Here is a 70,872-nt window from a genome sequence, read left to right as displayed (position 1 = left end):
ACTTACTGGACACTTTCTGCGAGCTGAAACTGGGTAAAGCCTCAGCCGACGCGACTGAAGGCATGCTGACAGCTGAAATCGACAACATCACCTCGAGTATCAAGAACGACTCTCTTCCAGACATCAAGACTCTGTTCAAGAAGCAGCTGAAGTTAAATTTCACCGACAGTGACGTCGAAGCTCGTGTCATTACCTTTTCAACAACTTTGGAAAGATCATGCGTGAGAACGGGTTAGCGGAGTGCATCGACGGTGTAAATGGGGAGAAGGAGAAGTGCAAGCGATTGATAGCGAGCCTCCACCCTGAAGCCTTGAAGAACGAAGTGAAGCCGTGCACTCGCTTCACCCACAAGCCTGCCGCCACCAATTCCAGATTGTTGTACAACTTGATTCTGAAGAAGGCCAAAGAGCACAACCACCAGTTCCTAAGACTCAAGCAGGGCAAGGACAAGAAGCGTGATAATCCTGGACGCACCAGGAATCCTCAGAACAAAAAAGCTGTGGCCAACAACCAAGTAGCGACCGGTGACAAGCGAAATTGCGATGGTAAAGCTCCATCCACCAGCGCGATGCCGGAGAAGCATGAGAGCAAGACCCCATTGCCGCCGTCTGGTGCTGCTAGTGGGTCACCTAGCCCTTACCCGAAGTGTAATGAGATGCACTGGCTCCGCGACTGCACGAAGGCGACTGAAGCTGAGAAGGAGGAATTGAAGAAGCAGATGCGCGCCGCCAAGAAGTCCAAGCGTTCGCGACTGAAGCGTCTCAGTGAATGCCTCCCCAAGTCTGACCGTCACGTGACGATCAATGAAGTACTCGGCCTGCCGTGCTGTCCTGATAGTGGATCCGATTTTACGATTATGGGACCTACTCATTGGGAACAGTTACGCGCCTTAGACCCCAGTGTCGAAGCCAAGACTTTGGAGATCCCCATTCGAAACCAAACGTTTGGTTCTCGATGGGTGACTGCCGACAAGAAGGCATGCCTTCGTGTGATGATCCATAATCGGGACCGGTTGAACCGATGAGCGCAGTGGATGTGTCGATCGTTGATACGTATGATGATGAGTTTATTATTGGTAACGACCTACTCACGCTACTTGGAATTGACGTTCACCGCCAACTAGAGCAACTTGCTCGGCGTGAGGATGGAGAAACCAGCGGTGACCCTATAGTACTAGAAGCCGATGAAACGCCTGCAACGGAAAGCACTACAGGCTCAAGTGAGAGTGACAACATTTTCGCTCCGGTGGAGAGATTTATTGAGCGAGCAGTGGACAAGGGATTCCCTGTTGACAAAGTGGAACAACTACGCACTGTCGCTCACACTAACGATGTGTGGGGTCTCGAGCTCCGAGGTGATCCACCAGCGAGAGTGCTGCCACTCGAAGTGCAACTACGAGACGGGGCTCTACCAGCAAAATGTAAGTCTCGGAAATACCCACCGCATATTCGACAATTCCATCACAACTTTAACGCTCGCCGTGTGGAATTAGGACTAGTTTACGAGAATCCTAACAGTCGTTGGTCGGGCCCCGTGCTCTCAGTCAAGAAATCCAACGATCTCATGGGCTTGCGCCAGACCACAGACTACCGAGCACTGAACGAGAAGACTGAAGCCATGGCTGCAGTGATGCCGATCTTATCACTAGTTATGGAACATGAACATGGAATGAAACATTTTGGACTCCTTGATTTCCTAAAGAGATTTTGGCAATTGCCACTTGCTGAAATTTGTCAGGAATTCCTATCGTACATGACGGACGAAAAGATTTTCACTCCACGTCGCGTGCCCCAAGGTTGCTGTGATGCACCTATATTTTTCCAGAAGACGATGGAGGACTGTTTCGCTACTTTACTGTACGAACATCTTCTAATCTGAATTGATGACCTTCTCCTGTATGCAAAAGACATTGACACCTATCTCGTCAAGCTTGAAGAGCTATTTTCTACTATCAATCACTTTGGATTGAAGTTGAGCGCCAAGAAATCAAGCCTTTACGAGACTCAGGTAAAGTGGTGTCGACGACTGATTGACGGCGACGGTGTACGTCATGACCCGACTCGCATTGATTCTCTCAGGGCCATGCCATATCCGACCACAGCTAGTGAACTCCAGCAATTTCTTTGCGCCATTAACTGGACGCGTGAAAGTCTCGTGGACTATGCTCGACATGTGGCTCAACTGCAGAAGAAGCTCGATGTTGCTTTGACCAGTACCAAGCACACCCGACGAGCAGCTGCAGGAATCGAAATCTCCCACAACGATGAGGAGCGCGCAGCGTTTGACCAAGTCAAGGAGATGACCGCCTCAACGGCAACGCTGGATTTCCTCGATGACAACGCGACCACGTGTTTATTAACCGATGCTTCGGACGTGGGCTGGGCAGTGATCGTAACGCAAGTGGACAACTTCGACCCAAAGCTGCCCTCCACGCAACAGCAACACAAACTACTACCGTGCATGAGTGGTACGTTTACGGGAAGCCAATTAAACCGGACGGTGATCGAAATAGAGGCTTTTCCAATCGTGATGGCATGTGATAAGCTGGATTACCTACTCTTCATGCCTCAACCATTTCGGATGTACCGGGCCCATCGAAATTTGATTCATGTATTTGCTCCGGATGACAGCGTGAAGAAACACGTACGCGGCAAACTACTCCGCTGGGATATTAAGCTCACGAATTTCCGCTACGTCGTTCAGCACGTGCCTGGATCTGAGAATTTGTGGGCTGATATGATTTCTCGTTGGGCTAGGAACCACGTTTCGACCGCTAATCCCGTCGCCCTTAAAGCATTTCGCAGCCGACAGACCACTTCTGACCATCCACCAGTTTCTGCCCTCCGACCCCTCGATGACGATAACTTCATCTGGCCTACGCTCACAGAGCTGATGGATGTTCAATCACAGTTTTCGCCTCCAGTTGGTGCTATTCGCAACGGAAACGACCTGGTTGTTGTAGATGACCGGATTTGGATCCCACCGGAGGCTGATGATCTCATTCTGCGTCTTTGGATCGTAGCTCACTATCGTCCCCAAGGTCACCGTGGCTACCATGCGATGGTGAACCACCGTCTCCGACTTTTCTCTATCGACCACCACTCGAAGATTATGGATTATGGCTACCTTTCTCCGTGGGGGGGGGGGGGGAATTATACCTCGACCGTGGCGTGAGACGATCAATTGCGCTACGAGAAATGGTGTGCTGCATTTTGACTTCCTACACATGGGTGAGAGTTATGAAGACAGCAAATATTTACTCGTTCTCAAGGATCCCGCAACACATTTCTGTGAGTTGGTTGTTGCAGACATCCGATAGCCGCGTACTTGTGGATGCGCTACTAGATTGGTATTCTCGTTTTTGACGACCTTCACTCTGGGTCTCCGACAATGGAACCCACTTCAAGTTATATCTGAGATGTGCCGCCGACTACGTACTCAGCAAACTTTCACACCGGCCTACAGCCCTCGGGTGAATGGTTCGATTGAACGGGTAAACCGTGACATCTTACAAGTGGTGCGTGCGATGATCCTGTCCTACAAGATCAGCCACAAGGACTAGGTTTACTTGGTGCCCATGATCATGGCCAACCTCAACCACACCGCAGTTCCTTCGCTAAGCAACCGCGCACCCATAGAACTGTTCACCGGTGTGCACTGTCCCTCACCGCTGATGGAATTCTATTTGCCCGAGAAACAGAGCTTGCAGCAAGTTCCACGCAGCGAGGAAATCGACAGCTACCTGGACAATTTGAGGACGAGTCTACAGCAGATGCACCAATACGTAGAAGACCGTGGGTTGAAACAGAGACTGCATAACAAGAAACGCCAGCGTGGTGAAAGCCTCGTCAACTTTGCTGTTGGTGACTACGTGCTCCGTTCCCGAGTGGATGAGAAGCGCGGCAACAAGCTCCAGGTTACATGGGTCGGACCGTATCGTGTTGTCCAATCATGTAACGGGGTTACACACACAAGTGACAACGGTCACAAGTGATTGTGCATGACATTTGTCACTTATGGTTTAACAGATAAATATCCGTTAAAGGTTTTAGATACTTCCTCACCTTGGTGTAAGTCACACCAATGGATACATTGAAGTGGGCCACCACAATGAGTGGTCCACACCTACCCAAAGATCCTATTGGTAGAAAGCAGCATCTTTCTACCAATTAGATACGTGCATATTGGCGGGGCTCTGACGGCCAGCCGCTGTCAACCCCTTTCATAGATGATAAACAGTTTTCGCAGATTTAGAAGGAAGATCAATTTACAAACAATACAGTTCTCATTTTACCTAATCGAAGTCACTTGGAGTCTTATCTGATTTAAAGTATATTTGTGTATTCAAGTATAATTAACTCAAGTAATTACTAAGTACTTACGCCTCCTCATACACACAGCGCGACGTGTAAGCTAACGTAGTGAGCCAAAGTAGGCCGACTACAGAGCAGATACACATTCCTTCCGGGTACAGCATCTAATCACTGGTCAAGAATTCGATGTACATGCCTCACGACTCAAACTATACGCCGATGACAGCCCGGAAGGTACAGACGAGCTCCTAGAACACATTGTGTCACATGGAATCGTGCTTGCTGTCAATGAGCTCAAGGACCATCGATGGAATGAATCCATCAGTGACTTTGAAATAGTAGTGGGATGGAAAGGCCTACAGCCCATCGAGGACTCGTACGAATCAATGCAAGGTTTGGCTACCGATATTCCAGTGCTGATTGGGAACGACGTCGCAGCCGTCGATGACCCTCAGCTTCATGAATATTGGCAGAGGATATCTGGAGCATTAGCCACTGGACCGCAGCCGCCTGTACCACCTACAACAACAATTTCTAGCGGATCCGATGATACCGCTATCGTGGACCGTCGCCATCGTTCCAGAAGGAAATGACGCCGTCAAACTGTGCGAGATCCTGTTCGCAGTGTCCCTCAGTGCGACCCCGATGACGCTGAAGCAATCGAGGCCCTACCTCAGAGAGCAAAGCGGAAGGTGCAACGCACTGCAGACGAAGAGAGTCAAGAACAAATAAGTGTTGGGAACCAAGATTCCCAACCTCTTCTAGGTCGCAGCACCAGATCGATGACTGTGGTAGCCGAGGCGGATAAGGAATCCACAAGCCCTCGACTCGCCCTGCGATCTTGTCGTTCCAGGAAGCCTCAGACTCACCCCACCTAGGTAATCGAGCTTACTGCGAACCCCGTCAGCATCCATGCAAGAATCTCCTCCAGTGCGAATACCAGAGACTGGGTTGGGTCGACCGACTGGAACCGGATGAGGAAGCAAGGCGGTGAACCCAAGCTTCGGAGGCTGTGTAGTGGATGCCGGGTAATTTCGCCTTGGTACCACCGCAACGTCCAAGGTTCCCCTTCGGCAGTTTCAAGATCACATGTGCCCCAATATGCCCGACGGCCGCCAGAAGTGTCTCTACAGGATCGGATGGCTAGCAAGGCAGGACAAGTGGGTACATGATCTGGATGTTGAAGTCGGTGCATGTTTACATGTTACCGGTCTGGCAGTCAGTGCCCGACTCGGTTGCACATTGGGAAATTTGTATGCCAAACTGCATGTTGCCTTTAGGACCATGTCCACTAGATCTCCGGCTCTTCGTCTATTCCAAGGGACGCCTTTGGGTTGACGAAGACACCTTGAGTTCGAGCTGGTCAGCATCAGCCTCGGACCTCACTCTTCAATTAGCCAAGTTCCAGAATACATTCGGCTACAAGTTCCCATGGGGTAGCTCCCACACCGACTGTGTTCGCGTTTTTGGTACTTCTACCCGGGATACACTACAGGTACTGAATAGTGCCGAGGACTATGCTGGTAATAGTCGGAGCACTTTTTGCCGCGTCAAGGGCGACACGTTCCGGTTGGAGATTGCTGTTACGATTCAGGTGCTGCGTAAATCTCGCGTGATGATATACGCATTCGTCCTGGATCCGATATCGGTAGAACGCATCGACGTTCTGGAAGCCAAAATGCGGACATGCAAAAGTAATATGGATAAGCTTCGCCTGGAGGGTACAACGAAGTCTGTTACGTATCCGTCAGAGATTGGAAATGTCAAAGAGGAAGTGAAAAAAAAAACACGCAGTTAGTTGGATGCGCGTGCTGTCGTGCTAACGGATATGTTGGGCAGTTGGCGCGCACTACATTAACGGCACGAATGACGGCGAGCAGCTGAGGGTCATCTCGGCCCAGAACCACACCGACTTCAACGCAACCACCCTTGGATACGATTTCGCTATTCTGACACTGGAGAAGCCCAGCAAGTTCGCCCCCATTAAGTTACCGAAGGCCGACGACTCGGACATCAAGCCGGGTATGTGGTCCAAGGCCATAGGCTGGGGGTTGACCAGCTTCCCCAACGGCAGCGCCTCTAACGAGATGAAGGTGTCAATTTCCAGGTCTGGAGCAACGAAGACTGCGCGCCTTTGTACCTTATCACCCCCACGAGTGTGTGCGCTGGTGGTGTCGCTGGCAAGGACACCTGCGTGGCCGACTCGGGTGGCCCGCTCATCAAGGAGAACGGCAAGGGAGACAAGGATGACGTGCTGATCGGCTTGGTGAGCTGGGGCTCCGGCTGCGGTGACGAGGGAGTTCCTACCGTCTACTCGCGTGTGTCCTCTGCGCTGAAGTGGATTAACCCCATTATCTCGGCTAATCAGGTCGCCAAATCGAGCAACCCGACCAAGCAGGGTGTGCCAGCTAAACAGAGACTTCCGGGCAAGCAGGGCGTGCCCTACAAGCCGGACATGCCGGGAACGTCGCGTATCTAAGTCTAGCACGAGTACCGTGTTGATTGACTTAACAATCGGTCCTGCACGTCACTAACCCATAGCCTAAAAAATCCTTTCGCCATACATACCTTACAGATTTCACCGATTACAAGTATTTCACAAAAGGGAAACCCGGTCACGTTTTAAAATTTGGATCAGAAAATAAAATCCCTGCCCAAAATGTAAATCCGGTGGAACAGTTGGCGCCGCCCTTCGAACGAATGGCAGAGGTGGGTAGTTTACGAGGAGCAGAAGGCGAGGCGTAAGGTGATTTTTCCGGAAGTGGGAAGGTCATCATATCAAGTGTACGAGCTATAGCACCAGGACAACCAAAACCGTCCTGTATTCGCTGTGCTGCTATTCCAAGCACAGACCCGTCCCTGCAAAGATGCATGTCGTATATTTAGATGTCTTGGTTGCCTCACGCCTAGAACAAACCAAACCACGTGGTTTGGTTCGGTAAACACACCAAACCAAAATTACCAATGAACCAGATTCGATACAGTATCGTGGTTTAGTTCGAAGTGGTTCGAACCGAGTGAGACACAGCAAACCAAATCGAACGGTGAGACTGTAATTGGCTAAAAACCTCGCTTTGAAACTCAAAATCAGTCCGAAATCAGCGGCTTCGAGACTTGTGAAACCGCATCGGGCACCCAAAATTAGCGAGGGAGAAACTCTTACCTGCAAGAACGCATACACCGTCTTCCAAATAGGCGGACACAAGAAGTCGGCCATAGATCCTTCAGCATCCTGAAGAAACTGGTTTTCATACTTCCGCCCATATACCACTCCGACTCAAAAATGCTGTCATAGGGCAAGGTTTCTTGTGCGCATTCTGTCAAATTTAGCTAAGGTTGTATTCTAATTGTGTCACCTAACGCGATAGAGTCTAGCGGTTCGAACTGTGTGCCCGGTTCAGGCACACGGTTCGATTTGGACCCACCATGAACAAGTGAGTGGCTCTGGGCATCTATCGTGAGGTGTGTACGAGAGATGTAGCGTGTGGTGTCGCCCCTCCTCTCTCAAATACGCTCCCTGCTGTCGGCTCATTCTCGGTTTTGCCATGGATTCGACGAGCCCACAAAGAAGAGAGCTGAGCGACAGCGAGCGGGACTGTGTTGTCGTCAGTACCTAAGTGCTCGGTAGAGAGGTGCCGCGCCGAGGTGCCATCAACGAAGTTGCGGCGGAGTTTCGAGTTCACCAGAGGACCATCTCAAGGGTCTGGAAGCGCGCGAAGGAGGAGGAAGCAAGGACCGGTTGCCTGCGCGCAGAGTCTCGCCGATACGAACGTGGGCGGGGTGCGCTGGTCCTGTCGGCCCAGCTTGAGAAGTTGCGCATCACCCCGTACGCCCAGCGAAGCACGCTGCGATCAGCGTCAGCCGCGTGTGGAGTAGCCAGAGCCACGCTCCAGTGGCGCGTGAAAGGAAGAGAACTTATCGCCCATGTCAGCAACGTGAAGCCTTTGCTCACCGAGGCGAACAAGACCGCCAGGTTGGCGTGGTGTATTTCCCACGTGCAACCAATGTCAATGGTTTTTCTGTGATATGTTTGATTCCATTCATGTTGATGACACGATATTCTATCTGGGAGAAGTAAGGCGTCACTATGACTTACTTCCTGGTAAAGAAGCTCCTCATCGTCAAGTGCGCTCGAAGCGCTACATTACCGAGGTGACGATGCTGGCTGCGGTTGGACGGCCAAGGTGGGACGAGGCGACGGCTTCCTTCTTCGACGGCAAGCTTGGGATCTGGCCCTTTGTTGCCCGCGAACCCGCAGTCCGAAGCAGTGCACGGCGCCCAGCAGGAACGACCGAAACGAAGGAAGGCCGCGTGAATCAAGGTACGAACCGCTCCAAGCTTATTGAGCGACTGCTTCCAGCGATCCGTGATCACTGGCCTTCCGCTAGCACTGCCATGCGAGTTCGAGTGCAACAGAACAACGCCCCAGCACACGTCAACCCCGAAGACCCAGAGTTTACTGCATGTAACGGGGTTACACACACAAGTGACAACGGTCACAAGTGATTGTGCATGACATTTGTCACTTATGGTTTAACAGATAAATATCCGTTAAAGGTTTTAGATACTTCCTCACCTTGGTGTAAGTCACACCAATGGATACATTGAAGTGGGCCACCACAATGAGTGGTCCACACCTACCCAAAGATCCTATTGGTAGAAAGCAGCATCTTTCTACCAATTAGATACGTGCATATTGGCGGGGCTCTGACGGCCAGCCGCTGTCAACCCCTTTCATAGATGATAAACAGTTTTCGCAGATTTAGAAGGAAGATCAATTTACAAACAATACAGTTCTCATTTTACCTAATCGAAGTCACTTGGAGTCTTATCTGATTTAAAGTATATTTGTGTATTCAAGTATAATTAACTCAAGTAATTACTAAGTACTTACGCCTCCTCATACACACAGCGCGACGTGTAAGCTAAAGTAGTGAGTCAAGTTAGACCCACTACACGAACAACTTTGTTCGACTACGGATCTTGCCGAGACTTGACTTCGAGGAGGTAAATATACCTCGAAGTCTTCTTGAGGTACGACTGGCAATAGGTGCCATCGTGAAGACCGAGAAGCGCGTCGTGAACGTGCGCTTCTCGTACAAACAACGAGTGTCTGTCGAACACTTTATCGTCCTGGACCTGGACGATAAGTTGGACGTGGTAATGGGCATGCCGTGGCTTGCACGGCATGATCTGGTAATAGACTGGAAGAAGCGCACGCTCGTGCACTTCGGCCGCGACAGCGGAACAGAGAGCGATGGCCCTGTTACCGCAGCGCACGCAGTAGCAGGTGCGCGCGGCACACCAGTCGAGACAGCGCTTAATGCTGCTGTCCCGGAGTGCCCAAGAAGTGCGCTAGGGCCCGCACAAGTGAAACCAACGTCGGCGATGCTGCCGACGTCGAAAGAAAAAGATGTGCTGCTTCCGGGAACCAACACCCACGTTCAAGCGTGTAAGGGACAGTCCCTGACCCGAAGAGGTCAGGTCGACAACGACGCGTCGGCTCCGGGAGCCGACGCACCCTCGGTCATGAGGGGCTCCGCCAATGAATGGCGTCGAGGTGACGAAGGCGTATCAATTCCGGGAGTTGACGCTGCAAACAGTGCGGACGGTTGCAAACGTACCGCACTGCCGCAATTTGCATGCTGTCGTGCAGCCGGACTGCACGACGAAGCGCCATGCGATCAAGCCGGGCTTGATATCGCGCGCCCGCAGACAGGGTCTGCCTATGAAGGAACACATTTCCGTGCAGCCGGGCTGCACGGAGGAAAATGCGGTCAAGCCGGGCTTGATACCGCGCGCCCGCGGACAGGGTCCGCCGGCGAACAACTGTCCACGGTCGGGCCTGGACCAGAAGAACAACTTGTTGTGCGGAGCCGGGCTCCGCACAACAAGAAGACGGCGCAAGCGGAGAACGCTGCGCAAGTCTCGGTCCGGGACCGAGACGCATCAAGAGCAGTCTGCTGGGCAGACTGAGGCGGTGACGCCGGATGTCGAGACGCTAAGCGTCTTGACGCGCACCGATACTGGATTCCAGTATCGAGGGATGGAACTCTCGCTAATCCTCCGACGTCGGCGTCGGAGTTGACTTCGCTTCCAGCCATGAGCTGGAAGCGCTTCACACGCGACTTGCACGATGGACGCATCGAGCAAGTCTGCGTTCTTTCGGACAGCGAAAGAACGGCGAGCGAGAGCGAAGAGCTGAGGCAGCTCTTCATGGGAAGTACCACTGAGAGTGAAGACACTCTCAGTGCGAAGACGAAGCGAGAGCGCTTCGAGGAACAAGGTTGGGACTCGCTGAAGTCGAGTCCCTATTACGAATTGTTGAGGGAGTACAAAGACGTACTCCCGGAAGAGATCCCTGCGGAGCTTCCGCAGGATAAGGGCATTCAGCACGAGATTGATCTCGTGCCGGGCACGAAGTACTGTGTCACGCGGCAGTGGCCACTGCCGCGAGAGCAGGTAAAAGCAATCGACGACTTCTTTGAAAGTTGTCGCAAAGCAGGACAAGTGCGGGAATCAAAGTCCCCGCACAGTGCTCCGACGTTCTGTGTCGAAAAGCCACAGGGCGGATGGCGCATCGTTCATGCGTATAACAAGCTGAACGATGCGACGGTACCGGCGCAGATGCCGATACCGCGAAAAGATGTTATCATCGATTCGATGGCCGGGAGCACCGTTTACAGTGCTCTCGACTTGCGAGATGGATTTTATCAAATCCTAATGTGTGAGAGCGATATCCCTCTCACGGCAGTGAACACGCCAAGCGGCATGCTCTGGGAATGGCTAGTAATGCCACAGGGGCTTAAAAATACCCCTGCGACTTTCAACAGGTGCGTGACGCACTTGTTGCGCTCGGTGCGCGACTTCGCACCGAGCTACTTCGATGATATATTCATCCACAGCCGGGCTGTGGACGGGAAGACCGACGTAGAGATGCACAGGGTGCATCTCCGGCAGCTACTTGAGCTTATGCGAAAGCATAAACTCTACGCGAACCTGAAGAAGTGTATCTTCGGGGCGAGCGAGATACCCGTCCTCGGGTGTCTCGTAGGGAAGAATGGTGTCCGCCCTGACCCAGAAAAGGTCAGAGTGATTAACGAATGGCCAACGCCTTCAAGTGTCAAGGAACTGAGGCAGTTCCTTGGCAACCACGTACTTGTGCAAGTACGTGGAGGACTATGCGGGCAAGATCCGCCCGCTGTCACAGCTTCTTAAGAAAGAAGCTGTGTGGAATTAGACACCCGATTGCCAAAAGGCATTCGATACAGTCAAGCGGGGCTTGACTGAGGCGCCGATCTTGGCAGTGGCTGACCAAGATCGCCCATTTCACGTAGTGTGTGACGCATCCGATTTCGCGATCGGATGCGCGTTAATGCAGCACGATCACGAGGGCCGTGATCGTGTCGTCTACTACCAATCGCGTCAGCTGAAGCCAGCTGAGCGCAACTATCCGGTGCATGACAAGGAACTCCTTGCCATGAAGTATGCACTCGCAAAGTTCCGAGTGTACTTGCTTGGGAGTAGACCATTTGTGGTCTACACCGACCATGCTTAACTGCGCACCGCAGTGAAGTCGCCACACATTTCACAAAGAATGGCGAGATGGCTCTCATTCTTTGCGGAGTATAACTTCCGGGTCGAATACAAACCCGGAAGATTGAACGTGGTGGCCGACGCGTTATCACGTCGGCCGGACTATGCAGAAGCTGTTGACGTCAATGCCATTGACGCCATACGATCGAGCAATCCCACATCATCTCTGTTGGATGATGTGAAGGCCGCGTACGCGCACGACGTGGACACGAAACTCTTGCTGGCCTATGGCACAGCGCCTTCTGACAAGTCCCGTCAGAAGCTGCCCAAGCACCTTCGTGCGCGTGCACACCGCTTTCGAGTGCACGACGGATTACTGCTTTACAATGCAGTCGACAACAACGCGGATCGCGTCGTCGTGCCGAACGATAATGACCTGCGACTCAGGATCTTGTACGAATATCATGATGCCCCGACTGCGGGACATCTCGGACGTGAGAAGACATACGTCCTTCTCACGCGCGACTTCTACTGGCACCACCGGTATAAGTGGGTGCGCAAGTACATCCGTGCTTGCGAGGTATGCCAACGCGTAAAGCCTGCGCCATTCGCGCAGGCTCCTTTACAATCACTACCGACTCCGTCGGAGTGTTGGAAGTCCATGTCTTTGGACTTCATCTTTGGTCTTCCCCCGGACAGCGGAGGGAATACCGGTGTTGTGGTCTCCGTTGACCGTTTCAGCAAGATGGTACGTCTTGCTGCGGTGCCGGCAGAAGTGACTGCGAGGCAGACGGCCCGTCTGTTCGTCGCCATGGTGTTCAAACACCATGGCATGCCGACTGACATTGTGTCGGACAGAGACCCGCGCTTCACAGCGCACCTGTGGCAAGCAGTGTTTACCCTTCTTGGGAGCCAGCTTTCCATGTCGACTGCGGATCATCCGCAGACGGACGACCAAACCGAGCGCGTGAACCGCGTGCTCATCGACATTCTGAAGCGCTATGCTCACTCGTTCCATTCCTGGGGCAAGTGCTTATCGATGGCAGAGTTTTCCCTCAACAACTCAGTGCATGCCTCGACTAGGCATACACCATTCTACGTGAATGCCATGCGGCATCCACGTCTACCGAGTTTACTCGGAGTGATGGCTCCCACTTTAAGTGGGGGAGGATCTACGACTGCAATACAGCAGTCGCAAAAAGCCGCTGACACTTGCACAGTGTCAGCTGCAACAATGGACAAACCACATGAGTCTGCGCAGGGCGCAGACTCCCCCAACAACAAGGCCAACGACCACGGGTCTGTGCAGGGCGCAGACACCGCAAAGAACCACGCAGAGGCCGGGCCTCTAGCGGAGAGCGAGCTGAATGACTTCAGCTCGGATGCAATCAGTTTCATCACCAAAAGACAAGCCGTGATTCGGTTTGTCCAAGACACAATAGCAGCTTCTGTTGATCAACAGAAGCTGAACGCAGACAATGCGGGCAGAGGCAACACAAATGAATTTAAAGTTGGTTCATTAGTTTTGTTAGCTACACAAAACCTGCCTAGACATGCAGTTTCGGATTTCGGAGCAAGCAAGCTTGCTCCGCGCTTCATCGGGCCGTTCACTGTGTTGGCACGGCACGGCAACGCATACACGCTAGACATACCGTCTAGCATGCGGCTCCATCCGACCTTTTACGTCGGACGGCTGAAGCCATACCTGCAGCACGAGCCGTCTAGCTCGGCTGACCCGAAGCCTCGGCAGGAGCCGAGGCAGAAGCGGAGGACTTGGCTTCGGCGACGAGCAACCTCTCCTCCAGCGCGCGGACGCGCTGGAGCAACCCCTTCATCTGGGTCCCCAACTCGACCTGGATATTCGAGGCGGTCTGCGAGACCGCCGCGACTTGGGCCTTCTGGTTCGCCAGCTCCTGTTTTAGGGCGGCGAACTCAGCGCCCTGCAGACGCTCCACGACGGTCACCCGATCCTGGAGAGACGCGTACTGATCAGCCCGGGGCTGATCATACCCGGGGCGTGTTCCCACCCCCGCCACCGCCGATCCGTGACGCCCGCGGCTCAACCCGCTGGATTGTTGAGCGGATTGTTGACCATAGTATCCCGAAAACACATCCTCAAGGTGCTCGTTTCGCATTCGTTGGAGAGGATTTCCTCCCCATCAAGATACATGGGAGCCGCGGAACGTCTTGCTGGAGGACGTTCCGGAAATGGTGAGGGCGTACGAAGAGCAGTACGCGCTGGCGCAGCGGAAGTAACACGAGCGCTGCGATCATCGCTAGCGCCCGAACCCTCACGTGCTCAGAATTTAGCACGGAGCTCTTTGAGACTCTCGGGCACATGGAACGACGTGTACCCGTTCAGGTCGCGGTCGCTCAAGCGGACCGCGCCTGGGAAGCACTTCGCGCACTGAAAGCCCTCGGGCACAGCGCACGGCACACTAGCCTCCTCCGCAGCAACGCGGAGTTGCTCCAACTTTCCACGCTTCGAGTACGTCTCGAAACCATCACTGTCTGCTTAATTCGATCATGGTAAGCACTCGGCTTCTTGTTGAAGTTCTCAACAAAAGAATTCCAACTTTGACAAAGTGCCTGCCACTCGGGCACTTTGCTGCGAAGGGATGGCTTCTTGCTTTGAAACCATCGGAGCTCATGAAAGAGTCCGATGTAGTAATCGCGCCTTTGATGCGTTTCCGCATCAAAGTGCAGCTCGGCAGCCACAGCGTCATCTTTGATGGCGCTGCATACGTACAGCGGCACCTCATTCGGAGGTACCGAGTTCCCAAACCGGTCCGCGATCTCGGACGCGGACGGCATCCATGGATCGCGCGCTGCAGGCGCAGCGCGCGGAGAGCCTTGAGCTTTAACATCACGCGCTGCAGCAGCAGCGCGCAGAGTACTGAGAGCCCCAGCGGAAGCGAGTGGGGTATCGCTCTCAGTACGCGAACGCTTCGAACTCGAAGCGTCCGATTCGTCCCCTTCACGCGGGCGAACGTTCTTGGCGTGAGGGTCGAGCGATTCGCTCGACACTGAGTCTTTGCGCTTTGAGGGCGAGCCCTCCTCGCCCTCCATGTCTTCATCGTCGTCGTCGAAGTCGACGACGTCACCGTACTTCGCCTTCTGGCGTTCGAAGTAGTCGTCGATGGAGAGATGACTCCCCATCGACTTTGCGGACTTCTTCTGAGGCGCGCTCATCGTTGAATGAGCGCGGATTTCTTCTCCAAACGCGGAGAATTGACGAATGGTCAATTCCAAAGATTGACGTGCGGGGACCCCGCGCGTCTAACCTTAAGGGGGGGATGGTGTAACGGGGTTACACGTACAAGTGGCTGCAAGCCACTTGTGAATTTAACAGATAGGTTATCTGGTAAACGTTTTGGATACTTCCTCACATTGGTGTAAGACACACCGATGGATACATTGAAGTGGACCACCACAATGAGTGGTCCACACATACCCAAAGATCCTATTGGTAGAAAGCAGCATCTTTCTACCAATCAGAGACATGCATATTAGCGGGGCTCTGACAGCCAGCCGCTGCCAACCCTTTCATAGATGATAAACAGTTTTTAGCAGCTTTTAGAGGAAGATCAAGTTACAAACAATACAGTTCTCATTTTACCTAATCTAAGTCACTTGGATCCCTTTTGTTACTTAACTTATATTTGTGTATTCAAATATAATTAACCTAAGTAATTACTAAGTACTTACGCTTCCTCATACACGTTGCGCAACGTGTAAGCAAAAGTAGTGAGTCAAGTTAGACCCACTACACCTGGTAGCACTTTGTAGTCCGTCCAACGACCGACTGCTTGACATTCGTACGCGGTGTACGAACGCGGAGCCGAGAACCACATGAGCACGGAGGTGCCCATGGAGAGCTCCAACACGCCTGCAACGCATGTTGCACGCGCTGACTGCCCCCACCTGTCTGACCCAGAGTGGGAGGCCCTCCAACGACTGTCAACAGTCATTGGAGAAGCGGCGATAGCTACAATGCTGTGTACGCTATCGCCGACGGAGCAACATGGTGTTGCTCTGGGCTTCATCATGAAGGAGTAGCGTGACGCTGCTTCCTCGGCGACGGCGTCATCAGGGACGACACCGCGTGCTCAACCATTGAAATTGAGCGTAAGCAATTACGTGGGAAGAGAGAGCGGGCCTCTCCTCCGATGGCTTGTCGAGCTTGACACAGCCATAGCGGCTCGACGCATCGTCGACCCGCTGTCGAAGGTCGCGTTCGCCATGTCCTGCCTTGGCGGACGCGCAAGGAGTTGGGCGTATGGACGCCGACTCTCCGATCCTACGTGCTTCAGCACGTACGAAGTATTCAAGGAGGAGCTCAAACAAGCGTTTGAGCCCCCGCAAAACGAATTCCGGTCGAGGGCGGAGTTCCTCGACCTTCAGCAGGGTAAGCATGATGTCCATGCTTACGCGCAGCGCGCACGATATTTGGTATCAAATATCGTGACTAACCCGATTGACGAGGCGACCAAGGTCGTCACGTTCATGAAAGGACTTAGAGATGGGCCTGTGAAGACCTATCTCTTCCGAGAGTACCCGAGTACTCTCGAAGCTGCGATCACTCTTGCCATGCAAGAAGAGTTTAGCCTGCGGCAGGCTAAACTGCATGTGAACGTGCCGAGGCCGCAACCCCGCCCGGTAACGAGGACGGGAGGTCCGGAACCAATGGACCTCTCGAGCGCAACAACTGCTGGTTACCAGCAGCAGGGAGGTAACGTGCGATGCTTCCGTTGCGGAAGGATCGGTCACTTTGCACGGGAGTGCACAGCTCCCATGCCCCCTGGAGGTGGCCGTCGTGGCGATGCTAGGCATCGCCGCGGACCAACAAAAAACGCGAACATCCAGTAGGCGCGGGGCGCCCTACTGGTAATGCAGTCGCGCGTGCCGACATCGGGCACGCGACACTGAGGACTGCAGCCCCCAGTGAGACCAGCTCTCACTGTAAGAAACAAGATGACAGGCCGAACCTAGTCATCTTGAAGGTTTACTCGAAGAGAGCGAGTGACTCTCTTCGAGCTTTGGTAGACTCAGGCGCGTCGAACAACTTTGTTCGACTACGAAGCCTGTCGAGACTTGACTTCGAGGAGGTAGATACACCTCGAAGTCTTCTGGAGATACGACTGGCAACAGGTGCCATCGTGAAGACCGAAAAGCGCGTCGTGAACGTGCGCTTCTCGTACAAACAACGAGTGTTTGTCGAACACTTTATCGTCCTGGACCTGGACGATAAGTTCGACGTGGTAATGGGCATGCCGTGGTTTGCACGGCATGATCCGGTGATAGACTGGAAGAAGCGCACGCTCGTGCGCTTCGGACGCGACAGCGGAACAGAGAGCGATGGCCCTGTTACCGCAGCGCGCGCACCAGCAGGTGCGCGCGGCTCACCAGTCGAGACAGCGCTTAATGCCGCTGTCCCGGAGTGCCCAGGAAGTGCGCGAGGGCGCGCACAAGTGAGACCCACGTCGGCAATGCTGCCGACGTCGAAAGAAAAAGATGTGTTGGTTCCGGGAACCAACACCCACGTTCAAGCGTGTAAGGGACAGTCCCTGACCCGAAGCGGTCAGGTCGACAACGACGCGTCGGCTCCGGGAGCCGACGCACCCTCGGTCATGAGGGGCTCCGCCAATGATTGGCGTCGAGGTGATGAAGGCGTGTCAACTCCGGGAGTTGACGCTGCAAACAGTGCGGACGGTTGCAAACGTACCGCACTGACGCAATTTGCATGCTGTCGTGCAGCCGGACTGCACGACGAAGCGCCATGCGATCAAGCCGGGCTTGATATCGCGCGCCCGCAGACAGGGTCTGCCTGTGAAGGAACACATTTCCGTGCAGCCGGGCTGCACGGAGGAAAATGCGGTCAAGCCGGGCTTGATACCGCGCGCCCGCGGACAGGGTCCGCCGGCGAACAACTGTCCACGGTCGGGCCTGGACCAGAAGAACAACTGTGCGGAGCCGGGCTCCGCACAACAAGAAGACGGCGCAAGCGGAGAACGCTGCGCAAGTCTCGGTCCGGGACCGAGACGCATCAAGAGCAGTCTGCTGGGCAGACTGAGGCGGTGACGCCGGATGTCGAGACGCTAAGCGTCTTGACGCGCACCGATACTGGATTCCAGCATCGAGAGATGGAACTCGCTAATCCTCCGACGTCGGCGTCGGAGTTGACTTCGCTTCCAGCCATGAGCTGGAAGCGCTTCACACGCGACTTGCACGATGGACGCATCGAGTAAGTCTGCGTTCTTCGGACAGCGAAAGAACGGCGAGCGAGAGCGAAGAGCTGAGGCAGCTCTTCATGGAAGTACCACTGAGAGTGAAGACACTCTCAGTGCGAAGACGAAGCGAGAGCGCTTCGAGGAATAGCGTTGGGACTCGCTGAAGTCGAGTCCCTATTACGAATTGTTGAGGGAGTACAAAGACGTACTCCCGGAAGAGATCCCCGCGGAGCTCTCGCAGGATAAGGGCATTCAGCACGAGATTGATCTCGTGCCGGGCACGAAGTACTGTGTCACGCGGCAGTGGCCACTGCCGCGAGAGCAGGTAAAAGCAATCGACGACTTCTTTGAAAGTTGTCGCAAAGCAGGACAAGTGCGGGAATCAAAGTCCCCGCACAGTGCTCCGACGTTCTGTGTCGAAAAGCCACAGGTGGATGGCGCATCGTTCATGCGTATAACAAGCTGAACGATGCGACGGTACCGGCGCAGATGCCGATACCGCGAAAAGATGTTATCATCGATTCGATGGCCGGGAGCACCGTTTACAGTGCTCTCGACTTGCGAGATGGATTTTATCAAATCCTAATGTGTGAGAGCGATATCCCTCTCACGGCAGTGAACACGCCAAGCGGCATGCTCTGGGAATGGCTAGTAATGCCACAGGGGCTTAAAAATACCCCTGCGACTTTCAACAGGTGCGTGACGCACTTGTTGCGCTCGGTGCGCGACTTCGCACCGAGCTACTTCGATGATATATTCATCCACAGCCGGGCTGTGGACGGGAAGACCGACGTAGAGATGCACAGGGTGCATCTCCGGCAGCTACTTGAGCTTATGCGAAAGCATAAACTCTACGCGAACCTGAAGAAGTGTATCTTCGGGGCGAGCGAGATACCCGTCCTCGGGTGTCTCGTAGGGAAGAATGGTGTCCGCCCTGACCCAGAAAAGGTCAGAGTGATTAACGAATGGCCAACGCCTTCAAGTGTCAAGGAACTGAGGCAGTTCCTTGGCTTGGCCACGTACTTGTGCAAGTACGTGGAGGACTATGCGGGCAAGATCCGCCCGCTGTCACAGCTTCTTAAGAAAGAAGCTGTGTGGAATTGGACACCCGATTGCCAAAAGGCATTCGATACAGTCAAGCGGGGCTTGACTGAGGCGCCGATCTTGGCAGTGGCTGACCAAGATCGCCCATTTCACGTAGTGTGTGACGCATCCGATTTCGCGATCGGATGCGCAGCATGCAGCACGATCACGAGGGCCGTGATCGTGTCGTCTACTACCAATCGCGTCAGCTGAAGCCAGCTGAGCGCAACTATCCGGTGCATGACAAGGAACCTTGCCATGAAGTATGCACTCGCAAAGTTCCGAGTGTACTTGCTTGGGAGTAGACCATTTGTGGTCTACACCGACCATGCTTAACTGCGCACCGCAGTGAAGTCGCTTACATTTCACAAAGAATGGCGAGATGGCTCTCATTCTTTGCGGAGTATAACTTCCGGGTCGAATACAAACCCGGAAGATTGAACGTGGTGGCCGACGCGTTATCACGTCGGCCGGACTATGCAGAAGCTGTTGACGTCAATGCCATTGACGCCATACGATCGAGCAATCCCACATCATCTCTGTTGGATGATGTGAAGGCCGCGTACGCGCACGACGTGGACACGAAACTCTTGCTGGCCTATGGCACAGCGCCTTCTGACAAGTCCCGTCAGAAGCTGCCCAAGCACCTTCGTGCGCGTGCACACCGCTTTCGAGTGCACGACGGATTACTGCTTTACAATGCAGTCGACAACAACGCGGATCGCGTCGTCGTGCCGAACGATAATGACCTGCGACTCAGGATCTTGTACGAATATCATGATGCCCCGACTGCGGGACATCTCGGACGTGAGAAGACATACGTCCTTCTCACGCGCGACTTCTACCGGCACCACCGGTATATGGGTGCGCAAGTACATCCGTGCTTGCGAGGTATGCCACGTAAAGCCTGCGCCATTCGCGCAGGCTCCTTTAATCACTACCGACCTGTCGGAGTGTTGGAAGTCCATGTCTTTGGACTTCATCTTTGGTCTTCCCCCGGACAGCGGAGGGAATACCGGTGTTGTGGTCTCCGTTGACCGTTTCAGCAAGATGGTACGTCTTGCTGCGGTGCCGGCAGAAGTGACTGCGAGGCAGACGGCCCGTCTGTTCGTCGCCATGGTGTTCAAACACCATGGCATGCCGACTGACATTGTGTCGGACAGAGACCCGCGCTTCACAGCGCACCTGTGGCAAGCAGTGTTTACCCTTCTTGGGAGCCAGCTTTCCATGTCGACTGCGGATCATCCGCAGACGGACGACCAAACCGAGCGCGTGAACCGCGTGCTCATCGACATTCTGAAGCGCTATGCTCACTCGTTCCATTCCTGGGGCAAGTGCTTATCGATGGCAGAGTTTTCCCTCAACAACTCAGTGCATGCCTCGACTAGGCATACACCATTCTACGTGAATGCCATGCGGCATCCACGTCTACCGAGTTTACTCGGAGTGATGGCTCCCACTTTAAGTGGGGAGGATCTACGACTGCAATACAGCAGTCGTAAAGCCGCTGACACTTGCACAGTGTCAGCTGCAACAATGGACAAACCACATGAGTCTGCGCAGGGCGCAGAGTCCCCCAACAACAAGGTTAACGACCACGGGTCTGTGCAGGGCGCAGACACCGCAAAGAACCACGCAGAGGCCGGGCCTCTATGGAGAGCGAGCTGAATGACTTCAGCTCGGATGCAATCAGTTTCATCACCAAAAGACAAGCCGTGATTCGGTTTGTCCAAGACATAATAGCAGCTTCTGTTGATCAACAGAAGCTGAACGCAGACAATGCGGGCAGAGGCAACACAAATGAATTTAAAGTTGGTTCATTAGTTTTGTTAGCTACACAAAACCTGCCTAGACATGCAGTTTTAGGATTTCGGAGCAAGTAAGCTTGCTCCGCGCTTCATCGGGCCGTTCACTGTGTTGGCACGGCAACGCGTACACGCTAGACATACCGTCTAGCATGCGGCTCCATCCGACCTTTACGTCGGACGGCTGAAGCCATACCTGCAGCACGAGCCGTCTAGCTCGGTTGACCCGAAGCCTCGGCAGGAGCCGAGGCAGAAGCGGAGGACTTGGCTTCGGCGACGAGCAACCTCTCCTCCAGCGCGCGGACGCGCTGGAGCAACCCCTTCATCTGGGTCCCCAACTCGACCTGGATATTCGAGGCGGTCTGCGAGACCGCCGCGACTTGGGCCTTCTGGTTCGCCAGCTCCTGTTTTAGGGCGGCGAACTCAGCGCCCTGCAGACGCTCCACGACGGTCACCCGATCCTGGAGAGACGCATACTGATCAGCCCGGGGCTGATCATACCTGGCGTGTTCCCACCCCCGCCACCGCCGATCCGTGACGCCCGCGGCTCAACCCGCTGGATTGTTGAGCGGATTGTTGACCATAGTATCCCGAAAACGAACCCTCAAGGGGCTCGTTTTCGTATTCGTTGGAGAGGATTTCCTCCCCATCGAGATACATAGAGCCGCGGAACGTCTTGCTGGAGGACGTTCCGGAAATGGTGAGGGCGTACGAAGAGCAGTACGCGCTGGCGCAGCGGAAGTAACACGAGCGCTGCGATCATCGCTAGCGCCCGAACCCTCACGTGCTCAGAATTTAGCACGGAGCTCTTTGAGACTCTCGGGCACACGGAACGACGTGTACCCGTTCAGGTCGCGGTCGCTCAAGCGGACCGCGCCTGGAAAGCACTTCGTGCACTGAAAGCCCTCGGGCACAGCGCACGGCACATTTGCCTCCTCAGCAGCAACATGAAGTTGCTCCAGCTTTCCACGCTTCGAGTACGTCTCGAAGCGATCACGCGCTTGCTTAATCCGATCACGGTAAGCACTCGGCCTCTTGTTGAAGTTCTCAACAAAGGCGTTCCAGCTTTGACAAAGTGCCTGCCATTCGGGCACTTTGCTGCGAGAAGAGGTCTTCTTGCTTTGAAACCATCGGAGCTCATGAAAGAGTCCGATGTAGTATCGCGCCTTTGATGCGTTTCCGCATCAAAGTGCAGCTCGGCAGCCACAGCGTCATCTTTGATGGCGCTGCATACGTACAGCGGCACCTCATTCGGAGGTACCGAGTTCCCAAACCGGTCCGCGATCTCGGACGCGGACGGCATCTATGGAGCGCGCGCTGCAGGCGCAGCGCGCGGAGAGCCTTGAGCTTTAACATCACGCGCTGCAGCAGCAGCGCGCAGAGTACTGAGAGCCCCAGCGGAAGCGAGTGGGGTATCGCTCTCAGTACGCGAACGCTTCGAACTCGAAGCGTCCGATTCGTCCCCTTCACGCGGGCGAACGTTCTTGGCGTGAGGGTCGAGCGATTCGCTCGACACTGAGTCTTTGCGCTTTGAGGGCGAGCCCTCCTCGCCTCCATGTCTTCATCGTCGTCGTCGAAGTCGACGACGTCACCGTACTTCGCCTTCTGGCGTTCGAGTAGTCGTCGATGGAGAGATGACTCCCCATCGACTTTGCGGACTTCTTTGAGGCGCGCTCATCGTTGAATGAGCGCGGATTTCTTCTCCAAACGCGGAGAATTGACGAATGGTCAATTCCAAAGATTGACGTGCGGGGACCCCGCGCGTCTAACCTTATGGGGGGATGGTGTAACGGGTTACACGTACAAGTGGCTGCAAGCCACTTGTGAATTTAACAGATAGGTTATCTGTTAAACGTTTTGGATACTTCCTCACATTGGTGTAAGACACACCGATGGATACATTGAAGTGGACCACCACAATGAGTGGTCCACACATACCCAAAGATCCTATTGGTAGAAAGCAGCATCTTTCTACCAATCAGAGACATGCATATTAGCGGGGCTCTGACAGCCAGCCGCTGCCAACCCTTTCATAGATGATAAACAGTTTTTAGCAGCTTTTAGAGGAAGATCAAGTTACAAACAATACAGTTCTCATTTTACCTAATCTAAGTCACTTGGATCCCTTTTGTTACTTAACTTATATTTGTGTATTCAAATATAATTAACCTAAGTAATTACTAAGTACTTACGCTTCCTCATACACGTTGCGCAACGTGTAAGCAAAAGTAGTGAGTCAAGTTAGACCCACTACATCTCGAGTCTTCTCGGTGCAGGTATGCCTTCCGGACGCGAGCAACCGTGGCTTCTGGAATCCCAATGCTCTCGCGCACCAGCCTGCGCGTACGGCCGGCCGTCTCAGAATCGTCTTTGCGCAGGTTTAGGAAGTAGTTGTACGCGCTCACGATCATATCGCGCTGAGCATCGCTCATCTTTTTGCCCCTGGTCATTCTCACAGAGCTCGTTTGGCAATGTAACCCACTACAACCTCAAGAGGAGACGATTGACAGTAATTCGCTGGTAGTTTCATCCTCCTTCTACTAATATTAGCCGAGCAATGGTTCGGAAGGCGACTCGGTTACAATTCCTGGCATCAACTATTATGGCCAGTACAATATATATGGTGTTTTCTATTCCCGGTAAATCGTAGGCAGTTTGGTTTATGTATTCAGGGATTTGCGAATTCCTTGACTGCAATTTTCTATAGTGGCTCCAGGATCGCATTCGTTCGATAAATCGTAGGCACGACAGCCTACGATAAGATCGCCATGTGATTGGTCAAAAATTTCAAGCGCTATGGCACTCATTCAGGTGTCGGTACATTTGCATCCGGCCGAAGTACTGGAGGTCTCTCAATGGTGAGCGTCTGCTTACGCTGTGGTTGGTCTATTGGAGGCGTGCAGGATAGGTATTTGGGCTATGAGGCTGCTGGTGACCAATTTCTTGGACGCGTGGTAGCAGGTCTGCCTGTGAACGAATCTGGCTTCGCGGTTCTGCCGCCACATTTCCATGTCAAGGCCAACAAAGCTGTGAATGCAGCGTGCGGAAAATGTTCCCAGGTCTAGCCGAAGAGTCCAGCTTTAAGGGCGTTCCGCAATTTTGCCTCGCTTCACTGATCTATCATTCTCAATATTTTATGGGATTCAAGCCTGCTGACGCCGTCCCGTGTGTGTACACAAGAGGGGATGGAGACAACCACTGTATTGTGTGTCTCTACGTGGACGACATGCTGATCGCATCGCGGGACAATGCGGTGATTACATCGGTGAAGGCTGGAATCGCGGAGAAGTTTCGAATCAAAGACCTCGGGCGCGCACGTTCCATTCTTGGAATTGAGATCGACTACAACGTGGATCACAAGACAGTGAGGATCTCTCAACAAGCGTACACCGAGTCGATCATCAAGAAGTTTGGGCAAGAGAACGCGAAGCCAGGCACATCGCCTATGGAAGCTGGAGTTCATCTGACCAAGGCCGACGAACCGCAGGCGGAAGAAGAGAAGACCAAGATGAAGTCGAAGCCCTACCGATCGCTGGTGGGCAGCCTGATGTACCTGGCATGTGGAACACGACCTGACATTTCGGTCGTGGTTGCCAAGTTGAGTCGTTTCCTGGAGAACCCTGGCCAGAAGCACTGGGACGCCGGAATCAAGGTAGTGCGCTACCTACTGAAGACCAAGGACGTGGGCATCACGTACGATGGGTTATGTGGAACCGATCTCGTCGCCTATTCGGATGCGGACTGGGCCGGCAGCCGCGACGACCGTCGTTCCGTAAGCGCGACGATGTTAATGATGTGCGGTGCTCCTGTGGTGTGGCGTCCGACGTATCAGAAGACCATCGCGTTAAGTTCTACAGAGGCCGAGTATATGGCGCTGAGCGAATGCGTGAAGGAGTGCGTCTGGATGCGCCGTCTATTGAAGGACATTGGCACTGAACAAGTGGGGGCTACGGTAATCTACGAAGACGACCAAGGCGCGATGGCACTGGCGAAGAATGTTGGATACCAAGCTCCCACGAAGCGCATCGACATACGCTACCACTTCATTCGCGAGAAGGTGGTGAGCAACGAAGTCGAGCTGGGGTATGTGGAGACCAAGAACCAGCTCGCTGACTTCATGACGAAGAGTCTATCGTCGAAGACGCTCTGCTACTTGATGATGTGTAGCAACGTTGGACCCAAGCTCGAGACATCGAATTAAGTGGGGGTGTTGAGGTTGCACTTCGCTGTCTGATCGACTCGATCCCTACCGGGAGGCAGACGGCCTGCGCGTACTGGCACGTGCCACCGGGGTCTGTGGTTGAAGATGGGAAGATCTCGCAACCTGATTGGTTGGACTATCTCTGATACTGGAATGTGATTGGACGACAACTTCAATTTGGGTGCTTATGATTTGCATGTGTTGAGTCAACCGATTTGAGCCGCAGCCGTGTCTAGGCGGATCAGTCTTACGACTGGCAACTTCGTTTGGACCGCAGCCGAGATCGTTTGGACCACATCTACAAGCCTCACCTACTAGGGAACATTGCATACAGTAGGGACTGCTAGCTGGTAAAGACACTAACCTAAATCGAGCTCACTTTCGGATTTCCTTCCAACTACTCACTCGACTACCAAACCTCATTCGCACACTCTCAATTGTGCACACCATAATCTGACCCGCTCTATTATTCTCTTGGCTTTATATTTTCGCACATTTCAATGTATCCTTTGAAGCGGCGAGCAGGGTGATGACCAAGAGTATCACAATACTGGTATCAAGTCGGTAAAGTTGTATCTAAATGGTTATAGGTGAGATACCGTCACACCTCCATAAGTGCGACCCTATTGGTTACTTACAGGAGACTTACGGGACGACTTACGGGACGACTTACGGGACAACTTACGGGACGACCCGTCAACTAACAATTGCGTTCAATAACGAGTGGCCATGAAGCGGGGACAGATTTTACGTGCTCCGTCTGGCGACATTTAGTATTAATAACAGAGATGAATACAATTTCACTACAGATACCGCTGAGAAACTTTGGCATCGTCAACTTTTTAGTTCATAACTTGACAATTCAGGAATGAACACCTTGTTTTGCCTTTCTCTACGCTGATTCGACGGCTTGAAGTTGTGCAGTACCAGTATTATGCTTTGCATTGCGTTTGTCGTTTTCACCTAGTGTTTTGCCCGAGTTACAATATTTGGCGCCCGATATAAAAACAGATGGCCACTAACTCGACCAAGTTATTTTCACCAGCCTCGATCTCGATCTCGATTTACGCTATCTGTGGTCGAATTGCCGATCCAAAAACGCAATTCGGGCCGATTTATTTTAAATCGCGATGGTTGTGTACGGATTACAATGCCGCGCTTTAAATATATAACATATGCAAGTGGATACTTACATCTGGACACTTGACGAGTGGTCGGCAGATCGCGCTGCCGATCTGTCGAAGCACCGCAGTTTCCGAAAACCTTCATCGTGCACAAGTGCAGAATGTACTCTCTCGACTACCGTTGGCGAGCCGTTTTTCTTATGCATGTGTGTGAAATCTGTAGGCAGTATGTAAGGGATACATTTGGGCCTAACGTGCGAACACTGCAGCGTTGGTACAAGTTGTTTTTGACCGATAGTGTGGTTGATGAAGGAGATCGAACTAGCCGCTCGTCAGGTTGGCCGAGTGCCGTGGTTACCCGTGTTCGAAAGTACGTGAAAGCCCACCCTACATTTATTTAGAGGAGCTACAGCAGTTCATACGAAACGCTTTTCCTAAAGTAAAATGGTAGTGTAGTATCAACATGTGATCTTACATGGCGGGGAGCAGCTCGCGCCACAGAGAAGCGGAAAGCCCAGTGATGCAGGAGCCGCTCGTGCACTCACAGACGAAGCTAACGAGCCGTTAAACACGTCCAACAGAGCCGTACCGGAGTAGCAGTGGCCGGCGACGTTACCTCCGTGTCCTGAGAACCAACGATGCGCTCGTTATATTAAGTAGGAAGAGGTGGTGCGACTTACCTACATGTGGAGGTCGATTTACTACCATCTCGCATTTTTATGTCGTCGAACTATTTTATCTCAGAGATCGATCTAAGCCCTAAATCCGAGCGACAAAATATCGGCAAACCACAATACATGTAAATTTAAAACCATCAGTGAGTGTGAGAGCACCGGCATCCGGACTGAACATCGGCTTTAAAGCGGTGTATGATCTCTACGTAGTACAGCATAGCCATAGAACGCTCTTCAGCAGCCATGTTTCCTCGTGGTAGTGTCGCCGGCGTAGGCTATTCCGAGATGGCTTAATCCCCCCTGTACTTGACTACTTCCTAGCAGATGTCTTGGTGCATACAAATCAGCTTTTCGTGGAAATACCACAACGACTCGAGGACTTGTCGTGCTTTTGTGTCACTTAAATCTGCTAAGGAGTGGAGACAAAGACAATTTCTCATAAAGTGACACAATCCGCTAATGCAGGATTAAAAGTGTAAAGACCAGTTGCAATGAAGTCGATTGCGTTTATCACGAATGACGTTGAAGGGAGCATGTCACACCGGTGATACCTCGGGACCCGAAGGATCCTCATCCCAGTTACGTGCCATCTAGTGTCCCACATCGAATGAATCAGCATCGCAGCTGTCTCCCACTTTGGGGCGTCACGTCCGGCAGTATGTGGTGCTCGTTGAGCACTTTCTTGGTGTCCATAGCAATACTCGCTCAGTTTGTACGTACATTGGCTCCATCACTAGATAATCTGGATGATAGCATTATGTCATTGCTTAAAGTCGGACCTACTCATATTGCTGAGGGGCGTGTCTAGGTAAACGATATCTTCAGGCATGAAGCTACCTATCCAGCCTCTTTGAAAGTCCCCCAAATTAAAGCATGAACAGTCACCAAAGCAAAATCAAAGAAATGATTACAGGGTCCAAGGAGCTGGTTTGATCGCAGAAGTTTTCCACAGCACTCTATCCGTGACTTGCATCGCGTTACAGTGAAGTATTCTGTAAGGTAACGAGACTGTATGTATTGACGCGATACTTTGACGATTTGTCTGACGTTTCGCTCTTGCGGTCACTTTCGGTGTCGCTCGATGTTGGGCCAGCTACGTAGAAACACTTGTAGCTATGCTCCCTTTTGTTGTGGCCAAAGTTAAAGGAACGGACGAGCCGCCTCGAGGTTTGCGTTGAAGTTCGCGTCGATGAAAGGGACCTTGGCCTCTTCCCCGAAATTTGTTTCGCTCAAAGCGTTGCGGGCCCCGTCAGTCATTTGTTCCCACATAATGAGATCCTGAAGCTCGCCTTTGCTTCTCGTTGTAGTCATAGTTACCGAGCTACCGTCGCCGAGGACGTCCAATCCGTATGCGAGCATGGCACTGCTGCTGTTGATGTAGTCAGTGAAGGGTGGATTGCACGACCAGCGACCGCACGCTGGTGGCGCGTTCTTCAAAATACGATATCCCACTTTGGGGCGTGAAGTCGACACGGCGAGAATCTTCGGCGTCTCGACAGCAGGGTTGTCAAGCCACACAACGGCGCTTACCCACTTGTGTCGATAGCCTTTCTTGGAAAAGACCCCGTAGTAGACGTCCTTGGGGAAGTACCAAGCATACATGATGGCCCAGAGGTCCTTGAACCAAACAGCTCGACCGTACACTTGCGAGCCTAGACCTGACCCCTTGCAGTCTCCGTCCGGTTTTCCGGTTCCCTTCAGACCCCCGCTCGTCTCCCCCGCAGCATTGACAGCAGGGTATGGGTGGCACCCGTCGACGATTTGGAGACTCGGTTTGAACTTGACGGCGACCTTCTCGGATATAGTGGTGGGTTCAGGCTGAGCAAACGGCTGCACTTTATCGTGGCCGATAGGGCCGGCTATGACAACGCTGAGCGTAGCGGCGGTGATGGTGATGAAAAGCAGCGAATGCAGATTCATGGTGCGCGGTTCGCAGGAGGATTGAAACTGACGTGGTCTCCATTTGCGGCGCTGGCCACGAGCAGAAGAGAGTCGGTTGTACGATAGGTACACCCGCAACACGTTGCCAGTTGGTAAGGTACGAGAAGGATCATCCTTAGGATGGGACCTTGGTACCGGTAAGTTCCACTTCGGCCAAGCTCCGTAGCGAAGTCGGTCTTGCTCAAGCGCAGCATCCGACACCCCCACCAATTTTAATGTTACACTGTTAGCAGATGTACAATGTATTAATAGTAGTAATAGGCTTGGTATATAAAATATTATTATATAATATTATGTACATGGTATGTATGTTGGCATCCGTTTGCACGACCAATAAGAATTGAGAGTGGTTGCTGCTCCAGACCAGGAACACTTGTTTTGGTCACAGATCTTTGACTAGCTTGCGCCTTGCATCCGGCCAACGTATATGTATAGTATACGAGGCGGGAGGTAAGAACAGTTTTAACACGAAGCGATAGCCAGCAAGCGCACTGGAAACGCGAGCACAGGAAATGGAGCTGCGCTGCATGGCTGACGGCGCTGCATTCTCGGACTGCGGCGACATAGATGGGGATTGGAGCCTTTGCGTGGAAGCGCGGCCTCTTTGCAGGGAGACGTGCTCGAAATGCTAGGAGAATGTGATGTAGTCGACGTTTGGGCTCGTAAAGGGCAACAAGAAAAGTGATATTGTAACTTAAGGTCCGTACTCTCTTGTACAGAATGGGGCGCCAATACGGAACGGGTGTCATCCTATAACCTTAAAACCTAATATTATGCAATTCTAGAGGGAAGTGCTTGAAGCACTGACATTGGCCATCGCCATTGGCTAGCTGCAGAGCTGGGTTTTGAATCTGGGCGGGAAATTCGAATTTGACTCGAACAAGATGGATCGGCAAGCAAGCACGGAGAATGCGCCTCACCAAGCTGCAACAGCTCGACCTCTGTGCAATGCGCACCCGCGAGCCAACGTGGAGCCTCAAGCTATCGGACATCTTCACCAAGCCGCTTCAGCGTGTGATGTTTGAACGGCTACGTGAGCGACTCCGCGTTGCCCGGCTAAACTAAGCTTTGAGGGAGGCTGTTGGAACTAGCAAAGCAGAAACCAGCCGGTCTCGCAGAAACAGCCGCCAGATGACTGCCGTGTTGATGAGACGCGCGGTGAGGAGATGATTAGACGCCACTCGACGACGGAATCGCGTGGCGTCGACACTGGATCGATGCCAAGGTAAGAGATGACTGGCAGTAGGAGAAGTCGGTGACGTAGAGCAACTCGCGTGTGTGTCGGTGATCGCCAGCTGAGCAAGCGAACGAAGCGAGCAAGATCAAGGAGCTGGGCGGCATCCGCGGAACGAGGCTCGACTGCATGAAGCTACATAGAACGGTTGCGACCTGGGGGAGCGCTGGTCGTGTCGGCACTGGATGTGCGGTGACGTCGTTGAGAAAACTAACCAGTAAGTGCAGTGTGAGAGCGAGAGCTGTAGGACTAGTGAGCGAATTCGACGGAGCTAACTTTTTCAATTTCACTTTCGAATTTACCATCTGACCAACAAGCGGGTCTTCAGCAAGGCGGCAAACTCCCCTGCGGCTCCCGGGAGTGCAACAGTTTCCTCGTGGTAGTGTCGCCGGCGTACGCTATTCCGAGATGGCATAATCTGTGACGTGGACGTCCGTCTGCCAATGTGATGACAGATGACTCCCACGTCAATTGCTAATGCATACCTTTCTGTTTACGCTGTACAGCGTAATAAAACGTTGCATGGTTTATATTCGTTACATGCTATCCTACTGGTCAATATCAAGAATAATCATGATTATGGGACGCATAAACATGGAGTTTCATGCGACCTCATTGGATAAAAATCCTTGAGATGTGCAAAAATCAAGTTTTCGAGCCGAACTTTTGCTTAAGGGACGCGAGTCGCATATTTGGATCAAGCTACGTTTTGGATTAGTAGATTCTCATTGGTAGATCAGGATAGAATTAGGATCTGAGATTGATAGACTTTAGGATGGGACCTGGATACTTGTTTGCGTGTCCAGGTCGCCAAGAACTACTGGTTGTGCGGCGGCAATGAGCCGACGCCAAACTAACGATTCAATCAATCACTTTTCAACTTCCAATCTTCCTCTCAAGTGTTCGACGGGCGCCCGCCACTGCGCCCTCAAGCTTCGGGTCTCCGCATCGGTTTGTGTGACATAGTAGCACTTGCCGTGTCAAGCTTCGGTTCAAGTTCAAGAAAGGTTTACTCGTGGCCACATCGTGGGAAGCGAGTTTTACCTGTGACTATTGGAGCCAGCCACATCGTGGGGAAGCTCTAGGTTGCGAACGTGCAGCTTTTGAGGAGCACACTTCGAAGAAGTGGGTACATTATCACTCCGTGTGGCCGGTGGAAATACCACGTAGAGGCTTTGCCTCCGCCTAGATCGGATTGTACCTAACCTTCGCTGTGTGCTGGGCTTTCACTAGAAGCCGGTTTAGCACCAGGGCGCCTGCATTGTGTCTGCGAAAGCGGAACTTTGTAGAAGTATTACGGTCCTTGGTTACCCGGTGGTAGTTCCTTGCCTCTTTTTCGATCTTTGGAGTCGGTCTATGGCCCACTACAAGAGGGTCACAACCAAAGCAGTAAGAGGAAGCATCAGAAAGCGAGTGACGTCAAAGCATCATCGACGTCCACTCCTGCTCCTCCACCTGTTACGGCGATTGACACCAGTCTTTTCTTCTCGCCAGCCGAGGCGGAGAGTTTCGCTAAACTTCAAGTGGATCTCCTCCGCCAGGTCAAAACGGCTAAGCGGGTTTTGGGCAAGTTTCGCAACGAGACTTTCTGGATCAAGGACGAGAGCATCGAGCCTCAGGTTGATCGCCAACTTAACCTGGCGTTTCTGAACCTTTTGGAGTGCCAAGACAACCTTGCTGCGAAGCTTAACGGCCTTATTCGCCAGAAACCGCAGCAACACTAAGTTGTAAAACACGTTTTGAGCTTTTAATTCCTTTTCCGTTTTATTTCGCCGTATTTTACGGATCACTCACCGAAAAGTCCATCTGTCCTACCCCTAATGACTATGACAAGGAGTAGGGCAGCTGAGAGTGAATCGCCTAACCCGCGGCAACGCCAAGTGCCACGGACGGCTCAAGCGGAGACGCCAACACCGCAGGAAGCTCACCACGAAGTCCCACCCGCCGGAACGGCAAACGTTGCACCTGACGCAATGTCAATGCAACAGTTCATGATCTGGTTAACGCAACAACAGCAAATGTATCAGACGCAGATGCAAACGCAATTTCAGATGCAAATGCAGCAAGCCAATAACCGTTTTGAACACTTGCTCGCATCGCAAGGTGAACGACGGAAGAAGGGTCCTCCCATGTATCAAGGGAAATTCGGTGAGGATTTGGAACTATGGATCTTTGCCATGGAGGAATATTACGTTAACAAGCGCGGATTGGTGGAGGCCGATACGTCCGATTTTGTGACCATGATATCCAGCAGTTTAGGTAAATCTGTGCTAAACTGGTATCGCGCTTTTTCGTCAGATTGTGAAGCAACAGGAGTTCCCAAAACATGGCAATTGTTTAAGGGGAAGCTACGTGAACGCTTTCGCCCCAAAGACTTTGAATACAATCTACATGAGCGATTGTTTCAGCTGAAACAACACGGGACCATCCATGAATATGTGTCATCGTTTCAGGATCTGATGTTTCAATCCGAGTTGGAGATTTCGGAGATGGAGAAGCGGTTCTACTTTCAGAACGGATTTCGGCCGGAGACAGCGAAAAAGGTGAAAGAGCTCAGTCCAAGATTCTTGCATGAAGTAATTGAGATTGCAACGAATTTCGAGTTTGCTCACTATGGAGGACTCTCGGCAAAGACCACGGCGAATCACCAGCCTTCTTCGAAAGCGGTATCATCTGTGAAACCAGCAGCTAACAATACAAGCAAGCCGCCGGAGCGAAAGCTGTCACCGAAGAGTGGACCAAAAGAGGATTGGCGAAAGTCAGCCACTTGTCATAATTGTGGACAAGTCGGTCATATCAAGCCGCAATGCAAGTCCACGAAGGAAAGCAATCACTATGTTGGCTGATCATTCTACGCCATTTTGGAAGTGAAAGCTTTAGCCTACAATCAGGAGGAGGCAGCGACTGACGTCTCAATATTCGTAGACAATGGAAGCAGCCTCAACGGTGTCACTGAAGATCTAGCTGTACGACTTCAGCTGAGCATCAAGGAGCATCCTGACGACATGATGACAGTTCGTCTAGGATACAACCAAACAGTGCAAAGACCAAGACGTACTGTCGAAATGATGTTACAGATTCCGGATTTCCCGGTGACGTGTGAAACGTTTACGGTCATGCCTGTCCAGGAGGATAAGGATGTGCTCCTCGGAATGAAGTGGCTTCGGGAGAATAACCCGGACATCGATTGGGAACGTTTACTATTGCGCCCGCGTACAAGGACTGAGGAACCCCAGGCTCTTCAATTAGTGGTACCTAACAGACCTCGAACGCGTATGATCGGAGGCCGTCGTTTCAAGATCGCAAACCAGAACCGCGAAATCTTCCATTACTACCGTCGGCATGGTCACAAGGGTGCGTTCGGTGAAACGAAACTGATCACAACGAAGCAATTTCTGAAGGAACTCCGCAAAGAGAAGGATATCGAAGCTGTGTTTGTTGTCAATCCACACGACTCAGAAAAGGCTGAGCGTTTTAAACAACAAGGATAGGAGGCACTGGTGAACAACCCCGCCTATGAAGTCTTGCTCAAGTATCGCGATACTGTGTTTCGCACTGAGCTGCCAAGTACCACACCCCCTGTCCGCGAAGGTATTGAACACGAAATTCAACTTCAGCCGGGAACACAACCGATTTCGGTGAAACAATGGCGCCAAAGCCCGGAGCAGCGAACGGTGATCCAGGATTGGACGCAAGAGATGGCACAGGCTGGCATTATTCGACCTAGCACCTCTGCAGTCAGCGCTCCGACGTTCTGCGTCAAGAAGCCCGTGGGTTGGCGCATTGTGCACGATTATCGTCAACTCAATAGTGCCACCATTTTGCCAGCGATACCGATGCCGAGAAAGGAGGACACATTTGACGCGATGGGCGGTAGTTACTGGTTCACCTGCATGGACCTCTTGTGGGATACTACCAGGTTAAACTTCGTGAATCTGATATTCCATTTACTGCTTTTTCGACGCCCGATGGGCTGTTTGAGTATCTTATAACCCCGATGGGTTTGAGCGGTAGTCCGTGCACATTTAACAGGCTGTTACAGCGAGTGTTCAGTGACTTGCGCGATGTGATGCGCATTTATTTTGACGACATCTACATTTTTACGCAAGATAAGGACGTGCTGGTGCATGTCGACGCGTTGGACAGAGTGCTTCAACGGTGTCGAGAACAGCAATTGTACGTAAAATTGTCGAAGTGTCAGTTCTGCGTTGAAGAGATCCCCTGTCTCGGTGACGTTGTGGGTCGTCATGGTGTTCGAATGGACCCTGACAAGTGCGCGTGATCCGCGACTGACCGATTCCACGTACCAAGAAACAAATGGAAAGCTTCTTAGGTACGACGGTCTACGTCTCACGTTTTTGCGCCGACTTCGCACGCTTTGCAGGCCCACTGCACGAAAGTACTAAGGGTTTACGCCCAAAGGAAACGTTACACTTGTCTGAGCATCAGTTGGAATGCTTCCATGAACTCAAACGCCGTCTCTCCACCCCTCCTGTACTACAACCTCCTGATTTCGACAAACCGTTTGGTATTCGTATGGATGCCTCGAATTTTACCATAGGGGGAGTCTTGTTTCAAAACGAGGGAGGGTTGGAGCATCCGATTGCATACACAGGACGCAAAATGAAACCAGCGGAACTCAACTACCCTGTTCGTGAGCAGGCGTTACTGGCTATCATGCATGCCCTTCGCGTGTGGAGAGTTTACCTTCTCAATCGCCCATTTACCGTGGAGACAGACCACAAGAGCATCGAGACTATATTGACGCAAAAGACAACCAATCGTCGTGTTGCGCGCTGGTTTAACGAGCTAGCTGAATTCCAACCGCAGTTCAAGTGGATCCCAGGAGAAAGTAACCAAGTGGCGGATGCAATGTCCCGAAACCCACTATTTGAGCATAATGCCGCTCAGGTTAGTCTCAGTGAGCTCCTTGAAGCTGCTCAAAACCGTGAAATTGTTACTAGTATCCAAACGACAAGTGCTACTGTGATGCACTCGGCCAAACAACTGTACTCTACCGACCGGAGAGTTCAGGAGTTGTTGCAGAGTATTTCTAGTGGTAAAGAGGTACCACGCTAGTCTGTGAAGAATGGATTGCTATTTTACCAAACGAGAGATGATGAAAATGCTCGACTGGTAATTCCGGATAATGAAGATCTGAAGAACCGTGTTATTTGTAAAAACCACCATGTGGTCACGGCAGGTCACCCCGGATACTTTAAGACATACTTGGGTGTCCAGAAAAAGTAGTACTGTGCCAAGATGTCGAAATACATTCAACACTATGTCAACACGTGTGAGCGTTGTCAGCGGAATAAGGCACGCCAAGCGAAGCCGCCCGGACTACTACAACCTTTGGAGATTCCAGGAGGTAGATGGGTTGATGTGTCGATAGACTTTGTGATTGCACTGCCGAGCACGGAAACCGGAAAAGACGCCATTATGGTTATTGTGGACCGGTTGACGAAGCGTGCGAAGTTCATCGCAACCAATACGAATGCGACAGCAGAAGAGACTGCTGCGCTATTCATGGTCAATTATGTGAAAGACCATGGCGTGCCGAAATCGATCGTTTCTGACAGAGACTCCAAATTTACGTCCAAGTTCTGGCAAGAAGTGATCAAGACTTTGGAGACAATCCGCAATTTGTTGTCTGCCTTTCGCCCACAGACGGATGGTCAGACCGAACGTACTAATCGGTTTATTGAAGACTATCTTCGGGGTGTTGTGAACCCATTCCAAAATGACTGGGATGAATATTTGCATCTCGCTGAATTCGCGTACAATAGACGTGTTCATTCCTCAATCGGTATGTCACCGTTTGAGGCTGATCTGGGTTATGTGCCCTATATGCCAGATGATGTGGCTAGGGACCCGGAATTTGAACAGTTGCCCAAATCGGCGCAAGCATTTCTGCTCAAGCAAGATGCAATTTTGAAGATGGCACAAGATGCAATGAGTGAAGCACAAACTCGTATGAAGTCTTACTACGACAAGAACAGGCTTGCTCAAGACTTCAAACCTGGCGATATGGTACTCCTAGATGGACGAAACTTGGACATTCGTCATAAAGGCTTCGCACACTCAAACAAGCTCGCACAGCGGTTTATTGGACCTTACCCGGTTGTGAAACAAATTAATCGTGACTCATACGAGCTGAAGTTATCAAAGGGTCTCAAGTTGCATCCCGTATTTCACACCTCATTGCTCAAGCCATATCGCAGTGATGAATCACGGAGCCAAAGTGTGAACAAAGTGATTTTGAATGACGGTACGGAAGGTCAACTTGTGCGCGAAGTCATTGGTCATCGTAGCAAGAAGAAGAAACCCCAATACCGGATTTGGCGGCTTGGTGAATCACGCGAAGAAGCAACGTGGGAACCAGTACAGAACCTGGATCAGATTCCAGGTCTCATTGACAAGTACTGGGAAACGAAGAAGAGAAAGCCAGCTTCGAAATAGAGGGGTCTTCTTGGAAGGGAGGTCATGTGACGTGGACGTCCGTCTGCCAATGAGATGGCAGATGACTCCCACGTCACTTGCTAATGCATACCTTTCTGTTTGCGCTGTACAGCGTAATAAAACATTGCATGGTTTATATTCGTTACATGCTATCCTACTGGTCAATATCAAGAATAATCATGATTATGGGACGCATAAACATGGAGTTTCATGCGACCTCATTGGATAAAAATCCTTGAGATGTGCAAAAATCAAGTTTTCGAGCCGAACTTTTGCTTAAGGGACGCGAGTCGCATATTTGGATCAAGCTACGTTTTGGATTAGTAGATTCTCATTGGTAGATCAGGATAGAATTAGGATCTGAGATTGATAGACTTTAGGATGGGACCTGGATACTTGTTTGCGTGTCCAGGTCGCCAAGAACTACTGGTTGTGCGGCGGCAATGAGCCGACGCCAAACTAACGATTCAATCAATCACTTTTCAACTTCCACTCTTCCTCTCAAGTGTTCGACGGTGCAGCATTTAGTGTTGTTCCTGACTCAACGCTATGGCTTGTCCAGTGTTTTCGTGAGGTACTGAATAGTGCCTAGGACTATGCTGGTAATAGTCGGAGCACTTTTTGCCGCGTCAAGGGCGACACGTTCCGGTTGGAGAATGCTGTAACGATTCAGGTGTTGCGTAAATCTCGCGTGATGACATACGCATTCGTCCTGGATCCGATATTGGTAGAACGCATCGACGTTCTTGAATACAAAATGCGGACATGCAAAAGTAATATGGATATGCTTCGCCTGGAGGGTACAACGAAGTCTGTTACGTATCTGTCAGAGATTGGAAATGTCAAAGAGGAAGTGGTAAAACTACGCAGTTAGTTGGATGCGCGTGCTGTCGTGCTAACGGATATGTTGGGGCAGCTCAAGGCACTGGGAACCCTTGTGCGTAACCAGACGGTGGGAACCCGTCGAGTTGGTGATATTATCATTTGGGACAACGGTAATCCTGACAGTATGTTTGGTGATGACGGTGTGATTCGGTTGCCACATCTAGGCCTGTACCAGATAATGGTCGTTGTCAGTCACCATGCGGATCCACCTGGGGAAACTATCCAGCTGATCAAAGACGTTACTTGTATACACTGGATTCGCCAAGGGAACTATTCTCTACTAGTTTCATGTGCATCACTCATATCGACAAGAACGATCAACTCACTGTCAAATGCCCCACCGAAGTTCTCCCATGCTGCTTAATTACACTCATTTGCCTCGGAAAATAATCGCTTTACACGGTTCGCATCGCAGAGAGCTGGGTGTAAAAGACTTCGGTCATTCTGCTATCTTTGGCTGGATTGTGTTGAGGAACGCCTGCACTACGTTTCAGTCGTTACTACCGAATCTGTCACCAGGGAAATATCGGTGCCAGCACTTTCAACTGCTTTGTCCGGTTGACCAAAATGAACGAGTTCTCTGTCGCATGCGCTGCTAACACCTCCGTTACGAGCAACGTGACATCAGTTCGCCAAGGGAAGTGACACCAAGCTCCGACGCACTAAGACAAGACATAAAGCTCTCAGAATACCATTGTATCGTGAGCGCGATTTATGTTTATCTTTCAAACTTTTTTATAGTCCTCACCGCGGGTAGCTCTGCAGATGTATGTGTGCACAAGTCAATTCATTCAGTCCACGACATCCCGAGGAATTAGTCTGCACTGCCACCACGATGTCGACAATACCTTTTGGACTGGCTGCAACCATGGCCAAGTCCACGCTACAAGCACGTGGGAAGTTTGAGGGTACAACGACCTTCTCTCTTTCACCAGCCCATACGTACCGCTACGTGCTCTCCCTGGACAACGGCCAACTTCGTATCGCGCTCGAGGACTGCGACAGCAAGAAGCAGTGGTAAGATAATTCTGAGGTGTACAATGCACTTGTATTTCAATCTCAAATTTGCGCTAATTCTTCCTCAGGTGTACAAAGGGACTGGATCTCGAGAATTATGTTGATGGTTCAAACTCCATCCCAGACGCCCATCCGGCAGACTACGCAGAGGTAACACATAACCATCCTTTCGATATTACAAAACCGACTTCAGCTAATATTTTATCGATGCTGAATAGTGTTTCCACGAGTTACTTTCGACACCTCTGCAAGGCACCAATAAACCCCCGCGAGCCCTTCGGAAGGTAAAAGATGATCACATTCTGCTCGAGTTTTATGTGAAGGTTCAAGCCTTGATGAAATCGAAAGTTGTGGCGTACACTTTCAACCTGGAGCCAATTTCAGTGGAGCGCATTGATGTATTGGAGGCAAAGCTTTGCGATCTACAGGCAGAAGTCAAACTGCTTCGAGCAGAGGCTACGGGGAGAAAATCGGCGGCACAAGAGATGCAAACAATGATTTCGGATCTACGAGCGGAGATGAAGTCGCTGTGCGGAACCGCAAACGCGCCAGCGGTCTTTCTTGCGCGAGCAACGAGTCAGTTAGGGACGGAAGGGGTGCTACATTGGCGCTGTGAGGGCCTCAAGGTGATCGATGGAGTGTTTATCAATCTCAATCCGGGAATTTACCAAGTGAGTGTGACTGTGGACTTCGAGAATGGTCACAGCGAATTGCAGCTGAACAAGTGCACGCACCCTGTTTGCTCTACCAGCGGCTTTCGGCAACTCTCTCTTGCCAGCATTGTCCACGTGCACAAGGGGGACCGAGTCTCCGTTCTAGCCAATGGCAATGTCGTCATTGGGTATATGACACTTGCACTTCTCGCGAAATTAACTGTCTAGGTTATTTCTGAATAATGTTCGGTAGAAAGAGGCCGCGATTTCCTCCTACGAAATACAAGTTACTCATCACGAACACCAGAATTAATAGAGGGGTTTGAATGGTAAATGCTAGGTAGATTCGTGTGTTTGCGACAAAACACATTACGATCTTCGCAGTTGGGATGTATGCTACTCAATAAGCGGGACCACGTTGTGCAGTGCAAATGCCAAGTACTCGTCGGACGAGTTCTTGTTCACCCACGTCTTATCTTCTTTTCAAATCGCATTGTTTTATGGGTTTCCTTCGGAGCCTGGGATGTTTCCAACACTCTGGGTCCTGTTTCTATAACCGATGCGACCAGTGTTCATTCCAAAATTCCCATCGTCCACCTTAACCACAATTTAAACCAAGATGGCTAGCTTCAAGAACTTCTTGACAAGAAGGCTGTCAGCAACGGCACTCTATCCGCTCCCGGCGTGCAAGGGGCCAGCGCTGATGTGCCAGTCCAACCTGTCACAGAGACTGTAATGCACGAGAGCATCGAGCATGAACGCACCACAGTCTTTGCACTGCCACCGACGCAAACTTACCCCTATTCGCTCGCCTTGAACAGTGGCAAACTCCGCATTTGGCTCGAGAACTGTGAGAACAAGAAGCAGTGGTAAATTCGGGGATTGAACTAGTTACTGTGTGACGTCGAACGTTGTCGTAGGAGCCCAAGCGACTCGGTACTTGTGGGCCGTCCAACTACATACCCAACGTAGGTGCAGTCAGTCGATTACATTGAGGTACGTGTGTGGTACCACAGCAGCACACGTTGAAGCGAGATGCTAATCCTTATTGACGCACTGGATCATATGTATTGTGCTGTCATGAGCTGCTCAATCGAGCTGTCGAAGATGCAAGCGATGTTCCAAGGTATTTTCAGAGCCAAAAGACGATCGGTTGCGCCTGGAATTATCTGTCAAGATTCAAGTGATGCTGCGGCCTTGCATGCTGACGTATGCATTCAACCTGGAGCCGAATTCGGTGGAGCGAATTGATATTCTTGAGGCCAAGCTGCGCGACTTACAGGAAGAGTTGAAGCGTCTTCGAGATGAGGCTGGTGGGAATTCTACAGTGGTGAAACTGCAGAACGTAGTGGGGAAACTCCAACGTGAATTTGTCAAGTGATTTCCAGTATTCAATGCGAACTCAAGTCACTGAAGGTCGGCATTATCGTCGAACGAAGGGCGCCCCAGCACACCGTGAAGAAAATCGAGCTCCATGAATCGAATGCTGCGAGTCCCGAAGTCATTCAGCTACTGGCAACTGCCATGTGCGGAAATAAGTGCCTGTTGTCACAGGCAAAGAACCTTTCTGATGGAGGAGATGTCGCTATCAGGCCAGAGATGTTCCAAGTTGTAACACTTGTCGATTATAATAGAACCGACGGCTACACAGTCAGCCTCTTGGAAGGACAGTGGATCGTCGTGCAAGCATATTGCGCCTCGGAAACTACGGAAGCAGCACCCTTACGTCAAGTCTCGAATTGAAGAAGAAGAGAAGCTGTCGGTTATGTGCGGGACAAGCCTAGTCGGTACCAGCTACCTGACTCTGACACATCTAGGAGCGTAGGCCACAAGGTCTGCATGTCAATGAACATTTGAGTCCTTCTGTAGTATATGTGCATGAAAGCTACCACGTATCCATGCATGAGCCGCCACTTCGGTCTGATGCTTATCAACGCAAGCTCAGGACATCATGCAGCTCTATTCATCCTTAGTAAGTTCCTGTTGCACTCCTCGGGGCACAGCCGGCCGGGTGCAAACTTGTCGAAGCGTGGAAAGTGAGGCGAGACGAAGATTGGTGAGCTAGTAGAGGGAGTAATTAATGTTGGAGACTTGTGGACTTCGAGAGCAGATGTGATATTCTTTTTTTTTTGAGTCTGCTAAGGAAGCAAGAAGACCTACGGCACTGCCAGGACATGTAGAAAGCTAGCTACTCATACAAATAGACTGCTAACCATTGCACCTACAGGGTGCACTCTTGAATCTGCTCAGTCCAGTCCACCAGTAGCATCATTGTGAAGATATGCTCGGTGTCGGGAATCTTCAACCGTCGATCAGATGAGGAAAATGCAACAGTTCCGGTCTAAGCGCTAGCTGACTCCACCAAGTTGGCGTAGATACCGTTCAACTGCAGTAGCTCCTGGTGCGTGCCCTGCTCTGCGATCTTCCCACCACTCACCACACAGATCTTGTCCGCGCGACGGATGGTTGACAACCGGTGAGCAATGACGATCGTCGTACGCCGCTTCAATGCCACCACCTTGTCCTGCAGCAAAATGTTGGGGTTCTTCAGGATAGCACGAGCGATGGCGATACGCTGCTTCTGGCCGCTAGACAACTGCTCACCCTTCATGCCCACCTGCGTGTCGTAGCCGTCCGGGAACTGCGTGATGAAATCATGCGCGTTGGCCATCTTCGCAGCCTCCTCGGTCTCCTGCTGACTCGGCTGCTCCGCCAGTCCGTACGCGATGTTCTCCGCAATAGTGCCAATGAACAGCGTGGGCTCCTGACCCACCAGGCCGATCTGACTGCGCAGCCAGTTCAGGTTCAGGTCCTTGATGTTGTGGCCGTCCAGCAGCACCTCGCCCACCACGGGGTCGTAGAACCGCTCGATCAGCGAGATGATAGTACTCTTACCACCACCGCTCGGACCGCAGAACGCCACCGTTTGTCCAGCTTCGATGGTGAGGTTGTAGTTCTTGAGCACGTTGATTTCCGGGCGAGTGGGGTATCGGAACGAAATGTCTTTGAACTCGAGACGACCCTCAACCTTCATCGGACGGAAGCCGTCAGAGCTAAACGAATCGATGGGGGCGACGCGGTCTCGGATCGCGAAGATAGTCAATCCGGCCTTGAACGCTTTAGGCGCATCACCCAAGAAGGTTGAGGCGCTGCTGACGATTTGAATCGACATTGTGATGGCCATCAATGTTCGCATCATCTCGGTGAATCCAACGGTACCATCGTTCACCTTCTTGGCGCCGAACCAGAAGATGAGCGCGTACGTCGCCATCATGATGAAGGAGCTGAAACCCAACGACAAACCATTAACCTGCGCCTCCTTGCTGCCTTTGCGAAGCGGCTCGGCCAGGAGATCGTCGAACACGTCTACAGATTTCGTCTCGATGCCCAGAGCAGCCACAGTGCGAATGTTGCTGAGAACTTCGGACGCGTGAGCTCCAGGGATGGCCAAGTCATCCGAGATTAAGCCGCTGTTCTCCATCTGCTTCATGCGAGCAACGTGGCCGAAGAGCAGAAATGGGATCAGCGCCACCATGATGAGGGACAACAGCCAACTACCGAATCCGAACGAGATCACAAGAGCAGCGATCAAAGTGAAGACAGCCTGGAACGCGCGGGATTGCGACTCACCAGACAACAGAGAGACCTTGGTGGCGTTCGTGGCAAGATCGGCAGTCAACGCACCCGTGGCGTTCTCCTTTTCGTCGAAGAAACCCACGTTTTGGCGGCACAATCCCCTGAAGTTGACGTTACGAAGACGTGTGGTGATCTTCTCCTCCATGAACTTGAAGCAGTAGACTTGCATGAACGTAGAGATGGCCACCACAACTGCGCCGACGAGGTACAGGATGCCGTACAGCTCCACGTCGTTGTACAGTGTCGTTAGGTGTGAGCTGTCACCGGAACTTTGATACTCTCCGTACTGCTCAGTCATAGACGTGATCATGCCCGTAACCAGCAGAGCTGACGCCGGCATGGAAATCCCAGCCACGCACGTACCAATAAGCCCAACGATGAAGTAGTTCACCTCGAGTTTGTTGAGCTTCAGCATGTCCATCAGGCCAAACGGCTTCTTGTCCAAGAAGTTCTTCTCCACAGCGCTCACCGAAATGTTCGTCTTCGCCGATACGCCACTCAACGTCCGTGTTAGCTTCGTGCTTGCCAATTCGTTCTCCGCCTCACGCTTCTCAGCCTCCTGCTGCTCCTCCTGCGAGCGCAACTCCTGGATGCGATACATGTTCTGGTAGATGCCGTGCTCGATCTGCAACAACTCGTCATGAGTGCCGCTCTCCACAATGTGGCCCTCGTTCAGAACCACGATCTTGTCGGCGTGGCGGATCGTGCTCAGACGATGGGCGATCACCAGCGTCGTCATTTTCGTCGTGGCCATCAGGTCGTTCAGCGCAGCCTGCACGATCTTCTCGCTCTCGTTATCCAACGCACTCGTGGCCTCGTCCAGCACCAAAATGTTCGGCTTGCGCACGATGGCACGGGCAATGGCGACTCGCTGCTTCTGACCGCCAGACAGAGACACACCCTTCTCCCCCACCAGCGTGTCGTACTGCTCCGGTAACGACATGATGAAGTTGTGCGCGTTCGACAGTTTGCAAGCCTCGATGGCTTCGTCACGGGTCACGTTGTCGCCTCCCATGGCGATGTTCTCGAAGATGGTGGTGGCGAATAGCACAGGCTCCTGCGACACCATGCCGATCTGCGAGCGCAGCCACTTGACGTTCAGGGTCTTGACATCCCGGCCATCCAGGTAGATCGTGCCGCTGGTCGGGTCGTAGAACCGCTCGATCAAGGCGATCAGTGTACTCTTGCCGCCTCCACTGGCACCTGCGAAGGCCACCGTCTGACCAGGCTCGATACTGACGTTGTAGTCACGCAGGATCTGTGCGTCGGGGCGGCTCGGTTACGTGAAGTTGACGTTGACCGCCTCGATCTTGCCTTCGCAAGACTCAGGGATGATACCCTCGTCCTCCTTCTCAGCATCAATAGCACTCGCAGTATCCAGAATCGCGAACAGTTCCTCGGCAGCACCCGCAGCCTTGGGAAACCGCAGTCACGTTCGGTGAGATTTGTGCAAGTGAAAAGGTTCCCATTAGCACGCCAAAGAACGCCGCGAACACGTCTGCGGGCGAGGTGTTGCCCTTGGACGCCTTCCATCCACCATACCAGAGACCAACCGAGTACATGACCCAGATATTAGCCAAGAACATAGCAAACACCGCGGACGACATCTTGTGTAGCGCGATATTCTCCTTCTCGGCCTCAAAAACTTTCTTCTCAAACTTTGAGATCGCCTTGTGCTCTCCATTCAATGACGCCACAGTACGGATCGACCCCAACGTCTCCTCCGCCACGGAACCCGCCTCCGTGTACACCTTCTGCGCCCAGTCGGACTTGATGCGCATCGTCTTGATCAACCAACTCAAAGAAACAGTCATCACCGGCATGACACAGGCCATCACCAGCGTAATATCCCATCCGCGGGCGAGACCAATGATAAAGCCCACGAAGAACTGAGTGGTGAAGCGAAACGCGTCGCCGAGCTTCTGTCCCATGCCGTCCTTAATCCTCACAGTATCACCCGTCAACCGACTCGACAACTGCAGTGCATCATTCTCATCGTACCAACTGATGTCCATGTACAGCATGTGTAAGGACCGAGACGTGACGAGCACGTCAAGGCCCGCACATCTAAACTACAACATCCACTACGCAAAGACAAGTGGGTAAGTAAGGAACATGCACTAGGGTGCATGATCTCTGTCGTGTACATTTACTCTTGTATAGCGCACGTCAACCCACTTCAACTTGAAGTGGATTGACCAATCAGATTCATTCATTTTAGCACCGCCTTGGGCACTGGCCCAGACGGCCGGCCACAAGGCCTTAACCAACTAATATCACTTTGCAATTTACGTCCAACTACCTACACGTTTCCACATCGCGGTACATCTTCACTCGCGGCCTTCTACGTGTCAAGCCTTACATCCGGTAGCACTTACGGTCATTTTCGCCGGGCAAGTGGTCAGAAGATCTTCAATCGACCGACTCGACTCGCTACTTCGGCTGACTACTGCTACAGTATCCGGGTTAGGGTTACTGCATTCGCACTTACTCCTACTCTACGTGTTCCCTGACTTAGCGGCATTAACGCTTTTCGCTAGCCGTAAAGTCTTGCATAATCGACATTAACGCTTTTCGCTAGTCGATTACGCTAACTAGCCTCACGCTTATTGCTAACGGTTAGTTATCCGAAGGATTTGTACTAGTTTAACGCTTTTCGCTTCACTAGTCACCTTCCCGCACGTAAGCCTAGTATATTGCGGAAACCTTTGGCCTTGTATGACCAAGGTGAAAAACCAAAAAAGTAAAAACCTCAACTCAAACCCAGATCCTAATCTACAAGCAGTAGATCGACTTCGTATTAAGGGATTAAACTCAGTTAATCGCCTTGCAAGCTTAACTCACCACTTACAGGACCAGGAGGAGAGTTTTCACTCTAAGTCCGAGCGTATACTTTATCGAGAAGCTTGCCGTATCCTAAGTTTACAAGTAGTGCGTATTCATAACACACTCACTACTGTATTCGACCGTGAACTTAAGGAGAGCTCGCGTAAAAGAGCACTTGAAGAGGCTCAACAGGAAGAGCTACTTGTTCAGGGTTTCGATCAGAAGAAATCCAATTACAAGGCAAAGCGCCAACGCTTGAATTAGCGCTTAATAGCGTTGTTTAAGTGTTGTTTTAAACTTTTTCGCATTGTTTTAGTGTAATTGCACTTTGGCTCAGCCAATCAGTAGTTACCTAAACCCCAGCATCCGTATAATTCCGAATTTGAGAATCCGCGTAATTTTCAGTCGTTTCCTGAATTTTCGCGTAATTTTCGGGTAAGCTTTGGCGTAAGCTTCGGGTATTTTTCCAGTATATGCCTAAGCGTACTGCTCGTGAGTGGGACGAAGATCAGCAAAATCGTCGCATTCTCACCATTGAGCAAGCCGTTCAACGCGCTTTCACAATTCGTGCTGCTACCCGTTTGCAGTACGAAGTTACTTGCTTGACGGAGCATCTCCGTGAAGTTTTCTTTCCGTTTTTCGAAACTCACCTCGACCGTGTTATCGAGCCTGGGTTTGGACTGTTTCTCTTCGAAACCGTCGACATCTTGAACACCTGTGCCAACCGCATCGACACCGAAGTTCGTGCTTTCGTTGATCGCGTTATCAGCATCAAGCGCGCCCGTTTCGAGTAGCTGTTGACAGTGTCGTTGTAGCTCTAGTTCTAGTAGCTAGCAGCTGTACATTCGTAGCGTAACTTTAATCAGCTTTTAGCTCAAGTTACACTATCATGACTTCGTTAAATCCTGGTGGATGGTCTGCTGACCGTCTGACACAGTCTGTGGTCGAAATGGTGCAGAAACAACAAGCACTAATCGACGTTTTGACTTCGCAACGCAAAGAGGTCAAAGTTGAAGGTATAAGCCTACCTCGCTTCTATGGAAACATGGGTGACTCAGTTGAATTGTACTTCGACCAAGTTATTCATTACTTTGAGGCGAAGAACATTGATTGGCAAGATGAGAATCAGAGTAAGCGCATCATTGCCGTGATGACTGCCAATTTCAGAGGAAATGCTGCTGCATGGTACATGCTTTGCAGGGATTCCGTCAGTGATGTCCAAGATTTGATCCAGAAGCTCACGAAGGAATTCGTTCCTCCGGATCTTCAGGAGCGCCTTCGAGATCGATTGTACAGTCTCAAGCAAAAACGTTGTTCTAGCTTGGAGGACTACATCTCTCGGTTCCGCGTTGCTATCATGCAAGTCAAGGACATGAGTGAGCTTGACAAGATCACGTACTTCATTCGAGGTCTTGTTAGTCCCACGAAAGAAGAAGTTCAGTATCGTCGTTGCACGACGGTATCTGAGGCTCTCTCAGTTGCACTCGAGTATGACAGATCGCACTTTCGTGCTGGTCCGTTTCAGAAGAGTCGTTGGACACCTCCAAGATCTTTTGGCCGTTCCAACTCCACGTCATTCGCTCGTTCCAACACGGCTCCACAGCGTCCTGCTGAGAATGAACCTGAGCCTATGGAAATCGACACTGGTCATGTGCATAACCCACGCCGTGACAATTATCGTCGCCCTGTTCAGAACAACAACCGTAACAGTGGCAACTCAAAGAAGTGTCGGTATTGTAAGAAGCCTGGTCACACGATTGAACAGTGCTTCAAGCTTCAAAATCGACAGAAGCACGGAACGAATAACAGCTATCAGTCTGACACTAAGCGTGGTCAGTTCGCTGTTCACACTTTGGCAGCAGAAAAGCCAGAGTCTGTTGAAGTTGTTGAGATAAATGATCTCAACGCTGCTACCATCCAGTCACTACCAGCTCCGAATGAGTTGATTCGGAAGCCAGGTCTGTGTGAAGGCAAACGTGTCACCATTATGCTAGACACGGGAGCCACATGCAATGTCATTCGTCCTGGATTGGTGGATACTATTCCTGACACGATGATCTCTCAAGTCACCTTGTTTGACGGAAGCACAACGAAGAAACGTGCCGTTCACAAGGGCAAGGTCACTATTGAGATGGATGGCTATCGATTCAGAGACTTAGAGGTCCTGGAATGGTCTATGAGCCCTGAACACGATGTCATTCTCGGAAAACCTTGGTTTACCAAGTACCAACCAATTATTGATTGGCGTACTCATCACCTGCAGTTCAAACCGCAAGGAATGAAACCAGTGTTGCGCAAGGTAGAAGTATCTGGTGCTGAGTTCAAAGCTAAAGCCAAGCACCATGACTATGATGAGATTTACCGCGTCAAAGTTACTCCAGCTCAACCCGTCACGGAAGAACCACAAGAAATTGTGCCTCTCCTTGATGCGTTTGCTGAAGTGTTTCCAGACGTTTTACCCGATGGGTTACCTCCTCATCGACGCGTGGAATTCGAGCTCGACATGAAGTCAGATGCTATGCCAAGCACACGCGCACCTTTTCGGCTCTCGAAGACAGAACAAGATGCCCTTGATCTGTTTGTCGAAGAAAAGTTGAAGAAAGGTTGGATCGAACTATCCGATTCGCCTTGGGTCTCCAACATCTTTGGTATCCCGAAGAAAGACCCGAAATCAGGGAAACAACTTTCTCGAGCTGAGTGGTTACGGTCGGGAAACGCCACGTTACCGATTCGTTGGGTGATTGATTACCGTTGGCTCAACTCGCAAACGATCATCGCCAGAATTCCACTCCCGAGAATTGACGAAACATTTGACAAGATGTATGGATGTATCATCTTCTCAGTCTTGGATCTCGCACAAGGTTACCATCAGATGAGGGTTGCCTTGAAAAGTCGTCAGTACACAGCGTTCCGCACTCATTCTGAGACCTACCAATGGTGTGTTGCGCCAATGGGTCTTGCTGGAATGCCAGGTGTCTGGTCACGTCTTATGCGTGTCCTACTAGGCAAATATCCGTTTATCGTGGTGTATCTGGATGACATTTGTGTATTTTCCAAGAACATGAAGGAGCATCTGCAGCATCTCCGCACGCTCTTCGAAGTGTTACGCAGAGAGAAGCTGTACTGTCATCGTTCGAAATGTCATTTTGGGCAGAATCAAGTTCAGTTTCTGGGTCACACCGTGTCAAGTCAAGGCATTGCGGTGGATTCCAAGAAAACTGAAGTGATCGCCAATTGGCCAATTCCAATGAACCAAAAGCAATTGCAAAGCTTTTTTGGGTCTCGCAGGCTACTACCGTCGCTTCATTTACAACTACGCGACAATCGCCTTACCGTTTGGACCTCTAGTCAAGAAGGACCATACTTGGAATTGGAATGAAGAGCATGATATCGCCTTCAGCAAGCTGAAATCAGCATTGCAATCCGCCCCAGTCCTGACTTTACCGGATTTCTCTCTTCCGTTCATCGTGACAACCGATGCTTCAGGATATTGTGTTGGTGGAGTACTTTCGCAAAAGCACAACGGACATGATCATCCTTTAGCTTTCCTCTCCAAGAAGTTGGGTGTGCATGAACAAAATTGGCCTACCTATGAGAAGGAACTCTATGCAATTAAGCTGTCGCTGGAAAAATGGCATCATTACCTCTATGGTCGTCATTTCGACATCTACACGGACAACAGTGCATGTCAGTGGTTGTTACACCACCCGAAGGTTTCCTCGAAGCTTGCACGCTTCTTGACCTTCTTTGCTCAGTTCGACTTCACCCTGCATCACCTGAAAGGATCAATGAATGTCGTAGCTGATGCACTGTCCCGTCCTCCGATGGATTCAACTCCGAATGCGTTGATATCACCACAATTGGATCCGCCAATTGTCTGCTCAATCAGTTTTCAGCATTGTGAGTCTGAAAGTGATAAACCGACATCGAGTTTTCGCGTAATTAGCGATCTACGCACAGTCAATGCTTCGCTATCGACTCCAGATAGTCAAATTGCGACTGTTCCAGCCTCACAGAGTGTTGCGCGTCCCGCTATCAATACAATCAGCTTTCATACGTGTACACCGCAGTGTGACAGTTTTGGATCACGCTACCGTGCACAGCAACATGATGGGGACTCCCAGAAGGTGAATACGACCATGATATCTGCAGCTCTCTCGCCTGTTGAATTTTCGGGGGAGGAGATGACGGATGTTCCTGCTGGTCACATCGCCTTACATGATCTTTCCGATGGTCACCTCTACACTCCTGTTCAAGATGCAGAGATTGCCACATCGGTCGTGCAAAACAAACACGCAAGTTCGCTAGGATGGACTTCGAATCTCAAAGAAGAGTTCATCAAAGCCTACCGCACTGATCCTGGAATTCGTGACAAGTATCGTACTCCGCATGATCCATACGTACTCAAGGATCAATTGCTTTATGTGCAATTCACGGACGATAAGGAGTCCAAAATGATGAGACTTTGTGTCCCGAGATCGCAGCGCAATCGTCTAAGAACGAAGATTATTGAGCAATTTCATGATTCCAGTATTGCCGCGCACCCAGGAATTCGTCGTACGTACCTCCGTATCAAGCAATGGTACTACTGGGCGTCGCTTCATGAAGACGTTTCTGATTACGTGCAAAGTTGTGAAACATGCACACGTTGGAAGCACAGCAATGCCAAGAAGAATGGCAAGTTGATTCCAATTCCGATTCCAAAGGAATGTTGGGAAGTCGTCTCCATGGATTTCGTTACTGGATTGCCAGAATCAGATGGCTATGATGCTATCATGACCGTCGTGGACAAGTTGTCCAAGCGTCCGATCTACTGTCCCGTTCACACTACTGATGATGCCGAAGAAATCGCTCATTATTTCTTCGACAATGTCGTTCGGCATCATGGAGTGCCTGCAGTGATCATCAGTGATCGTGATCCCAAATTCACATCGCGTTTTTGGAAATCACTCGCGCAGGTCATGGGTGTACAATTGAATATGACAACGTCATATCGCGCTCAAGCTGACGGCCAAACCGAACGTCAAAACCTGGTACTAGAAGACGCACTTCGTTGCATGGTCTCGTATCATGGTGATGACTGGGCTGCCAAGTTGGGAACGATTGAGTATGCTCATGCCACGCTAGTCAGTGCCTCTACAGGACTTTCGCCATTTGAAGTAGACACAGGGCGTCAGGAACGCAATCCCTTCGGAACTTTTCCTACGCTGTCTACCACAGTTCAAGTACAACAAGGACTGTCTGAGTATGCAAATCGCTTCAAGGACGAACGTGACAAGATTATTGGCAAAGCCAAGGAGCACTTACTCAAGGCTCAAGCATCGCAAAAGAAGTACTACGATCAACACCGTAGCAATGTGCAATTCAAGGAAGGAGATTTGGTTATGCTGGATACACGCCGTATTCCACTCAAGCATGCTGCGAAAGACATTGACGTCAAACGTGCAAAGTTAGCCGCTCGTAAAGTTGGTCCGTTCGTTATCAAGCGCATGATCAACGACAACGCTGCTCGTCTGATTTTGCCACGCAGTATGAAGTCACTGAACCCTACTTTCAACGTAGACGTTCTCAGCCATTACGTCTCCAACCCGGACAAGTTTGAGACTCGTGTTCTTCCGAAAGCATCTCGCATCATCACGAATGAAGACACTGGAGAAGACCTCCACATTGTCGAGAAACTTCTACGCAAGCGTCAGTTCAATCGCAAGATTGAGTGGCTTGTCAAGTGGCATGGTCTCCCAGATCACGAATCTTCGTGGGAACTCGAGAAAGACATCAAGCACGTCTCTCACTGGAAAGTTCTCGTCGACGACTTCAAGCGCCGTCAACGTGAAGTCAAACCCGGGAGGATGTAAGGACCGAGACGTGACGAGCACGTCAAGGCCCGCACATCTAAACTACAACATCCACTACGCAAAGACAAGTGGGTAAGTAAGGAACATGCACTAGGGTGCATGATCTCTGTCGTGTACATTTACTCTTGTATAGCGCACGTCAACCCACTTCAACTTGAAGTGGATTGACCAATCAGATTCATTCATTTTAGCACCGCCTTGGGCACTGGCCCAGACGGCCGGCCACAAGGCCTTAACCAACTAATATCACTTTGCAATTTACGTCCAACTACCTACACGTTTCCACATCGCGGTACATCTTCACTCGCGGCCTTCTACGTGTCAAGCCTTACAGCATGTGCTTGAGCGCTTCGCTCCTCAATGCCTTCATCTGCCTCTCTGCGCCGTAGTAGAAGGCCACGTAGGAGATGTAGTCCGTGAAGAACATGAAAACTGCGATGTACAGATAGTCGAGAGCCGCGCTGTTCACCGTGTCCATGTCCACGGGGGTGGTGGAGAACCCCGTCAATACGTTGCCGAACACGATGGCCATGAGCAGGAACAGTGCACCGTTGGCCCCCGTCGTGACGATACCCACCGCCAGCAGAACCTTGTCGAACGTGGTAGCGTAGCGATACAAGTTGGCGAACTTGAAGGAGGTGGGGCCGTCGTGCACGATTTCGTCTCGTAGGTTGGGCTCCTTGGTGCTGGGCTCGCTGCTGGTGGCCCCGTCCTTCTTGGTTTTGGCTGGTTCACTGACGTCGACAGCTGCGGCGCGAGGCGTTTCCACCTTCTGGTACGAGATGTCGTCCAAGTCGGACTTATCCAAGCTCGGCATCTTCCAGGCGAATTACTGTAGTGTCAGCGACTGCAACCGGGCTCTAAATTTTAAACTGCAATCGGTGAACTTCTTCTTCTTCGTCTTGGTTGGCGCTTGGGTGGGAGCCGGCGACTTGCACGCACGATGTGCCGGACGTTGTTTGACACAGCAACAGGACGACGAGCTGAGCGGAAAGTAATCGAAATAATCACGAGTCGGCAGGCGCGAAGCAACGGCGTTCAGCCGACAGGACAATCGCCATGGGCGGCGATATGCGTCACTCAGAGCGATTATTGAGTTCGTACGGGATACGGAATTCTCGAAGATACCGAATTATTTCCTGAAACAGCATGAAACAACATTTCGTGTCAGCCAATCATATGGAAGGCGGACTAAAAATGGAATAAACTAGCTCTTGATAAAAAGGATATGTAGCGTAGGTTAGCGTTGCGATTCAGCTATCAATTCTCAGCGTCTCCGCTCTTAGAGCTATCTGGATACATAGGTTTAATGAACGCGAAGAGATAATTCATATAAATACGTACGCATTATACATGTGCATTCGTACTATATATAATGTATTATATTATTGTGCCTTTCACACCTTTTTGGCCAAGTCGAGGTCTTAAACTGGGAATAGGATAGGCGAGACTAGGTGTAGGGTGGGATTTGCTATGATCTGTGCTAAAGTTAAAACTCAGATTAGAGGCAAGTTAGCAGTCCTTAGAGGACGAGAAAGTCCGAATGCCGCCAATCACCCGGCCATTCGGGGTTTTCTCGCTTACAATTACTTACTCTGAAGACTTAAGAAGGAGGGCTGTTATGTTGCTGTATGCGTACGACGCCCCGGTTCATATGGTATCTGTCGTGCTCGGAATTGCAGAGCGCACTCTTCGGTTGTGGCTACTGCGTTCTCAAATATGGTATACTATACCAAACTATACCGACGAGCGGAATGCATACTGATTATACTAAAACCTACAAAGTTTATACCAAAAAGTACGCATGGTGTGACTCGTACAAAATGGTTTGACTGGCAGTTTTCGGTATCGTATCTTTTGGTATGATATCACTTTAAAATTCACCACAGTCTCAAGATTTTTTTTAGCCAAAAACATCAGAAAAGTAGCAGAAATATTTTTCTGACCTGTGGTGGCCGTTCATTGATCTATTAACATCGAATAACACCCAAACGTTTCAGCACGAAGATGCTTCCGAGAACGGTCCATACAAATTCCTAATACAGAGATTCGACTTCCTCAGACCGAATCAACGTCCCAAAATCATTATATAGGGTTCGGAGTATTTACATACAAATTTCCCACAAGGGGCAACTATTGGGATGTTGGTTCAGGCAGAGTAAGCTCTACTTCCCTGGCGTGTAGTAGACAATTGCATAGAAGAGCGGTCAATGAAATTACAGTATTTAGATGTATATCTTCCCTGGGCGGAAAAATCAGCTCTAATCGATGGCTTCACTTGCGGGTGCCACACAGGAGTCGCACCGTAAGCCCTCGGAAGTTGCTCCAAAGAGACAAAGACGTGGTACACGCAACTGTATTTCAGTTGAGTTGCGTATCATCGATCGAAATGACCAGCATTCCGGCCTGTCCTGAGCGCGGACGAACCTGTACTAACCGATAGCTATCGACCACGACTAGCCGAGCGCTGCCGCTTCGCGGCGGTGGGTGTGGGTTTGGCCACAGTAGTGTGGACCGCCCGCCTCCGCTTCGCTCCGGCGGGCTGGTTGCTTGGCTTACACAACGCTTGACGTTGGGGTATGGGTATGCTCGCCTCCGCTTCGCTCCGGCGGGCGATGGTTTCGTCAAAGGAATGCATTGCTAAACTGAAACGCACTTCCAAAACAGACATGAAATTATGTACTTATGAAGTGTGTACTGCTGATCGCCTACTCCGCCTAAGCATCTTCGAATATCTGCCTGTACACAATGTTGTCAGTGTATGCACCGTCGTCTTCCTCCAGCTCCGGATACTCGATCAAAGCCTTGAACTTGGACCTGGATGTAACTCTCGACAGCGCCACGTAGAGCTGTCCGTGGGAGAAGCAGGGTGTCGCTAGATACAAACCTAGGTTCTGGACGGTTTGGCCTTGGGCTTTGTTGATGGTCATGGCGAACGCTGGTACAACTGGAAACTGCTTGCGTCGCAAGCGGAAGGGGAACTCGCGCGCGTCCCCATCGCTGACGAAGACGATCCTTGGAATTAGAACGTGTTGGCCTAGGCGCTCGCCAGTCATGATGGTAGCATGAATAACGTGAGGCTTGAGCTGGACAACCCGTAGTCGTGTTCCGTTGCAGAGGCCCAAGTCGGGGTACAGGTTTCTCATCATCATGATTGGGGCGCCTTCCTTCAATGTAAGCTTGTGTGGAGGAATACCGTTGATAGTCACCGAATGCAACACCTCCGGCTCGAAGAAGTTTCCTTCGTTGTCGTCATCCACTGAATCCACCGATAGATACTCGTGGGCCTCCCCGGAGAGTCGTTCAGAGACAGCTTGGTTGATGCGGTGCACCACGGCGTTGGTAGTCGTCAAGATGGTCCTGTTGGCGAAGTACTCGTCCGTAGCAACCTCGGGATCGTTGATGTCGGCGTACATCTTATCAATAATGTTCTTCAAACCCCGTGGAACAGCTCCAGGTGTGATTTCTTCGTCTTCAATGTCGTCTCCTTCTTCGTAGATGTTGTCGATCAGCATATCGCGCGGAATCTTCACAAAGTCCCTGCCCAGGGACCTGTTGACCTCGTGTCTACCCTCTCCGACTTGTAGGAGAAACTCCGAGAAAGCTGCGAGCTCTGCGGCGGTGCTTTCGTTACTTGCCGATTGTACACGCATGTTTTCCGTGAGATGCAGCTGCTTGAAGTGTCGCCAGAGCGTAGATGACTTCAGACACGCGTCGATGGTCTCCGCTGGTGTGCCGCGCACTACCACCGGCAAAATCTGGCGGAAGTCACCGGAAAGTACAAATACTTTCCCTCCAAAAGGTTCCTGGTCGTTACCCATGATGTCACGCAAAGACCTGTCGACCGCTTCGAAGGCGTGCCTGTGAGTCATCGGAGCTTCGTCCCAAATAACCAAACTGGCCCGCTCGATCAACATCTTGAGGCGCGATTGTTTATAAATCGCACACGTCGACTTGTCGTTCAGCTTGAGAGGTATCTTGAACGTCGAATGCGCTGTGCGCCCACCCATGAGCAACAGCGAAGCAATTCCACTCGAAGCCACAGAAATCGCGATCTTCCCGGACAGTCGCACCTTCGCCAGGATATGCCGCAGCAAAGTTGACTTTCCTGTACCTCCCGGGCCGTCAATAAAGAACAGCTTGTTGCCTTGAACTGGTACTTCGGCCGCCTGGATGATTTCGTCGTAAATAGCTCGTTGGCCGTCGTTCAGCTGGCTTTCTTGGTCCACAATGGCTTGAAGGGTAGAGAGCTGGTACCCCTCCAGTTCGCGTCGAATGAGGTTGTTCCGCATCAGCGAATCCAGCACCAGCCGCGGGTAGTCATCCAGCTGAGGGAGGTCAAAGTCCGCCACTACGTAGCCATTGATCTGGAGCAGGTCGTTAAGGTCCTTGAGTGTGTGGAACCTGATCATGTCTTCCTTATCCTGTCCTTCCAAGCCCCGGTAAGTGTACGCGAAGTCTTCAGAAAGAACCTCGTAGAATCGATTCCACAGAACGCGAACCTCCGAAACTTGAGAATAAACGATGATCGTCGCGAAGAGCTGGCGGAGTTGGTACGGCATCTTGAAGGCAGCGGCTTCTTCCATACACGCAATCCATTCTGCGTCGTCTTCAAGGTAGCCCAGTTTGAGTGCGGCTTGGCGGTACGACGCATACGTAACACCATCCACTGTCCGAAGCTTGGCAAAAGACTGTGGTCCCTTGCGGTGACATAGCAGTACACGCATGTAGAACCTCTCCATGTCCCGAGGGGTCACATGAACCATCCGCCCAAGCGCCGCTTGGTATTGTTTGCGACGAACCCATTTCTTTGCCTTGTCATCCCATCGGAATAGCTTCGGAATGTCTTGGTACACCATGGTCTTTGCAACTTGGTTCTCTGGGGCCTCACTCGCGCACAATTCGAAGAAGCGGGTCAACATCGAGTGGCGACCGCGCGTGAGAACTCGATCCGGGTTGTCGCTCGAACGGAAGGTCACGAATTGTTCGTTCTCCAGGTGGATCGTCAGCTGTACGATGGAGTGTGTCTTGCCTTGAACGGAGAAGTCGAGAAGCCGCATACATGCCTCTATCGGAGATATATACCTTGCGTTCAGGTACCGAAGAATCTCGTTAGGATCCACCCTTGCACCGTTCGACTCCCCGCCCACCGTTTCCACAGTTATTACAGCCTTGTCGGACCCCTTGTAGACGTACTTGTACAGGTATTTGACCGCCGTGAGGGCCGTACAAACCTCCACGTTGATATGGCAGTTGTACTTCTGCGAAAGGTAGGGGTTGTACGGGACCACCCACTGGTTAATGGTGGCGTTGTCGTACTCCCTTCCCTTGAACTTGAGTACTCCTGGAGGCCGGCGGCGACGTCTGCAGACAGGAAACCCGTTCACGTTTCCTTGGGTAACCTCTACCAACGGCTTCGGGTATCCCTTCGTGCACTTTCCGTCCTTCATGCAGGGGCTGGAGGGGTTGGCCGCGCCACATGGACCATGCATCATGCAAGTGAGGATGGTCTCGTACAGCTGGGGGTTGATCTCGGCGTCCGGGAGCTCCGAAGAGCACAACTTGTCGATGATTTGTCTTGTACGCGGTTTGTCTTCGTCTGCGAGAATGATAAGAATGTGTGCGTGTGGGAGGCCCCGCTTCTGGAACTCCACCACGTAGATCCTCGCCAGAATACGTCCCAGTACGCCTTCATCCAAGTCTTTCAGCATCGCCGCGAGTTTCTGCTGCCAAACGCGGGCTACGATGTCCGGGCGGTCTTGAGCGCTTTGGTTTGGCTCCGGTATCTTCTCCTGGATCTCGTCCCACGTAGGGTTGCACGTCATAGTAACGAAGACGTCCGGTTTCCCGTACTCTCGCACGATAGCCATGGAATCTTGGTAAGACTTGTACATGGCCCGCGGACTCCCCGAATGCGTGGCTGGTAGAACGATGCGCTTGCCAATTTGGTCCAGGAAGTGTCCCGAGCGACGCTGCGGTTCATCGGGGTGTTGTAGCGCCCCAGTTTCGCGGTTGTACTCCGTCAGCAGAGCTTCGCCCTCGCGCAGAACCGCCGTGTTTTCACTTAGAAGCGCGTCTCGAACCCCGCTGTACTGGTCGGCCCGTAGTTCAGCTTGATGGGATGCCACCCAACGCAGTTGTTCTTGCTCGCACTTGGCTCGTTGATCTACGCAGTACTGCTGGAATAATCGTCCACCTTGGTGCAGTACCGACTCGTCACCGACTTTCTGGAATAAGCGGTAGGCTACGTGCTCGCGGAGGGACATTTCGCGCTTCTTTCTGCGCACCACGTTGTTCGCATACACGTCTGTGTAGGTCCAACCCAGTTCACCATGCGGAAGAAGTAGTGGGTACTGCAACGGGTCATACACGGAGTGTGTCTCGAAAAGGCGCAACAGAGAGTGATCTTTTGCACACAGAAGGATGTCGCGCGGGCTGTCCAAGTTGCCATCCTCTATAAGAGTCGCCCCAACTTCCGAGACCGTGGGTAGGTTGTGGGTTCGCGGGTTCGACCTCTTTTCATGTAGCCGGAACACCATATCAACCACCTCCTTTCCCGCCGCCTGATCGGCGCGCAGCTTCTCCGCGAAGTTGAGAAATTGTTGCGCGAACGGATTGCACTCCTCCATCATTTGCTCGATCTCCAGCAGCGTTCCAGAATCGAGGTCAGCGAAGATACCTCGGCGTCGCTCCGCACGTCGTTGCATGTCTGGGTCGACGATGTAGATCTGGGCAAACTTGGGGGGCATCGGCTCGTTTGTGAACGTATCGATACGCGGAAGAAGAGATCCCAGGTAGTGTCCCATGGCTCCTTGAATACGATACGTGTATACGCCACGTTGTCCAGCAACGCTCTCGTCTTGGTTCACGTCCCTGAAGTTGGAGCGGTTGCTACAGGAAGCCCCAATCGACGTGAAGGCAAACACTTGGTTGTAGGCACGGATGCGGCGCCGAAACTCGGCGTCCGTGTACAACTGGTGCAATCGCGGTGGCGCAGCAGGTAGTGGGGGTAGTTGCACTGCTCCCTCTAAACAGCAGCCTTTCTTGGACTCTGCAGGCCATTTCCACGCGTTGCAATGAGGGCAGACCGTAGTCGGAGGCAGTCTGTGGCGCCCATCGACGATGTTGTCGCCGCTGAGCATAGAGACTCTGAAATCCTCTTGGTTTGCGAGTGCATGACCTCTGCGAAGTGTACTGCGCCGTATACGCTCCTGTTGTCGCCGCTCCTCTCTCTCCTCCTCCTCTTGAGCATCGCGAACCATTGCTTGATGCTCCCGGCGGGCGGCCCGCTCCGCTTCGACCACTTCCTGGCTTAGAGCAGCCCGACGTTCTTCTTGGCGAACACGGTCACGTTCCTGTCGGCATTCTCGCTCCTCTGGGGTTTCCTGTTGTCGGCGTTGTTGGTGCCTAAGCCGATCAACTGCCTGTATAGCCCGCCGATCATTCTCCGGTAGACCCTCACGTCTCTCTGAATCTCGCGTACGTTCTCGATCGGACTCTGTTCGTAAAGCCCGGCGTGCCCTCATGCGTTCTGCATCTCTACGTCTTTGACGCTCACGCTGGGATCCCGTCATGTTAGCCCTTCTAACTCGCGCTCTCTCTCTTTCGCGTGCACGGTTTCGTTCTGTCTGAGACGCTGTCATTGCTGCGCGCCGCCTACGCGCTAGCTCCGCCGGGGTTGGGCCGGGAACTTGCTCCGTTGTGCTGACATCAGTTGCTACAACTGTAGAATCAACAGGCACCGCTGCCTGGACCGGAGGTTCTTCTCTGCGGATTGGTGGAGGCCCAACAGACGTGTTTCCGGCCGCAACATGACTCTCGACAGCCGTGACAGTAGCGGCCGTGTCTGTCACGATAAGCGATTGAAATTCCTTGTTTAAGTTGTATCGTTTAGCCCTCCGACGTCCCTGGCGGCGTTTTTTAGCGGCAGGCTCCTCTGGGGCAGCGGGAGTTGCGTTGATGCGCTCGTTGTCTCGCAAGGCCTATTCGATCTCCTCGCGCGTCCTTTTCCTTTTGACTCGACCCATTTTGGCCTGCGTACACGCAACAGTCACCTGACGCGTTAGACATAAAGTCTAAGAACACTGTCGCCATTTACAGGGTCCTATACACGCGCCCTGGCGCGGACACAGAAGCGCAAATAGGTGCGTCCACCTAGAGCGCCGGTCCCATACACGACCACTGGCCCGGAGATGAGGCAGGTCACCCGGCTTCGCCGAGATCTGCCCCATTTACCCCGGATTGGTATGAGATTTCCCACGCCGCTGGCGGGCGGACGTGGGCACCTCAGGGTTGCGGCTCCCAAGAGCGGTCGCTGCGGCAAGGGCACGCGCAATCCTACGTCGGCGGCGGGTGCCAGCTGCAGTCTTTCTTATCACCTTAAAATGGGTATTGCTACCCACTTTAGAGAAAGTAACGGTCAGTATAGTGGAGAGCTGCAGTACCCAAATGCCATTCTCCAAGGTAATTAAACCCGGGATGCAAGGTAAGAGAGCAATGTTGCAGATTCGGGACGGCCTGCCTGGCATCTGTGCACCAACGGGGGAGTCTCGACTACATGGCCGTGTCGTGGAACCCACTGCAACTCCCCCGTGGCCCCACCGGAGTAGGCACCAGGCCGCCCTTAATCCCACACTATAATACCTCGACTGCCCTGAAGGTACCAGTTATCCCAACAGGCGGAACTCCCGAAACCGACACTTCTATTACACTTAGGAAACAATGTAGCTAAGCGTACCTTAGTCCCTGTGCGGCGCTCGCGTCCTGTGGGGCTTGCTGTAGCGCCCGACGTCCGAGCGCTTCCTCGCTCCGCCGCGCGCGGAATTCAAAAAAGGAAATGTGAAAGCTGAGGCAAATCAACCGGCCAATCACAGCACGAATAGAAATCACGCAAAAATAAGCCAGTCCGGAAGATGGTGGGATGCCATAGGGCAGGTTACTAATGCGTTAATGCAGGGCGGTAGGACGATGCTCTACGGTAGGCTAAGGCCCGAAGACAGAGAACGGACTTACGGACAGACAGACTGACAGGATACTCTGTTAGTTGTAGGGGACTAGCCGAGCGCCGCCGCTTCGCGGCGGTGGGTGTGGGTTTGGCCACAGTAGTGTGGACCGCCCGCCTCCGCTTCGCTCCGGCGGGCTGGTTGGTTCGCTTAAGCACCGCTTTGTCGTTGGGGTATGGGTATGCCCGCCTCCGCTTCGCTCCGGCGGGCGATGGTTTCGTCAAAGGGATGCATTGCTAAACTGAAACGCATTTCCAAAAAAGACATGTATTTATGTAATTATGAAGTGTGTACTGCTGAATGCCTACGCAGCCTAAGCATCTTCGAATATCTGCCTGTACACAATGTTGTCAGTGTATGCACCGTCGTCTTCCTCCAGCTCCGGATACTCGATCAAAGCCTTGAACTTGGACCTGGATGTAACTCTCGACAGCGCCACATAGAGCTGTCCGTGGGAGAAGCAGGGTGTCGCCAGATACAAACCTAGGTTCTGGACGGTTTGGCCTTGGGCTTTGTTGATGGTCATGGCGAACGCTGGTACAACTGGAAACTGCTTGCGTCGCAAGCGGAAGGGGAACTCGCGCGCGTCCCCATCGCTGACGAAGACGATCCTTGGAATTAGAACGTGTTGGCCTAGGCGCTCGCCAGTCATGATGGTAGCATGAATGACGTGAGGCTTGAGCTGGACAACCCGTAGTCGCGTTCCGTTGCAGAGGCCCAAGTCGGGGTTCAGGTTTCTCATCATCATAATTGGGGCGCCTTCCTTCAATGTAAGCTTGTGTGGAGGAATACCGTTGATAGTCACCGAATGCAACACCTCCGGCTCGAAGAAGTTTCCTTCGTTGTCGTCATCCACTGAATCCACCGATAGATACTCGCGGGCCTCCCCGGAGAGTCGTTCAGAGACAGCTTGGTTGATGCGGTGCACCACGGCGTTGGTAGTCGTCAAGATGGTCCTGTTGGCGAAGTACTCGTCCGTAGCAACCTCGGGATCGTTGATGTCGGCGTACATCTTATCAATAATGTTCTTCAAACCCCGTGGAATAGCTCCAGGTGTGATTTCTTCGTCTTCAATGTCGTCTCCTTCTTCGTAGATGTTGTCGATCAGCATATCGCGCGGAATCTTCACAAAGTCCCTGCCCAGGGACCTGTTGACCTCGTGCCTACCCTCTCCGACTTGTAGGAGAAACTCCGAGAAAGCTGCGAGCTCTGCGGCGGTGCTTTCGTTACTTGCCGATTGTACACGCATGTTTTCCGTGAGATGCAGCTGCCGGAAGTGTCGCCATAGCGTAGATGACTTCAGACACGCGTCGATGGTCTCCGCTGGTGTGCCGCGCACTACCACCGGCAAAATCTGGCGGAAGTCACCGGAAAGTACAAATACTTTTCCTCCAAAAGGCTCCTGGTCGTTACCCATGATGTCACGCAAAGACCTGTCGACCGCTTCGAAGGCGTGCCTGTGAGTCATCGGAGCTTCGTCCCAGATAACCAAACTGGCCCGCTCGATCAACATCTTGAGGCGCGATTGTTTATAAATCGCACACGTCGACTTGTCGTTCAGCTTGAGAGGTATCTTGAACGTTGAATGCGCTGTGCGCCCACCCATGAGCAACAGCGAAGCAATTCCACTTGAAGCCACAGCAATCGCGATCTTCCCGGACAGTCGCACCTTCGCCAGGATATGCCGCAGCAGAGTTGACTTTCCTGTACCTCCCGGGCCGTCAATAAAGAACAGCTTGTTGCCTTGAACTGGTACTTCGGCCGCCTGGATGATTTCGTCGTAAATAGCTCGTTGGCCGTCGTTCAGCTGGCTTTCTTGGTCCACAATGGCTTGAAGGGTAGAGTGCTGGTACCCCTCCAGTTCGCGTCGAATGAGGTTGTTCCGCAGCAGCGAATCCAGCACCAGCCGCGGGTATTCATCCAGCTGAGGGAGGTCAAAGTCCGCCACTACGTAGCCATTGATTTGGAGCAGGTCGTTAAGGTCCTTGAGTGTGTGGAACCTGATCATGTCTTCCTTCTCCTGTCCTTCCAAGCCCCGGTATGTGTACGCGAAGTCTTCAGAAAGAACCTCGTAGAATCGATTCCACAGTACGCGAACCTCCGAAACTTGAGAATAAACAATGATCGTCGCGAAGAGCTGGCGGAGTTGGTACGGCATCTTGAAGGCAGCGGCTTCTTCCATACACGCAATCCATTCTGCGTCGTCTTCAAGGTAGCCCAGTTTGAGTGCGGCTTGGCGGTACGACGCATACGTAACACCATCCACTGTCCGAAGCTCGGCAAAAGACTGTGGTCCCTTGCGGTGACATAGCAGTACACGCATGTAGAACCTCTCCATGTCCCGAGGGGTCACATGAACCATCCGCCCAAGCGCCGCTTGGTATTGTTTGCGACGAACCCATTTCTTTGCCTTGTCATCCCATCGGAATAGCTTCGGAATGTCTTGGTACACCATGGTCTTTGCAACTTGGTTCTCTGGGGCCTCACTCGCGCACAATTCGAAGAAGCGGGTCAACATCGAGTGGCGACCGCGCGTGAGAACTCGATCCGGGTTGTCGCTCGAACGGAAGGTCACGAATTGCTCGTTCTCCAGGTGGATCGTCAGCTGTACGATGGAATGCGTCTTGCCTTGAACGGAGAAGTCGAGAAGCCGCATACATGCCTCTATCGGAGATATATACCTTGCGTTCAGGTACCGAAGAATCTCGTTAGGATCCACCCTTGCACCGTTCGACTCCCCGCCCACCGTTTCCACAGTTATTACAGCCTTGTCGGACCCCTTGTAGACGTACTTGTACAGGTATTTGACCGCCGTGAGGGCCGTACAAACCTCCACGTTGATATGGCAGTTGTACTTCTGCGAAAGGTAGGGGTTGTACGGGACCACCCACTGGTTAATGGTGGCGTTGTTGTACTCCCTTCCCTTGAACTTGAGTACTTCTGGAGGCCGGCGGCGACGTCTGCAGACAGGAAACCCGTTTACGTTTCCTTGGGTAACCTCTACCAACGGCTTCGGGTATCCCTTCGTGCACTTCCTGTCCTTCATGCAGGGGCTGGAGGGGTTCGCCGCGCCACACGGACCATGCGTCATGCATGTGAGGATGGTCTCGTACAGCTGGGGGTTGTCGGGAAGCTCCGCGGAGCACAACTTGTCAATGATTTGCCTTGTACGCGGTTTGTCTTAGTCTGAGAGAATGATTAGAATGTGTGCGTGTGGGAGGCCCCGCTTCTGGATCTCCACTACATAGATCCTCGCCAGAACACGTCCCAGAACGCCTTCATCCAAGCCTTTCAGCATCGCCGCGAGTTTCCGCTGCCAAACGCGGGCTACGATGTCTGAGCGGTCTTGAGCGCTTTGGTTTGGCTCCGGTATCTTCTCCTGGATCTCCTCCCACGTAGAGTTGCACGTCATAGTAACGAAGACGTCCGGTTTCCCGTACTCTCGCACGATAGCCATAGAATCTTGGTAAGACTTGTACATGGCCCGCGGACTCCCCGAGCGCGTAGCTGGTAGAACGATGCGCTTGCCGATTTGGTCCAGAAAGTGTCCCGAGCTACGCTGCGGTTCATTGGGGTGTTGTAGCGCCCCGGTTTCACGGTTGCACTCCGTTAATAGAGCTTCGCCCTCGCGCAGAACCGCCGCGTTTTCACCTAGAAGCGCGTCTCGAACCCCGCTATCCTGATCGGCCCGTAGTTCAGCTTGATGGGATGCCACCCAACGCGGTTGCTCTTGCTCGCACTTGGCTCGTTGATCTACGCAGTACTGCTGGAATAATCGTCCACCTTGGTGCAGTACCGATTCGTCACCGACTTACTGGAATAACCGGTGGGCTACGTGCTCGCGGAGGGACATTTCACGCGTCTTTCTGCGCACCACGTCGTTTGCATACACGTCTGTGTAGGTCCAACCCAGTTCTCCATGCGGGAGAAGTAGGGGGTACTGCAACGGGTCAGACACAGAGTGTGTTTAGAAGAGTCGATGCAGCGAGTGATCTTCAGTCCGCAGAAAGATGTCGCGCTGGCTGTCCAAGTTGCCATCCTCGACAAGAGTCGCCCCAACTTCTGAGACTGTGGGTAAGTTGTGCGTTCGCGGGTTCGACCTCTTTTCATGTAGCCGGAACACCATATCAACCACCTCCTTTCCTGCTGCCTGGTCGGCGCGCAGTTTCTCCGCAAAGTTGAGAACTTGTTGCGCGAACGGATTGCACTCCTCCATCATTTGTTCGATCTCCAGCAGCGTTCCAGAATCGAGGTCAGCGAAGATACATCGCCGTCGCTCCGTACGTTGTTGCATGTCTGGATCGACGATGTAGATCTGGGCAAACTTGGGCGGTATGGGCTCATATGTGAACGTATCGATACGCGGTAGCAGAGAGCCCAAGTAGTGTCCCATGGCTCCCTGAATGCGATACGTGTATACCCCTCGTTGTCCCGCAACGCTCTCGTCTTGGTTCACGTCCCGGAAGTTGGACCGGTTGCTACAGGAAGCCCCAATCGACGTGAAGGCAAACACTTGGTTATAGGCACGGATGCGGCGCCGAAACTAGGCGTCCGTGTACAACTGGTGCAGTCGCGGTGGCGCCGCTGGTAGTGGAGGTAACTACACCGCTCCCTCTAAACAACAGCCTTTCTTGGACTCCGCAGGCCATTTCCACGCGTTGCAATGAGAGCAAACCGTAGTCGGAGGCAGTCTGTGGCGCCCATTGACGATGTTGGAACCGCTGAGCATAGAGACTCTGAAATCCTCCTGGTTCGCGAGTGCATGACCTCTGCGAAGGGTGCTGCGTCGTATACGCTCTTGTTGCCGCCGTTCCTCTCTCTCCTCTTCCTCTAGAGCATCGCGAATCGTGGCTTGACACTCCCTATTAGCTGCTCGCTCTGCTTCCGCTTCCTCTTGTGCCAGATTTGCCCGACGTTCTTCCTGTCGAACGCGGTCACGTTCCTGCCGTTCTTCATGTTCATCAGGGGTTTCTTGCTCGCGGCGTTGGGCATGTTGGACACGGTTTGTATCCTGCGCGATCTCCCGTTGTTGCTCGGTTTGGTTAGCTCTTCTAGCGGCCTGTAGTAAACGGTTTTGTTCGCGCGCTGAGGTCCGTTCGGCCTCGGGGACTGACGCTCGACGTGCCTGTTGACGTTCTGCATCTCTACGTCTCTGACGCTCGCGCTGGGATCCCGTCATGTTAGCCCTTCTAATTCGGGCTCTCTCTCGGTCGCGAGCTCGAGTGCGCTCCTTTTGAGAAGCCGACATTGCTGCGCGCCTCCTACGTGCTGCTTCCGCCGAGGTAAGGGCGGGCGCTTGCTCCCTTGTGGTGGCAATCGCCGCTGCAACTGTAGGAACAACGGGCGCGGCTACCGGGACCGGAGGCTGTTCTCTGCGGACTGGTGGAGGCGCAGCAGGCCTGTTTCCGACCGCGACGTGACTCTCGACAGCCGTGACAGTAGCGGCCGTGTCTGTCACGATAAGCGATTGAAATTCCTTGTTTAAGTTGTATCGTTTAGCCCTCCGACGTCCCTGGCGGCGCTTTTTAGCGGCAGGCTCCTCTGGAGCAGCCGGGGTTGCGTTGATACGCTCGTTGTCCCGCATGGCCTGCTCGATCTCCTCGCGCGTCCTTTTCCTTTTCGTTCGAGCCATTTTGACCTGCGTACACGCAACAGAGTCACATGACGCGTTAGACATAAAGTCTAAGAACACCGTCGCCATTTCCTGGGTCCTATACACGCGCCCCGCCGCGGACACAGAAGCGCAAATAGGTGCGTCCACCTAAAGCGCCGGTCCCATACACGACCACTGGCCCGGAGATGAGGCAGGTCACCCGGCTTCGCCGAGATCTGCCCCATTTACCCCGGATTGGTATGAGATTTCCCACGCCGCTGGCGGGCGGACGTGGGCACCTCAGGGTCGCGGCTCCCAAGAGCGGTCGCTGCGGCAAGGGCACGCGAAATCCTACGTCGGCGGCGGGTGCCAGCTGCAGTCTTTCTTATCATCTTAAAATGGGTATTGCTACCCACTTTAGAGAAAGTAACGGTCAGTATAGTGGAGAGCTGCAGTACCCAAATGCCATTCTCCAAGGTAATTAAACCCGGGATGCAAGCAAGAGAGCAATGTTGCAGATTCGGGACGGCCTGCCTGGCATCTGTGCACCAACGGGGGAGTCTCGACTACATGGCCGTGTCGTGGAACCCACTGCAACTCCCCCGTGGCCCCACCGGAGTAGGCACCAGGCCGCCCTTAATCCCACACTATAATACCTCGACTGCCCTGAAGGTACCAGTTATCCCAACAGGCGGAACTCCCGAAACCGACACTTCTATTACAGTTAGGAAACTATGTAGCTAAGCGTACCTTAGTCCCTGTGCGGCGCTCGCGTCCTGTGGGGCTTGCTGTAGCGCCCGACGTCCGAGCGCTTCCTCGCTCCGCCGCGCGCGGAATTCAAAAAAGGAAATGTGAATGCTGAGGCAAATCAGCCGGCCAATCAGAGCGCGTTATAAATATAACGCAAAAATAAGCCAGTCCGGAAGATGGTGAAATGCCATAGGGTAGGTTACAAATGCGCTAATGCAGGGCGGTAGGACGATGCTCTACGGTAGGCTAAGGCCCGAAGACAGAGAACGGACGGACTGACGGACAGACTGACAGGATACTCTGTTAGTTGTAGGGGACTAGCCGAGCGCCGCCGCTTCGCGGCGGTGGGTGTGGGTTTGGCCACAGTAGTGTGGACCGCCCGCCTCCGCTTCGCTCCGGCGGGCTGGTTGGTTCGCTTAAGCACCGCTTTGTCGTTGGGGTATGGGTATGCCCGCCTCCGCTTCGCTCCGGCGGGCGATGGTTTCGTCAAAGGGATGCATTGCTAAACTGAAACGCATTTCCAAAAAAGACATGTATTTATGTAATTATGAAGTGTGTACTGCTGAATGCCTACGCAGCCTAAGCATCTTCGAATATCTGCCTGTACACAATGTTGTCAGTGTATGCACCGTCGTCTTCCTCCAGCTCCGGATACTCGATCAAAGCCTTGAACTTGGACCTGGATGTAACTCTCGACAGCGCCACGTAGAGCTGTCCGTGGGAGAAGCAGGGTGTCGCCAGATACAAACCTAGGTTCTGGACGGTTTGGCCTTGGGCTTTGTTGATGGTCATGGCGAACGCTGGTACAACTGGAAACTGCTTGCGTCGCAAGCGGAAGGGGAACTCGCGCGCGTCCCCATCGCTGACGAAGACGATCCTTGGAATTAGAACGTTTTGGCCAATGCGCTCGCCAGTCATGATGGTAGCATGAATAACGTGAGGCTTGAGCTGGACAACCCGTAGTCGCGTTCCGTTGCAGAGGCCCAAGTCGGGGTTCAGGTTTCTCATCATCATAATTGGGGCGCCTTCCTTCAATGTAAGCTTGTGTGGAGGAATACCGTTGATAGTCACCGAATGCAACACCTCCGGCTCGAAGAAGTTTCCTTCGTTGTCGTCATCCACTGAATCCACCGATAGATACTCGCGGGCCTCCCCGGAGAGTCGTTCAGAGACAGCTTGGTTGATGCGGTGCACCACGGCGTTGGTAGTCGTCAAGATGGTCCTGTTGGCGAAGTACTCGTCCGTAGCAACCTCGGGATCGTTGATGTCGGCGTACATCTTATCAATAATGTTCTTCAAACCCCGTGGAACAGCTCCAGGTGTGATTTCTTCGTCTTCAATGTCGTCTCCTTCTTCGTAGATGTTGTCGATCAGCATATCGCGCGGAATCTTCACAAAGTCCCTGCCCAGGGACCTGTTGACCTCGTGTCTACCCTCTCCCACTTGTAGGAGAAACTCCGAGAAAGCCGCGAGCTCTGCGGCGGTGCTTTCGTTACTTGCCGATTGTACACGCATGTTTTCCGTGAGATGCAGCTGCTTGAAGTGTCGCCATGAGCGTAGATGACTTCAGACACGCGTCGATGGTCTCCGCTGGTGTGCCGCGCACTACCACCGGCAAAATCTGTCGGAAGTCACCCGAAAGTACAAATACTTTTCCTCCAAAAGGCTCCTGGTCGTTACCCATGATGTCACGCAAAGACCTGTCGACCGCTTCGAAGGCGTGCCTGTGAGTCATCGGAGCTTCGTCCCAGATAACCAAACTGGCCCGCTCGATCAACATCTTGAGGCGCGATTGTTTATAAATCGCACACGTCGACTTGTCGTTCAGCTTGAGAGGTATCTTGAACGTTGAATGCGCTGTGCGCCCACCCATGAGCAACAGCGAAGCAATTCCACTCGAAGCCACAGCAATCGCGATCTTCCCGGACAGTCGCACCTTCGCCAGGATATGCCGCAGCAGAGTTGACTTTCCTGTACCTCCCGGGCCGTCAATAAAGAACAGCTTGTTGCCTTGAACTGGTACTTCGGCCGCCTGGATGATTTCGTCGTAAATAGCTCGTTGGCCGTCGTTCAGCTGGCTTTCTTGGTCCACAATGGCTTGAAGGGTAGAGTGCTGGTACCCCTCCAGTTCGCGTCGAATGAGGTTGTTCCGCAGCAGCGAATCCAGCACCAGCCGCGGGTAGTCATCCAGCTGAGGGAGGTCAAAGTCCGCCACTACGTAGCCATTGATTTGGAGCAGGTCGTTAAGGTCCTTGAGTGTGTGGAACCTGATCATGTCTTCCTTCTCCTGTCCTTCCAAGCCCCGGTATGTGTGCGCGAAGTCTTCAGAAAGAACGTCGTAGAATCGATTCCACAGAACGCGAACCTCCGAAACTTGAGAATAAACAATGATCGTCGCGAAGAGCTGGCGGAGTTGGTACGGCATCTTGAAGGCAGCGGCTTCTTCCATACACGCAATCCATTCTGCGTCGTCTTCAAGGTAGCCCAGTTTGAGTGCGGCCTGGCGGTACGACGCATACGTAACACCATCCACTGTCCGAAGCTTGGCAAAAGACTGTGGTCCCTTGCGGTGACATAGCAGTACACGCATGTAGAATCTCTCCATGTCCCGAGGGGTCACATGAACCATCCGCCCAAGCGCCGCTTGGTATTGTTTGCGACGAACCCATTTCTTTGCCTTGTCATCCCATCGGAATAGCTTCGGAATGTCTTGGTACACCATGGTCTTTGCAACTTGGTTCTCCGGAGCCTCGCTCGCACACAATTCGAAGAAGCGGGTCAACATCGAGTGGCGACCGCGCGTGAGAACTCGATCCGGGTTGTCGCTCGAACGGAAGGTCACACATTGCTCGTTCTCCAGGTGGATCGTCAGCTGTACGATGGAATGCGTCTTGCCTTGAACGGAGAAGTCGAGAAGCCGCATACATGCCTCTATCGGAGATATATACCTTGCGTTCAGGTACCGAAGAATCTCGTTAGGATCCACCCTTGCACCGTTCGACTCCCCGCCCACCGTTTCCACAGTTATTACAGCCTTGTCGGACCCCTTGTAGACGTACTTGTACAGGTATTTGACCGCCGTGAGGGCCGTACAGACCTCCACGTTGATATGGCAGTTGTACTTCTGCGAAAGGTAGGGGTTGTACGGGACCACCCACTGGTTAATGGTGGCGTTGTCGTACTCCCTTCCCTTGAACTTGAGTACTCCTGGTGGTCGGCGGCGACGTCTGCAGACAGGAAACCCGTTCACGTTTCCTTGGGTAACCTCTACCAACTGCTTCGGGTATCCTTTCGTGCACTTCCCGTCCTTCATGCAGGGGCTGGAGGGGTTGGCCGCGCCACATGGACCATGCATCATGCAAGTGAGGATGGTTTCGTACAGCTGGGGGTTGATCTCGGCGTCCGGGAGCTCCGAAGAGCACAACTTGTCGATGATTTGTCTTGTACGCGGCTTGTCTTCGTCTGCGAGAATAATCAGAATGTGTGCGTGTGGGAGGCCCCGCTTCTGGAACTCCACTACATAGATCCTCGCCAGAACACGTCCCAGTACGCCTTCATCCAAGTCTTTCAGCATCGCCGCGAGTTTCTGCTGCCAAACGCGGGCTACGATGTCCGGGCGGTCTTGTGCGCTTTGGTTTGGCTCCGGTATCTTCTCCTGGATCTCGTCCCACGTAGGATTGCACGTCATAGCGACAAAGACGTCCGGTTTACCGTACTCTCGCACGATAGCCATGGAATCTTGGTAAGACTTGTACATGGCCCGCGGACTGCCCGAATGCGTAGCTGGTAAAACGATGCGCTTGCCGATTTGGTCCAGGAAGTGTCCCGAGCGGCGTTGCGGTTCATCGGGGTGCTGTAACGCCCCCGTTTCGCGGTTGTATTCCGTCAGTAGAGCTTCTCCCTCGCGCAGAACCGCCGTGTTTTCACTTAGAAGCGCGTCTTGAACCCCGCTGTACTGATCGGCCCGTAGTTCGGCTTGATGAGATGCTACCCAACGCAGTTGCTCTTGCTCGCACTTGGCTCGTTGATCTACGCAGTACTGCTGGAATAAT

At 52.3% G+C, this 70,872-nt stretch overlaps 8 protein-coding genes across 8 annotated transcripts in view; 3 read left to right on the top strand and 5 right to left on the bottom strand.

Annotated features, from left to right (window-relative positions):
• Positions 1–6,792, top strand: part of IUM83_12090 (multidrug resistance protein ABC superfamily) — a gene marked incomplete at both ends in the record, with an annotated part of 18,566 nt that extends 11,774 nt beyond the window's left edge. Inside the window, 3 exons of the mRNA XM_067936692.1 lie at positions 373–743; positions 6,153–6,406; positions 6,499–6,792. Of these exons, the coding sequence (XP_067795074.1) occupies positions 373–743; positions 6,153–6,406; positions 6,499–6,792 (919 nt within the window). The remainder of the gene's footprint in view (positions 1–372; positions 744–6,152; positions 6,407–6,498) is intronic.
• A 14,387-nt stretch (positions 6,793–21,179) lies between these two features.
• On the bottom strand, positions 21,180–22,270 carry IUM83_12089 (uncharacterized protein; the record flags this gene model as incomplete). Its single annotated transcript, XM_067936691.1, has 2 exons — positions 21,180–21,468; positions 22,206–22,270. The coding sequence occupies 2 exons, from the start codon at positions 22,268–22,270 to the stop codon at positions 21,180–21,182; spliced, it is 354 nt and encodes a 117-aa protein (XP_067795103.1).
• A 5,836-nt stretch (positions 22,271–28,106) lies between these two features.
• IUM83_12088 (necrosis inducing-like protein NPP1 type) lies at positions 28,107–28,886 on the bottom strand (the record flags this gene model as incomplete). Its single annotated transcript, XM_067936690.1, has 1 exon — positions 28,107–28,886. The coding sequence occupies one exon, from the start codon at positions 28,884–28,886 to the stop codon at positions 28,107–28,109; it is 780 nt and encodes a 259-aa protein (XP_067795101.1).
• Positions 28,887–41,499: 12,613 nt separating this feature from the next.
• On the bottom strand, positions 41,500–44,049 carry IUM83_12087 (ABC transporter B family member 2; the record flags this gene model as incomplete). The annotated part of the gene is made up of 1 exon (XM_067936689.1): positions 41,500–44,049. One exon carries the CDS (start codon positions 44,047–44,049, stop codon positions 41,500–41,502), a length of 2,550 nt encoding a protein of 849 aa, XP_067795104.1.
• Positions 44,050–44,073: 24 nt separating this feature from the next.
• Positions 44,074–44,818, bottom strand: IUM83_12086 (Multidrug resistance protein ABC Superfamily; the record flags this gene model as incomplete). The annotated part of the gene is made up of 2 exons (XM_067936688.1): positions 44,074–44,208; positions 44,270–44,818. 2 exons carry the CDS (start codon positions 44,816–44,818, stop codon positions 44,074–44,076), a joined length of 684 nt encoding a protein of 227 aa, XP_067794969.1.
• Positions 44,819–46,569: 1,751 nt separating this feature from the next.
• On the top strand, positions 46,570–47,240 carry IUM83_12085 (Retroelement pol Polyprotein; the record flags this gene model as incomplete). The annotated part of the gene is made up of 2 exons (XM_067936687.1): positions 46,570–47,134; positions 47,236–47,240. The coding sequence occupies 2 exons, from the start codon at positions 46,570–46,572 to the stop codon at positions 47,238–47,240; spliced, it is 570 nt and encodes a 189-aa protein (XP_067794967.1).
• Positions 47,241–50,677: 3,437 nt separating this feature from the next.
• On the top strand, positions 50,678–51,475 carry IUM83_12084 (Retrotransposon nucleocapsid protein; the record flags this gene model as incomplete). The annotated part of the gene is made up of 1 exon (XM_067936686.1): positions 50,678–51,475. The coding sequence occupies one exon, from the start codon at positions 50,678–50,680 to the stop codon at positions 51,473–51,475; it is 798 nt and encodes a 265-aa protein (XP_067794968.1).
• A 328-nt stretch (positions 51,476–51,803) lies between these two features.
• IUM83_12083 (multidrug resistance protein ABC superfamily) lies at positions 51,804–52,292 on the bottom strand (the record flags this gene model as incomplete). The annotated part of the gene is made up of 1 exon (XM_067936685.1): positions 51,804–52,292. One exon carries the CDS (start codon positions 52,290–52,292, stop codon positions 51,804–51,806), a length of 489 nt encoding a protein of 162 aa, XP_067794970.1.
• Between the last annotated feature and the right edge of the window lie 18,580 nt (positions 52,293–70,872).

Source organism: Phytophthora cinnamomi (genome assembly GCF_018691715.1).
Source record: "Phytophthora cinnamomi strain GKB4 chromosome Unknown Contig22, whole genome shotgun sequence".
Lineage (NCBI taxonomy): Eukaryota > Oomycota > Peronosporomycetes > Peronosporales > Peronosporaceae > Phytophthora > Phytophthora cinnamomi.
Note: the sequence above shows the minus strand (reverse complement) of the source record. Positions and strands in the feature narration are given on the sequence as shown.